General features: G+C 46.7%; 3 protein-coding genes across 3 annotated transcripts; 1 reads left to right on the top strand and 2 right to left on the bottom strand.

Moving 5' to 3' along the window:
* Nucleotides 1–14,932: 14,932 nt before the first annotated feature.
* LOC136476661 (transcription factor bHLH110-like) lies at nt 14,933–18,905 on the bottom strand. Its single transcript, XM_066474590.1, has 7 exons — nt 18,753–18,905; nt 18,172–18,639; nt 17,848–17,928; nt 17,622–17,687; nt 16,183–16,248; nt 15,833–15,883; nt 14,933–15,692 (listed from the first exon to the last, which is right to left on the bottom strand). The coding sequence occupies exons 2-7, from the start codon at nt 18,610–18,612 to the stop codon at nt 15,435–15,437; spliced, it is 963 nt and encodes a 320-aa protein (XP_066330687.1). The 5' UTR covers nt 18,613–18,639; nt 18,753–18,905; the 3' UTR covers nt 14,933–15,434.
* A 14,645-nt stretch (nt 18,906–33,550) lies between these two features.
* LOC136476653 (probable receptor-like protein kinase At5g61350) lies at nt 33,551–36,155 on the top strand. The gene is given in 2 exon segments (XM_066474577.1): nt 33,551–33,570; nt 33,572–36,155. Coding segments are annotated over 2 exon segments (2,586 nt in total). The 5' UTR covers nt 33,551–33,568.
* A 1,242-nt stretch (nt 36,156–37,397) lies between these two features.
* On the bottom strand, nt 37,398–40,373 carry LOC136476644 (origin of replication complex subunit 5-like). The gene is made up of 4 exons (XM_066474567.1): nt 39,521–40,373; nt 38,920–39,345; nt 38,525–38,837; nt 37,398–38,442 (listed from the first exon to the last, which is right to left on the bottom strand). Exons 1-4 carry the CDS (start codon nt 40,303–40,305, stop codon nt 38,392–38,394), a joined length of 1,575 nt encoding a protein of 524 aa, XP_066330664.1. The 5' UTR covers nt 40,306–40,373; the 3' UTR covers nt 37,398–38,391.
* Nucleotides 40,374–72,089: the final 31,716 nt, after the last annotated feature.

The following is a 72,089-nucleotide window of genomic DNA, read 5'->3' as shown; positions in this document are numbered from 1 at the left end:
AAAAAATAAACAGTGTCGAATTTGAAAATAGTTTAAAAAAAGTGTTAAAAATAAAAAAAAAATCACCTTTGCCAGGGTGTCCTGGAGTAGCCACATGAGCTAGTGGGGAATTCACAAGTACTCTATCCGTCCCAAAAAAAATATATAAAATCTCACCTTAGATAAGATTAATATAGGTGAAAATTACGCATTTATCCCACCTCTATCATTCTAGGAATGGTTGCCTTCTCGAATGTTTTTCTATGGATAGATAAAGTATGGTAGTTTTTAGACATGCAGTGATATTTTTAATAGGTGGGTTCCATTAAAAAAGTGATCTCTAAGTCTACGGTTATATTTTTTTGGAACAAAATTTGAAATACAGAATTATATTCTTTTTTGGACGATGGAAGTACCAAAATAGGCTCAACAGTCGTAAAAAAAAGAAAGGTAAGAAAAAGAAATTCTTTGCAAAATTAAAGGGACCTCTAATAATTTCGCAATGACAATCGCAGACGCCTCTGTAGTTCAGCCACGTGGTCTTTTGATTTTTTTCTCCATTTTGATTTCCGCATACTTTTCTGAACGAAGTGAGTACTAACAAAGGAAAATGGGCAGGCACCTAGCTAGTGCAATCCTGAAACCTGAATCTCATCCATCGGAAATAAAATGGGAAGTGATGAGCTCCCAAACCTTCATGACACTCCGGTTAATCCTCGCCGCTTCACTTGGAACACTCGCATGGAACACCCTATTGATAGAATATTTGCACAAAAAAGCCTTCCCTAGTCCAATATCCTCATCCACTAGAATCCTGCAAGAAAATAATAATTAAACAAGATTGCAAAGTCTAATTCATAGATTCAATGGCTTTGTTTCACCCAAAACAAAATTAGTTACTCAACTTGCATTGATTTTTTTATGTCACTATGTAAATGCCCGTGCGTTGCAACGAGAACACATAATACCACGATAACATATGTACGAGCATGTGTTATACTGTTACCTAAAATGGATACGGCAATCGTGATGTTTAGAACATCGATATTACATAAGTCTTCAAGAAAGATAGATAGTTAAAATATAACTCCAAATTTTGATGCAAAACTAAAACACCAACTTTATATTGTTGATAATGTAAGAACCTACTATATCACTTCATGTCTACGATACACGAAAGATAAGCTTGCACTTCTTTAGGAATTAAAGTTTGTCTTGAATTTCCTTTGTATGTCAATAGTTTGATTACGAAGTGACTTCGTATTCTTTTGCCATCCTGTGCATAGTCAACTATCATGTTTCAATGAACCAGCTGACACCTTGATTAGGACAACCATTGAGACAAGCATGCCATCGTACAATCAGTTGATCTATGAGATGAATGAGAATCGCTCTGATACACATACCTAAAACAGTGGACACTTCTTCAAATGTCATATTGAAAACTTGTTGCCACATTGTGCTGCCCGAACTTGGCTACAACAGTCAGTAAATCTTAGTTGATAGAAGATTCAGAAACACATCAACCAAAGGTAAGAAGGGATTCAGCAATAGGCCACGAGCGTGAGAGAGGGGAAGGGAGGGAGGAGATGTTGGACTTGGATTGGAGCTTGGTGGCAGTGGAGCTCTCAACGGTGTTCGATTTCGTCGCCGGGGGCCATGACATGCCATTCACCATCTTCGATCGATCCTCTCTGTTGCGGCGGCCTCTTGGCATCGGGCGTGAAGAGGAGGGCGTGCACAGGGCGAGGATGAGATTGTCCTCGTCTCTCCCTCGGTAGCGGATTGCGGCGATCTCTCGATCGGCGTCAGGCATGAAGAGGAGGGCAGGCGTTGGTGGTTTCCGCGAATATTGGCGGCGGTAGGTGTCGTTGGTTTCTACGAAGATTGGCTCCGCACTAGGTGGAGTATTCAGAGAAAGAAGGATGTCACGGATCGCTGCTTCCTTTGTATGTGATTGGAGGCGCTGCTTTCTCTATACGTGATTGGAGAACACATGATTAGGGGAGGAGATCACGTGCAGGGGGAAGCGAGCAGGGAGGAGATCACGCGGGTGCATCGGGGGAAGCGATCGAGGAGGAGATCACGCGCGCGCGCCAGGAGAAGAGAGCGAGCGAGCAAGGCATCTTACGCGTGTGGACAATTGGTATGCAAATGTTTTTAGTTGTAGAGATAGAGAAAAGTCAAATTTATGAGCCACAAGCAAGGTTGTGGCAAGACATTGATCGCAATCTAGACTACAATAGAAGTGTTCACTGCCGCCGCCACCAACCATCATTGTTAAATGAAAATCCTATAAGTTACTAAAGCATAGTTCATTGTAATTATAGATTTAGGGGCAGTCATATTAGATGAGTGCAGTGGACTATGATAGGTCAAAGAGGTTAGAGGTGAGTGTTTCGTGTTAATATTCCATCGATCATGGTGTTCCAATGATTGGGAATGACTCCTAGTCCAGATGGAGAGGATGTCCGGCTCCCACCTTGCCGACCTGGGTTCGAACCCCTTCGGTGGCGATCTCAGGGTCGGAGGTTTAAAAAAAAATCCTCTCGTCTGTTCTGCATTTCCAAAGCACAGGTAAAAGGACCCGCCCACTCACTGGGTAATGAGCCTCTGTGTGTGGGCGGGACATGGGGTTCGAGGGGTTTGCTCGCTCACTGGGTAAATTGCCCCTGTGTGCGGGCGGGACATGGGCCGGGGTTCGGGGTTTTGTTGGGCTGAGGTGAGAGTCCTCTACCTTAAGTTAAATATCTCGGGAGGTGTATGCCCCCTCGCAACCCAGAGTTTTTTTTGTGTGTTCCAGTGAATGTTCGAAGTCGAGCATGGGGGAGTTAATCGCAAAGTGTGATGAGGGTTTTGGAGCTCGTCTTGCCATCCATTTCGCATACAACGGATGAAATTAAGTTTTCTAGGATTGCAATAGGTACCTAGTTTGCACTCAATATTTTAACAAAAAAATGAGCCACCATATCCGCTCTCAAAGTCTAAAGCCACCATGTTAAGTAAGAGGAAAATGAAAGCAAATTGACCATATAACTATATACAAACTACCCATCAAAGCCATTATGAAAAAGTAACCAGGAATAATCCTGTGTCTATTTATTAATTACTACATAGACATCACTACCACTAACAAATTAAATAAAAAACATAATTTAATTTATGTGCCACCATAGTTATTAAGAGTGCAATATGTGACCTAAGTCACCATTTTTAATAAAATACAAAAGAATATTTTCTAATAAAAGATACAATAAGAACAAAAAATTCAACCTAACACACGTGGATAAAATTATTATACCAATTATCAAGGGTTAAAGTTTGAAAGTCAATCTAGATTCACATCGTCAAGAGACATAGGCTACAACAAAAGCCATCATAACAGTTTTAAATGAATGCATGCATCTTGAAGACACACATGGAGTGCCATGTGGAGACGGAAAAGCTATAGATACGAATGGACAAAACATATGAAGCAATCGTAATTCGTCACAACACATATAGATTATATTACTTTGCATTAGAAAATGCACAAAAAGAGCGTGCACAAAAAAGTAATTTAGATTAATTAAAATATATGGGTAGCTCCTAAACTTGTTTTGGGTGTCACATCTAAGTCTAAAATGTCAAAATACCATTTCATGTCACACAACTTGTCTTAGAGCAACTCCAAGAGAGTAGCCATTTGTGCCGTGAAATGCTATTTTAGGTATTTTTGGAAGAATCATGGCTCCAACAGCTATTCTATCATGCTTTCCAAAATAACAAGTCATCAATCCCGCACTTCTCACTGGGTAAAAATAGCATGCCATGAAGGCTCGTCATCTGCCTAGTGGTGTGCATGCAAATGGCGAAAGTACAGAAAATGGGGGAGCGAACCAATCTCAGCTTGACATGTTAGCTTTAAAAAATAGATAATGAGAAATTTAGAAAGGTTGTTGCATTACTCTATTCTTTTGGAGGATGCTCTATTTTAGATAATAGCTAAATTATGGATTTTAGGCTTTTATTTTACACAATCTCTTGGAGTTGCTCTTAGGGTGTCATTCAGGTCCAAATAAGTCCTATGTCCTTAGTAGTGAAGATAACAAGGCCAAAGATAGTGCTTCCCTAGGTGGAAGAGATAGGTCGATGCCTGCTTTACTAGTGTTTTCCCACTACGGTCAAGAATGAGGTGTGGATAAGTTTAGAGAGCTCAATAGCACTCTAAGATAAGTGTGAGATCCAAACATAGCATTTTAAGAGCTTGTGACCTAGATTACACATAAGGACAAGTTCGAAGACCTAAGGATATGTTTCGAGAGTTTAGGGACCTAAATAAGACTGCTTATGTGTTTAACTCTTTATAGGATTAGTTGTGGTACTATCATAAGTGTAATACTATCATAAATATTTAATCCATGGGTTGATGGACTGGTATGAAAAAATAGGTATCCAATTTAGTGGAACTTGACATACTCTTAGATCATTTTTGTTCTAGCATTACATATATTTGTTATTGCAATTATCACAATAATATATTACATATTCTAATAGAAAATCTACGGCTTCTAGAAGACTATAACACGTGGCTAAATGAGGAACTTCCACTAACGTCAGGGATTGCGTACTCAAAACTAAATGCCAAATTGTACGGTGAGGCAGTGCCTCATCCATCAGTTTTGCAACACAGCAAGCACATAAAAAAGTTTCGGAGAATTGAGAAAGCTCACTCGTTAGTCGTTTACTCCCAAGACCGGGAATCTAGGAGCGGGTTTAGTCCCACGTCGTGTAGCGTTGGTAGAATAGCACAACATATAAGGTAGGGGCAGTCCAACCTATCAGACTAGTCTTTTGGGTTAAGTAAGGCCCGTGGTCTTATTTATTGTAGCTCTGGTGGACCTGTGACCTATGGGAGCGCAGGCCCCTAACGAGCCGGGGCGATTGTAAGCCAGCTCTAAGATCAAGAATTCGGTGGTCACCACCAGTTCTAACAATTGGTATCAGAGCCCATGGTCAAAAAAGCTAAATCTGATAAAAAAAATCTCAAGCGTCACATATATGGCCGGGGCACCCCGATGTGTGACTAAAGAAGAGATTGTTAGGGGTTTAGTCCCATATCGTGTAGCGATGGTGGAGGAGCACAACATATAAGTTGGAGGGCAGTTCCACCTACCAGGCTAGTCACCTGGGACCTGTGGGAGCACAGACTCATAACGTAAGCCAGCTTCAAGATCGAGAACTCGGTGGTCACCGCCGGTTCCAACAATGTCGCCATCCTCTCTTTCCTCTTCCTCTTCTTGCTCCACCGTCTCCTCGGCTGCCACCGCCGCAGGATCAATGGGAAGAACAATAGAACGCAGCTGCCACCGAGCCCTCTCGCCATCCCGGTCTTGGGTCACCTCCACCTTCTAGGGAAGAAGCCGATTACATCTCACAGTTAACTAATATAGACTTTTTTATAAGAAATATATCTCATGTTTAATTGGACCGATCACTATCATGTCTCGTCTAAGTGGACTGAAAGGCCTAACAAAATAATTAGTCAACCGTCACTCTCACGTGTCATTCGAGGGGATTAATAGGTCTAACATGATAGAAAGTGAACCTGTTTTTTATAGACTTTTTTATAACCACTACATCTCACAGGTAACCGAGGAAGCCGCTGCTGCGCTCGAAACGAGGATGGGGAGAAGGGGGGAAGAGGCGCAGGAGGGGGCGCTGGTGTGTGCAGGAGCGGGGGAGGAGACGGTGGGGTTTCAAGAGGTTTTATTCCAAGTCTGGTACATTGCAGCGATCCATTTCATGATCCAATGGCTGAGAGAAAGAGGACTTGATTTGGGCTGAATCTGAGCATCATTTTGAGGCCCAACATAGACATATAGTCTGAAGTTTTTTTTCTTTTTTAATTTGTATAATAAACTTTGAAAATAATTTTGGAATAGTAAATTATTTTAATTGAACAAGTCATCAACAACAAAGTTGTACAACTTATCGAGATCTATAGCTTTTGAATTTTAAAATATGAGAACTTCGAACAAAGTGGCAGTACAAATGTTCACAATTGGATACATCTTCATACTCTTCCCATATAACTATATGAGAAGATGTATCAAATCATGAACGATGTGTGTTGTCACTTTGTTAAAATCATTTGAGTTTTTTATCTAACGATTATGTAACAAAACCATGCAAATTTGTAGAATTTTTTTGACAAAATTTAGAAGTATTACAATTATTTTATGTTAATTTAGGAATAGAAGGATGGATTATTCCTAGCAAAAATGTAGAATTTCAATTGAAAATGTACTCAATTGCAAAATTGTAGACCCCATCGAGATCTATAACTTTGATTTAGGTCCTTTCTCCATATGAGTTTGTTTGAACAATTCAAAAAATTGAATTTCAAAATTCGAGAACTTCAAACAGAATTTTGGGGCAGTAAATGATTTCAAATGAAAAAGTCAGCAACATCAAAGTTGTACAACTCATCGAGATCTATAACTTTTATTTTGGTTATTTCTCCACCCGACTTTGTTTAAATAATTTGAAATTCGAACATAATTTTTTATGTTTTTACCCCTACATACAGACTGTGGAGAGAAAAGAAGTAACAACACTCTATAGACATAAACTAGGGATTGTTCGAGTGGTAAGCTAACTTGGTTTAGGAGCAGCACCTTGCACGTTCAAATCCTTGTGCACCACATTTTGCACGCCAATTTTTGGATGTTTTTTTCTCCTGCATCTAGAGCCTAGAGACTAAAAAGAATAATGACGCCCTAACAGGCTGAGATACATTCTGATATCATTTTTATTTTATTTTATTTTGATTTTTTTATATATTTATAGGAATTTCAAAAAAACAAGACGTTCAAGTACTGCTGAACAACATTATAGGAATTGCCCGAAACGGATTCATTATCTACTTTGGAAGACAAATTTGAAAAAAACAATGGAAAAGGAAAGTATGACAAATTTGTACCTTTTATGAGTTTATTTTTACGGACAAATATTTAGGCCTAATTTGGAAACTCCAATCCCTCCAGCATCCCGATTTTTCTTTGGGTGGGTAATCCATGGAGATATCATTTTAGTTATTATTCTAGTTTTTAGTGGGAGGTTTTTCATCCCTGGGTTTTGCTCCCCCTTGCTTCCAAAAGAACCCTTGTAACTTAAACTTAGCTGCACACTGAAGCATAGCTTTGTGGTAAATCTTGCAACTTTTGACTGCAGAGGGAATAGGTTCGATCCCTACCACTATGTCCATTTTAAAAAAAATCGTTTTTTTCCTATTGACTTATTCAAGCATTACTTTTTGATGTTATCAAGTCAATTGCTCACTCACATTTTGTTCGAGTGAACTACTGGTCGCTGTGAGATAGTCAATCGCCCACTCTTAGGTTCGATCCCTACCACTATGGCTATTTTTTAAATTTTTTGTTTTTCCTATGGACTTATTTAAGCATCACTTGTCCGTGTTAACGAGTCAATCGCTCACTCTCATATTTTGTCCGAGTGAACTACTATTCCAAAAATACTTGTATATCAATAAGGACTCCATAATGAAATATTGGTTTCAGAATCTAAATATTACCAATCTAAATACATCCTTGCCTTCTTAGTAATGGCATGGGAAACATCAATCAAAGCACGTGAGTAGATAGAAAACAGATCCCAAAAATGTTGTCACCGCATACAGAATAGTTAGAAGAAGGGTGCTCACATACTTTTCTAAAAGCCTTAATCAATTATTGCATCTCTCATTTGAAATGTAAAGAAGTTCCATTTCAGCATGACGGGGGAAAGTTAAAAATAAAACAATCTTCATAAAAAACAATCTTTCATATATGCAGCAGAGAAGCTTCATGTTGTGCATAGCCTTCTGTCATCATTTCACCTCCCTCTTACAGGCAATATTTTGGTCTGCAACCATGATGTCTTCCAAACACTGTGATTGCCAATCAGATAAAAAAACCCACCAAATGATGTGTGAAAGAGAAAAACAATTGATAATAAATTTTAACCCCACAAAATTTGAGTGTAGTTTCCCTCCCGCGGGTGATCCCTGGCCGACCATAGCTGGACATTTTGCGGGTGACCCCTGGTCGACGTGGAAAAAATTTGAGTGTAGTTTACAATGCTACTAACCTCAGTTCATTTGCTCTGCTCCATAGGGTTCCACACCCTCCCCTTGGGCACATTTCTTCGACCAACTGTGACCTGCACAAAAAGTGCAGCAAGTTTATCTATGTCTATCCATTTTCGATTGTTGCGATAAAAAACATATCATCAAAGCATTGGTAATAATAATAATAGCCATGATTGGGTTTCTTTTTATTGCTTCTAACAAAAAGAGGAACATATCGATGACTACAATCCTTGTTTGAGCCGTTTGAAAAAATAACTTTTAAGAGGCAAAAGGTTTGGTGCGGTCAAATGAAATGGCTCAATTACTTCAAAACAACACATGCCAGGTTACCAGCATGAGTCTCCAAGTAACAGGAGGTTGCTGTTATTTGCAGCTAAATACTCCGATGGCACCATCACTGATCAAACTATTAATTAGCAACATAGGATAGCATGTTTTTCATTTTATATAAATTTGACAAGTTCATTGAGAGCGCTCCATGCAAATCTGTACTTGTAGCGAAATATACAAAGTATCTCCAATCACAACTATGCCTGGATATATGAAACGGAGACTATTAAACAAAACTATTGCTCATCTGTAGCACCATGTAGGAAGGAATTTCATATGCTATTTTGCAACATCCTGGGTTGTATACAAATCTGAGTGAGGGAGAGGAAGGCCTCACCTTGATGGGCGCTAGGGACATCATAGTCCAGTCAGAAAGCAGCCAAGAAATGTTCCAGATGAAGAGACCTGAAAACCAAAAAATATCATATACTGATTTTCCTTGTTGTACATCAACTAAAATTTAGACTGTTCATATCAAAAGAAGGGCTCTTCTGCGGTCCATTTCTACTCTGCTAGCTCCATCAATATAGTTACAAAGACAACATCAGAAGTGGTTCCACACTTCCAGTAAACTGCTGCAAATCAACATTCATATGTACCTTGTAAGATGCATAAATTAAAACATTTGGTCTCATAATTCTGGGGAATCTTAACATGAAAGCTACAAAAAGATTCACTGTTCTTCTCTGCTCCTCAATGTCTGGAATAGTGTAGAGCAATAAAATCAAGCAGCAAACATAACTTAAATAGCAAGATCATTATGGCAAAATCCTACTGATTGTTCGACTCCTGAGAGCGTCTTCTCCAGCACTGCCTCCTCAAGCCACCGCCTGATGCATACAACACCAAGCAATTAGAACTGAATCAGAACTCAAACACATTTCTCACCAAAATCAGAAAAGCAACAATGAGGAAAAGCATACCTGAGCCTCTACCATAATGACACGTTCCTGCGTCAAGGCATGACGAGATCGTGAAACTCACGTAGCTTCTTTGCAATCAGCGCGGATATATCCGGGTCTCATAGATCTGCCGTGGAGAGTGTCTGACAAAGCGAGGACGTGAGCAACGCGAGAATGAGCCATGACAATAGCCAATTCCCCATTGGATTCGAGCAGACGCACTAGGATGCATTCAGTCAGGACAAGCAAAGATTGATTTATCTAAGCCGAACTAAAGTCACTACAGGAACAATGAGACTAGCTATGTTCAGTATATAAAGTAGACAGGAACATGAATGTGATTCAGCACCCTGTCTGTCATTGCAAAAGTGACTGAGCACTATTTCCATCCCCAAATAAACATAAGAATATAAGAAACCACCCTCTGTCATTCGAGAAATCACCTGTGTCCCCCAAACAAAAAAAATCTAGAAATAGAAAAAACTATGATTAAGCACCAGGAAGAAATATATGATTGTTAATCATTGCAAAAATAGACGGGTCAGCAGATACCAATTACTTTCATACACTGCTGCAAAACACAGTAGTTCCAGGAACAGAAATAGAGCAATCTATTACCTGAATTTTATATTGAGCATGGTGATGGCCACCTGCACTAGACAATAACTTGTGGCATGAAATAATCACCTACCATATGCAATGAAAGGTCTTATCTCAAAATTTTTCATTTTGACAATACTATGTGGCAGCTACATGTAAGGTAGACTACATCTTACCCTCAATGTTGCAGTCTTGCAAGGTGCGAACTGCAGCAGCAAACAACATGGCGAGCAGCTATTGTTGTACAGCCCTTCACAATCATGGCACTCAGATCTGTAATATTGGGACAATGGGTTCAGAAAAGGGATGCGAAGCACTGAACCAAATTACATTGGGCATGTTTTCAGGATTTGTGGTCAAATCCACCAGGCCACTGGAACCAATGGACATCAGCTTACTACAGAACTACATTAGATGCATCATCCGCTAATTTCTCTAAAGGTTAATCACTAAAGCTTCTAGTACTGAACCACAAAAATAAAATAGCAGATCTGTGGGCTTTTAGATATACACATAACAATACTCAAATTGGTCCTGCACGCAATAAGAGAAGAACGAGATTAATTCTAATCGGTACCTTCCGGAGGGTTGTTGCGAGCTTGCCGCAGGAGAAGGGACGGAGGCAGAGCCCAGCTCTCTGTCGATGTAGACAGAGCCAGAGAAGGATGCCGGTTGAGGGAGACAGATCGGAGGAAGTCATTGTCCTCGTCGTCGTCTTGGATCTCCAGTGGCAGGAACTCGTCGTCGTCCTCGTTTCTGGCGAGTTCGATGGTGAAATAATTCCAGCGGGGGCGAGGGCAGGGCGGCGGCGTGCGAGGAAGAGAGCGAGAGGACGAGGGCGAGGGCACGAAGGCAGTTCCTGTTCGCGTGGGGTGATCGGGTGAACCCTTGGCCGACGCGACGCCCGTGCGAGGGCGGCGGCGGCTAGAGCAAGGGAGAGAGCAGGGCGGCGGCGGCTAGGACTGAGAGAGACAGAGAGCTAGGTGCGTGCGAGAGACCGGTGAGTTCGACGTGTGTCACGTGTGTGGGGGTGGGGTGGGGTGGGGGTGGGGGTGGGGGCGGGGGAGGGGCATGCGAAATGACCATAATGCCCTTGAACGAATAAAATCAATAAAAATAGCTATTTTGAGTAGGCATTAGAAAGCGTTAGCAAGCGTTAGGAAGCATTTCCAACCATTGTAAAAAGGCTCAATATAGATATATCGATACAAAAGCAGAAGTATCAATACAAGCCAAATACACGTATATATGACGCATACATCACAGTATAAAGATATCTCTAACGGTACGAGATAGCAATAGCTCTATGCTAATTAATATAGAGAAGAGAGAGACTGCAACAAGTAGCATGAATATCTTGCTATATAGAGGGATGCATTGTGAAATGAGTGACACTTTATCTTGAGTTCGAACTAGTCTCTGGTCTTTTACACTATTTACTGAATTATTGAATAAAAAATTGTTGTCGTTGTGTACAAGAAAGGCTTGATGGAGCCTCGTTAGCAATCGTTGCCTTGGATTATTAATTTATTTTAGCAACTGTATGCGCAGGCTGTCTTTACCCTTTAATATGCTCACTCGAGTGCATTAGTTCTTCTAGAGCTGTTTTTTTTCTAGTGCCGTAGAACACCTTCCGTAATTATTCACCCTTTCTCTCATTGACTATCCATTCGTGAATCGATTTTATCCTATAGTAATCAAAAACGTGAATGGAGAGAAAAGGATGAGCTGGACAAATAACCGGTGTCCGGTGCACGCTAAATGTTATGTCCAACTTCTATAAGCCAATACTTTCACATGACACTTTCACATAATAACCTTAAAATATGTGAAAGAGCTTAGCTCTTAATTAAGATCTAGTTTTTCTCTATCTTATATTAAAATATAAAGAAAAAAAGTTTAGAAATAACTTAAAAATTGATTGTTGGATCTGCCCTAATAAATATTTAGTCCTGTAAAGTCCAAGGATGTATAGCCTGTTCGTTTGGCTGTGGCTTGTCGTAAATGATCGTAAATTTTCAGCCAGAACAGTATTTTTCTCTCATACAAACCAACCAACAGTACTTCTTCACAAACCAGCAACCATACAAACCAGCCAAACCGAACAGGCCGGTAAGCCGTGGACTGAGCATTTTCAACACTCTAGGCGACTAGATGCACGTCTCTAGCTAGCTATGGAAGAGAGAAGGCTTGAAAAGCGATAGCCTGGAGAAGGTGTCGTCTGATTTTTCTCACAATAGATGATGAGCTCATTGACAATAGAGAGCCCAAGAGGGTGAAGTCGCCTATACGGACAGCACTTGTCTCGTTCGGTTCGCCCAAAGCCCATTTATGCGCCTCTCCTTGAACTTTAATCTAAAGTTATATATCTTGACCTCTCTGCTCTTAAAAACATTTGAAACGCACAACCGCTGCAGTTAGAGGTGATTTTCAAGGAGGATCATCTTTTTTTAGTATAAAATCCAGTAAATATCTTATAAGGCTGCATTCGCTTCCGCTTACAGCGGCTACAGCAGTTTTACATATAGCTACTAGTACTAGGTCATAAGCCCTAGACGCAGCCTCCAAAACTAACACCCCCTAGGACTTTAGAACTTTAAAAACTATCTCTAAGCTCCTAAAAATTATGAGAAAAATACTAGAGATAGACTAGGACATGAAAACCCATATAAAATATTTAGATCATTTGTAAAAACATCTCTAGAAGTTTTTAGATTAGATTTAGTTCCAGGAAAATAGGAAAATATCTACAAAAATGTGGGAAATTTTCAAAATGTTCTAATTGATACCCAAATGTGTTTAAAAATTTCCCAACTAGCAAGAATGCAACATCAATAACATTGAATGTATTATTATGCTATGCATTTATCCTGATTGCATCTTGTGTTTTATTGTGGAAAGTTTTCGAAACATGTTTAGACGTTGGTTAGAATGTTTTGGAAACTTTCCATAAATTTTTGAGATTTTTCCATTCCTAGGGCTAAAACTAAAATTTGGAAGCTTGTAGAAGATACTTTTCACGATCTAAATATTTTATTTGGGTTTGTCATCTCTAGCATTTTTCTAAAAAAAAAAGCGTAGAGGTATTTTTATGGTTCAAAAACCTTATCATGTATTTGCCATACTTTTAAAACTTGAGAAGGATGAAATCGTTTTGAAAACCACTTTTCACCGGGGAAGAAATGTAGTTTAAATGATTTTTAAAGTTGAAGAGGTACCATGTCTATTTTAGAGTCTAGGGAGAAAAATCCGACCATGGTTATATTTTCAATCGAAGAGGTAAAAGAAACAGTTTGCTTCATCCGCAGTCCGCCCCTGTGATTCACTCGGCGAGATTGATCTACGGCCACCTTCCCCGCGTCAGAAGCTGAAGCCAGCGTCTGCATGCCACCTGGCACCTGCCGGCTACAACGACGCGTCGAGGGCTCGAGGCTATGCAACGCCGCCATGGTGCCCTGAGGCACACACGAGCAGCGAGGACATGCCATATTTTCGACTCGTGTACTAGAGGACACCGGCTCACAGTTCAGGCAGATACTTTTGTTTTTTTTTCTTTACTATGAATTCTTTTGTTTTTTATCAAAAGTTATTTTTTAAACATCAAATAATCTATATTAAATTTGCAAATAATCTCACTAAATTTTATCGATTACATGTCCTATCTTGCATCCACACGTAACTGAATTTGGATTCCTACACATAACTGAATTTGGACTATACATATTGTATTAAAAACTCTTTCCCAATCATCAAAATTCAAATTTAGATTGGATCCAAATATTTTTTTAGAAAGGATGGCAAAAGGTTTGCCGCGATTTCTATTAGACGAAGAAAGAAAAAAAAAAGGCAAGTGCCCGCCCAGTTTTTTGAATGAAAACGGGGCCCAAAAACCATACAACTGAGGAGAGTGTTCCACTCATCCTACACCACTTTGATACAGCAGACCGAACAACTATCATAACTCACGCCACTACTTACTCCAACTTGGTCGAAAGTCGAAACGACCCAACTAAAACAACTCAACTAAAAAAACAAAGGATAGAAGAAAAAACACGACGACTGGCCAGGCGACACCAAACAGCTCAGACGGAAAAAAGAACTGCGGAACTAGAAAGCCTAGCTTTGCCTCCAAGGAGGAAACGACGTGAAAAGCGCCGACAAGGTAGCCCGCCATGGGAAGGTTTTCACCTGCAACATCCAGTACGGTAGGAGAAGAGGTAGGAAAAGACGCCTCAAAGAAGGGAACGACGTCTGCAAAAGGTCGTCGTCCAAGCTTTCGTCCCAAACCCAAGCATCCTCCAACACTGTTCCTGTCAGAGACCGAACCCTACCAGAGAGGTAGAGTGCGGTGATGGATCAGCAGCAGCCCCGCCCGACAATCGCCCCTAGAGACGATGGCTGGGAGAAGCGTCGGGAGAAACCCGCCGAAGTGTCTGCTCTCCGTCGGAACCGGCAAAACCGGCCAGCGAAAGAAGAACCAGCCAGCTCTGCCGTGGAAGCCACAACCTGAGGAAGGGGGAAGACAAATGGCAGGAAGAAAAGGACCGGGATCAGAAGAAGCCCCAGTCGCCCAGCCCACCAACGACCCCCCTGTCAAGCTTGCCCTACATCACCCACGTCGTGCACTTTCGTTTTTATTTGACAATTAATGTTTAATTATGAACTAATTAGGCTCAAAACATTCGTCTCGTAATTTCCAACCAAACTGTATAATTAGTTTTTTTCGTCTACATTTAATGCTCCATACACGTATCGCAAGATCCAATACGGTGGCTACTGTAGTATTTTTTAGAAAACTTTTTAGAAACTAAACAAGCACTAAGGGCCTTTTTGAACCACTTTGCGACTCTCGTTCTGTGGACCAGCTTTGCCCGAAAGCTATGGAAGCAGGATCCTAGTACTGTCGGATGAACAACGCACTGTACAAAAATCTTCAACGAGTCGTCTCCGATGTGCACTGCACCGTCATGACTCATGAGTCTCGAAAAAACAATGCATGATATTGCAGTGGCTTGTGCAGTTCCAACTTCAAGGAGCAAGGATGGCAAACCGATTGCCGAGATCAACAGGCAGATAGGATACCGAAGCCGTCGCCGCACGACTCCCGAGCAGGCAACATCGACGGGGTAGCATTCATTCAATGCCTACCGGGAGGCGTGACAGCACAGGGACATTCGTGCCCAAAGATCTCGGCATCCCCACATCACTGTCTTCTACTACCCTTCTCTTATCTTAAGCTAGAGTTAAGAAAAAACAAAACCCCCCGTCCAAAAGCTTGCATTTGCATTGCATCCTGGCTGCTGTGGCAGCTGTGATCTGTGGAAATATGGATCCCTGCGCCTTTTTTTCCCACCAAAAGCAGCAGCAGCAGGCCAGCAGCAGTTTACTTTAGGCAAAAGGTGATGGAGTACCGGGACTGATTAGCTCAAAAGAGCCTACTGAAAGCCCTAAACCCTTCACATAATCTGTAAAGCAAGTGTGTCCGCAGTCAGCTAGGCCAGGTGCCCTTGGCGAGGGTGACAACCACCACCACCACCAGGCAGCAGCATTCCGCCGGCAGGCCCCTTGCTGTCCGCGGCCGCCGCCTTCGCCATCCCCATCCCCGCCGCCACGGACCAGAGGTCGGCGCCGTTGCCGCCGTGGCTGTTGCCGGCGAGGTGCTCCGTGCAGGAGACCGGCACGAGGCACAGGCCCCGGCTCCTCAGGTCGCTCGCCCGCGGCGGCTCCACCACCGTCCCTGCCGCGCTCTCCTGCGCCAAAGTACGAGCACAGGTGTTAATTAAGTTAAAAAAAAGTCTGGTTAATTATTGGCAGTAGAATAGTTATAGTAGTAATTAATTACTGCCAGTAAGTTTTGGGTTTGGGTTGGCGTTTGCCGCTCGGTGCTTACCGGGACGTGCGCTGAGACTGGCTGGCGCTGCATGTACGGCGAGCTCAGGACCTGACATGAAAAGCGACCGGTGTCAGTTAAGTCCCAAACAGTGAATGTACGGTGCTCCGGACCTGACCAGCAGACCTAGCCACCACAGCAGTATACGCAAAAGATATACAGACATTGACCAGCAGACCTAGCCACCACAGCAGTATACGCAAAAGATATACAGACATTTTACTGGGATTCCAGGATACATACATTTTACATTTTTACATGGCAGGAACACACTGTACTAAGCATTGTGTACTGCGCCTGTCCGTATGTATCGAGAAATAGAGAGAGAGTACTACTAGTAAACAGCGCACCTGAACTTGGTCGTGCAGGAAGCGTATGTATCCCAGCGCCTCGTGCAGAACGGAAGCCGTATCAGACTGGCAGCACCGCATCAGCGCCACAGATCACAGTAGCAGCGGCAAAGCAGGGCCGGGTCCATGCAAATGCAGTTATCATATCAACACGTCAGTCAAAGGTCAAAAAGAGGGCGACAGGGTTAATCCACTGCGCTAATTAAGGCGGTGTTTAAATCCAGCCAATAAAGTCAAGAGACGCATATCATATTAGGTGTTATAGGAGAGTGTTAGGATGATAAGGCCATTCTCAGTGCAAGATTTCATTGCGTGGTTTCCAAAAGCGCCATGTCATCTAAGGAGATTTGAGTAGATGAATGAATGAGATCTCTCAATGCAAAGGGCCTGTTTAGAATCCAAAAAATTTTGCGCAGTAACCGTCACATCGAATCTTACGGCACATGCATGGAGTATTAAATGTAGACGAAAAAAAAACTAATTACACAATTGGTCGAGAAATCACGAGACGAAACTTTTAAACCTAATTAGTCCATAATTAGACACTAATTACCAAATACAAACGAAATGCTACAGTGAGCCAAAATCCAAAAAATTTTGGATGTAAACGGGGCCAAAGTTTCACTTCACGATTTCATAGGCTAACATATCACTTAAATGTTGCATCTAAGTGACCAATGAGAGCTGTTGAAATGTGTGGAGATGAAACAAATTTTCTCAGCGGAGGTTTCATCCCAGTTTCATAGCCTTGGTAACTGTGTATCCAGGGTTTCATTCCCATGAAACCCAACTCCTCTCTCTCATCATAAATTTCTTGCCACGTCATGGCATGTCATTTAATAAGAATGAAACCTCAATAAAACTTGCATTGAGAATGGCCTAATAAAATAAAATCCACGAGACGAATTTATTAAGCCTAATTAATTTATTATTAGCACATGTTTATGGTAGCACCATATTATCAAATTATGAACTAATTAGACTTAAAAATTTATGTAATTAATTATTTTTTAGTCTATATTTAATACTTCGTACATAACATCATATATGATAGGGAACTAAACAACATATATGATAGGGAACTAAACAAGACCTAACTGCTGCTGTTGCTACTCCTAGCATGCAGATGCAGCACCAGCATCGCAGCGCAAGCAAGGGATACTATGCTCTGCACGTCGGTTAATGCGTATCAGTACTCCATGTCACTTTGACCGCTTTCTTTGGCTCAGAGTAGTAATGTGGCAGGGGAGGGGATGCTGCTAGTCTGTGCTGTAAGTTGAGCGGCCTGTTTGCTTTCGCCGGTGTTTGAAGGATTCACGGCAGGAGAAAGCCTCGCAGTGTCTACGTTTGCACCAGCAAAGGAAACGCCGAAAGGCAAGTACAGGTACAGGGAGCGAGTAAAGGGCGTATCGCCAAAAGCCTAGCGTCTGCCTTTTTACCTTTCCGAACGGAGAAACCAGCTGCTGCAGAGCTATGATCCTCTCCCCGAGCCTCTCCCTCCTCACCTAAAAAAAGATGATTTTTTTTATGGTTTTGGATGAATGAACTGATTGATTAGCGAAACATGAACAGCTCACTAATTTGGTCTAGTACTAATCAGTGTCAGATTGGCCCACAGCTGATTAGCAAACATTACTGTCACTCAAGCGGAAAGAAAGCACTAACCCTCGGCCTCTTGTTCGTAGCACCAGCAGCAGCAGCGGCAGACGCAGCCTTTCTTTGCTCACTGCTCCTTGATCCCTTCTTCTGCACAAGAACCAACAATTACCAACTACGTAGTGTACGTACTAGTTTATTACACAAATTGCAGCGACAACCGTTCATGAACCGCGCAAAGACCCAACAGAGACACCATCCAAAACCATCACTTATATTCACAATGCAAGAAACCATAGGTCTTTTTTTCCTCGATTCGAAGATAAAGAAAAAGAACCAATCCGGCTTGCAGCCAGTAGCAACGATGGCCTCAAGAGCAAGATGGAAACGCACCTTGAAAGCCTGTGGCTTTGAGCAGGAGACGGCGGAGATGGCTGTCGCAGGCGGCGAGGACGACATGGAGGAGATGGAGGAGGAGCACTCGGTGGTCGGGCTGGACTTCTGCGGAACAGCCGCCGGAATCGCGTGATCGCCTCCGTAGCACTGGAAGCCGAGGACGCCGTCGCCGTGGTACTGCTCTTGGGCAGCGAAGCTCAGCATGTGGTGGTAGGCGGGAGCCAGGTCCAGGTAGGAGGTGCAGGTCGTAGGCAACGACGCGGCAGCAGTGGTGGAAGTGGTGGCGCTGGTGGTGGTGGCGGAGACGACACTGGAAGTGAAGTAGGAGGAAGGGGACAGGCACAGCAGGTAGTCGTCTTCTCCGAGACCAAGCAGGTCCATGTAGCCGCGTCCTCCTCCTCCTCCTGCCTCTGCCATGATCTCCTCTTCCTTCACCATGATCACTAGAAGCTGGTACTACTGCCACTGCAGAGGAGAAGGAGATGACGAGTTACGAACAAGGAGGGATGTGGCAACAAGGTCAGATGGGTGGGCGATTTTGGATGCAAGAAGAGAAAGGGGAGAACGAAGATTGGTACCAGTCGGGGTTCTCTGCTTGGGTCAAAGAAGTTTCGCGCCTTGTTGTAGCCTTCTGCGGAAGCTGTCTCTCTCTGAGGTCTGAGCTCTGTCTCTGTGTTCAGATTCATACACACTTGAGCACGCCTCCACTTTTGAAGGGTTTTAATTAGGGAGCGTTGCACGAGATTGGAGAGAGACGGGCTGAGCTGAGCTCGGCTCAGGTCTGGTGAAAGGGGACCATTTTTCCGTCGTCTGTGCTTGCTCGTTTCGCCTATCTATAGGCAACAATCGATTGAGCAGTGTGTAAAAGAGAGCAGCACAATCACAATCAGCCTGTTCAGGCCGTAAACGATCGTGGATTATTTACTGCTAGCTAGTTTGGCGTAAGAGAAAAATATTGTTCCAGCTTATAATCCATCGGTCTGTTTGTTTGGCTGTGCTTGTTCGTTACTGGATCGCGAGGAAGCACTGTTGGCTGGTTTGGTGCGAGAGAAAAACACTGTTCCGGCTAAAAAATTACAATTGTTTACGAGGCAATAAGCCCAACCGATCAGGCTGCACGATCGTATACAAGCAAGCGGACAGATTTTGAGTAGGTAATGTGTTCTTTTTATTTTTCTTGTGAGACATGCGAGTAAAATGACGTGAAAGAAACAAAAAGTTGGGCTGGATCTGGCTTCGGTTATTGTTTGGCTAAAAACAGCAAAAGGTTAGATTTATTTTCCAGATCTAAACACCAATATATATGGTTTCAATTATTCGATGGACTAAGATGAGGAGGATATGCCTGGATATCATGACACTAAGCTTCGCAAGTATTAAGGGCTAGGTTTCTTCGGCCTCCGGCTTCGTACTACAGTATTGGAGGAGTCACAAATCATGACTCCTCCTAACTCTATGTTCATTTTGCTATGAACCGTGCCAAGCCTTGCCAAACACGTCATAAGGTGATATTTGGTAGGGTTTGAGCTTCTAGAAAGGAAGGAGCCGATAAAAAACCTATTTTAGTAGATTTGGCTTCTAACCCTAAAACAATTTCATCTTCACCTTTTTGCATTAGTTTTGGCTTTAAAAGTTGTTCTTTGTATACTTGTTTAGTAGGGCTTTTAATTAAACAGATAGAGAAGCCTCAACAATAGACCTTAGTAAACTGAGCCCGGACCGGCCCAGCCCGTGGGTTCGGCGGGTTTTAGCCTGCCCACAAACCTTAGTGGACAAGGCCTGGACAGATATCATGCTGCCCAAAAGTTTTTTTCTCAGCCCGAGCCCAGCCAAAATATGTATTTTAGCTGTTACACTACAAACGACACCGGAGGCCCAACCGACCCGGCCCGACTCGCCCATGCAACTCAAAGTGTTCCTGTCGGTGCAGAAAGTGACCAACACGTAAATATTTGTCGGAGGTGGCCTAGCACTCAATGACACAGGGTTTATATTGGTTCAGGCAACGTGTCATACGTCCAGTTTGAGTCGGTCGGTGACTTTATTCCTGAGCCCAGGTGTTCGAAGTTTGCTGTGGGGTTACAAACGGAAGGGAGAAAGATGGGGATACAAGAGGTCCGGTCGAACTCTAGTTCGAAGGGCCGAGAATGACGGGAGCTCCGCTATGTGCTAATTGCTCAAACGTTTGTTGTTCGTTGGGATCCTTGGTCGTTCGGATCATGTGTGTTGTTCGAGTTGTTGTGTACTGATCCCTTTGTTGAGAGAGAGCGCATCTCTTTTTATAGATGAAGGGGATGGCCTTATAAGAGAGAGAGTGTACGTATGCTAATGTCTTGTTGCCCACGTTGTCGGGTATGAGATGATTGTAGGGGCCCATAACACTGTTAATGTCAGATGCATGTGGGAGGTTGCGTCCTCTTCCGGTATGGCATATGTCGGTGCCTGCCATACTGTTGATGCATAGAGGCACGTGGGGGAGTCTTAGTGCGTTTGTCTAGTATGGGAGTTGATGGCGCTCACAATACTATAGGGCAAATGTCGACGCCCACAACACTGCTTGGGTTCTGACATGCTAGGAAGATTGCAGGGTATCCTTCTGACATGCCCTGTTGGTACTATCCTGCAGGTGTACAGAGTACGGTCCTCAGTATTTGCAGTTTGACTTGAGTGTTCTGCCATACTTTCTCCGTCTGTTTCCTGGTCCTCACCGAGCGGGTGTCCCCGGTCGGTTGGTCCCAGTCGGCTCTGATTGGCCAGTCAGAGAAGAGCTATAAGCAGGAGTTCGGTGCATCCCCGGTCGGAGACGCGGGTCAGAGTCAGAAGTGGTGTTTGGTCAGGCCTTCCGATCAGAGAGGCCGTCCCGGAGGCGGGCCGGAGTCGGAAGCGAGCGCTTCTCCTCCTTAGAGAGGCCTTCCGGTCGGAGAGGCGGGCCAGAGTCGGAAGCGGGCGCTGTTCCTCCTCGGCCAAGCCTTCCGGTTGGAGATTGGATTGCCCTTCTGGCCTGTCGTTTAGGTATTTGAGCCGACCCATGAGTTACGCATTGTTCACAACGTTGTCTGCTGGGGCAACCTTTGTTGGGAAGCTGGTCTATGAGGGACCCCGGGTTTATGAACCCGACAAGTGCCCCCGAGCCCCAGGACGATTCGGGTAGAATCGTCTGGGGGGTTTTTGTCTTGACGGCGGGTGTGCGCGAGCGCGGCCGCGGGTGTAGCCCCCGAGCCCTCCGGGCGATTTGGGTACAATTGTCTAGGGGGTTTTCATGTTGCCAGCAAGGAAATCTTCATTTTGTCAGTTGGTGCGCGCGAGCGCACCCGCGGGTGTAGCCCCTGAGCCCCCAGGTGATTCGGGCGGAATCTCCTGGGGGCTTTTGTTAGCGGGCGTGAGTGTGTGCACTGTAGTGGCGTAGTCTCTTCTGACCTGTTGTTTCTGGGAGTGTGGTCCTAGGTGTTTGGTTGCGGTCGTGGATCGAGCGAGATAGAGTCACGGATCCAGACATCGGGCGCGACGAGGGATCGGGCGAGACAGAGTCACGGATCCAGGCGTCGGGCGCGACGAGGGATCAGGCGAGTCAGAGTCGTGGATCTAGGCATCGGGCGCAACAAGGGATCAGGCCAGTCGGAGTCATGGATCTAGGCGTTGGTCGGGCCAAGGGATCGGAGAGACGGACTCGCGAATCTAGACGTCGGGCGTGCCGGGGGATCGGTCGAGACAGACTTGTGGATCCAGGCGTAGCCGAGGCATTTGGTGTCTTGAGCCCCTGAGCTCCGTTGGGCTTCGTAGGGGTCAGTTGAGTTTTGTGCGTTACCCCATCCATGGTTCCTCGCAACCAGAGGGGCTGAGCTAACGTCGCTTGCCTCGATGGCTCGAGTGACGCTCTCGATGAGCTCGCTAACGGGTATGTTCGAGTGAAGTTTGGGTCCATCATTCATGACGGGGTCAGCATAACCCTCATGTGGCACTCCACTGCTCCTTAACCTGCAACCCAACAGATGCCTGGGTCGTTCCGAAGATTGACTCGGGTGGCCCACTAGCCTCCCCTCGATGGAGATTTTGTGGGTTTGGCGAGGGATTAGGATCGAACGAGAAGGTTGAGATGACTCTGTCTGCTTTAGGGTAGAATAGATGAGGGCCGCTCGGGGCTCATCTGCGTTTTCTCCCCTAGCTCTGTTTGACACGAGGCGGCCTCGAGCCCTTTGTGGGTCAGCCTTCGAACATCGATCGGTCGTTGCTCATGATGAATGAGGCAACTGTCACTTTGTGACGCAACACAGAGCGTTGTGATGCATTTAACTACATATACAATGCTTTTGGATGTATGGAATGAATGAATGCGTGTATGGATGAATGAATGTTCATATAAAGAAAGAGTGGAGGTTTAGTAATGTTACCATGATGACTCGAGTAACGGGGTTTGAGGAGCTCCTATCGGATATGTTCGACCGGGATCCACGCTCGTCATTCATGACGGAGTCGGCATAGCCCACATGGGGCGTCCCTTTGTCCATTTGCTCCTTACCTGTCTCTCGGCGTTCGCCTAAGCCATCCGATTGACTCAGGAAGCCCGTTGGTCTCTCCTAGCAGAGATCTCGTCGTTGGGGCCTTTCCAAGTCCCGCCTAGGAAGGCGAAGGGCTGCCTACGCGCAGTGGCGCCTTGTTTCTTACACCCGACATGCAGTAGTGGTGGGCCATACCCAGGCCACATCCCGTCAGACCAGGCATTGTTCCATCGGGTAGGGTGCGTCCCATCGGTCAAGGCGCGTCCCATCGTATCCTATCAGCATTGAATGGGGGAAGGGAGGTGGTATTGCACCCCCGTGGAGCCCCCGAGCGACCCGGACCAAAAGTGTTCGGTTCGGGGCGCTTTATAGGAGCAAATGTTTAAGTAAAAATGATAATACTGAATTTTAGGGGAAGAAACGACGTAGTTGTTCGCTGTTCCAAGTGTTGGTGAGAACATCGCCGTTATCATCATTTAGTCGGTAGGCGCCCGATCGGATCACCTTGGTCGATGTATAGGGACCTTGAGTCGTACGAATCCTTGCCCACCACGCCCCTTTCTTGGTTGCTGTGTCCTTGCCTTTTCCTTCCTTCGGCCCGCTAGACTATCGTAGAAAGCGCTTGAGGAGCTCACAGTCCTTATAGAGGTGTTTGATGGGGTAGGTGTGGTTGGGGCATGGGCTCTCCATGAGCTCATTGAAGTGGTTCCGGAGGCCTTGCTGGGGCTGCTTGTTCGTGTGATTAGCCGTGGCAACCAACGTGGAGTTGGCCGGTCGGTGATGATCTTTCTTGTTCTTTTTGCCCCTCTACGTGGAGGGGTCCTCGTCCTGATCCTCGCGCTTGGCCTTGCCTTTGTCCCAGCCTCCGTTGAAGACCGCTTTGACCGCCTCCTCGCCAGAGGCGTGGTTCGTGGCGACATCGAGTAGGTCACGGGTGGTACGAGGCTTCAGGCAGCCAAGCTTATGGATCAGGGACTCGTAGGTTGTCTCGGAGAAGAATGCGCCGATGACGTCTGTGTCGACGACATCAGGAAAGGAGTTGCACCACTTTGAGAACCTATGGATGTAATCCTATAGGGACTCGTTGGGCTCCTGCTGGCAGCTCTTGAGGTCCCAGGAGTTCCCAGGGCGGACATACGTCCCCTGGAAGTTCCCGACGAAGACCCTCTTGAGGTCTGCCCAATCGCGGATGCTGTCGCGCGGGAGGAATTCGAGCCAAGCTCGAACATGTTATCCTACTAAATAGGGAGGTATTGAATGATGAAGTGGCCATCATCCACTCCATCAGCTCGGCAGGTGAGCCAGAAGTCTTTAAGCCATATGCCGGTGTTCGTCTCCCCGGTATATTTGGCGATGTTGGTAGGCGGTCGTAAGCGCTGTGGGAACGACACTCTCTGGATGCGTCGGCCAAAGGCCCATGGTCTCGGGCCGTCCAGGCTGGGACTCCAATCGTCCGGTCGGCAACCATGCCTGGGGTGCGTTTCACAACTCTCCACGATGGTCTGGCTAGGGTTTGTGTTGCCTACCCTCACTGCCGCTCGGTGGACGTCATCATCATACTGGGCCCGACGCCGGTTGCTGATGACGCTATGAGCGTCTTGGTTCGGCCCGAGCTGCTCGCGCATAGGGGGCCGGTGTCGGACCGTAGCGCAGCTATGGCCTCCTGTGCCGCGCTCAGCGGCTGTAGTGGTGAGCGGATGAAACGATCCGTCTGGTGCATCCCCACTCCCCTAGTGGGGAGAGAGGCCACGAGTCGGTGTCACGATGTGGAGCTTTTCGCCTGTTGAGCATCGGTGGTCTCCACCAGCGCCTAGAGGTTCCGGTGGACCGTCTGTTCCTAGGTGTCGATAGGTTCGGGAATGCCACGCAGAAGCATCGCCGCAGCGGCAATTTTCTAGGCGGCCCGAGCGAATTGTGGGGGATTGTTCCCCCTGTCCATAATGTTGAGCTAGACCTAGCGGGCGTGCCCCCGGGCGCCGCTCATCGGGTTATGTGCACAGGGCGCATTGTGGTGTGATGAGCGCAATGGCACAGGTGGTGGCTGGTTATGTCGCCTTTGTCGTAGCTCCTTGTCATGCTCTCTGCGAGCGCGAGAGCCCCCGCACGAGGGTTCGGAGGGGTGTGAGTTTGCAAGGACTCTGCTACCACCGACGGCTGTTCCAGAACGTCCGCCATAGTGCACTCCTAGGACAGACGGTGGCTATGTGCTATATCACCGATGCTAGAGCCGTCACTCATAACCTCATCATCTACGAGTTCATAGAAACAGGTGGGAGCATAGCTCGCCATCCCCATGAATTCGGATGTGAGAGGAGACGGTGTCAGCATCGTTTGGAGCCCCCAAGCGTATGCGTTCGCAGGGGATGTGAGGCCGTAGGAGGACTGGTCGAATGGCGATTGCGGTAGGGACAACGGGGTCCCTCAGGAGAATCGGCAGAAGATTGTGAATAGCGAGTAAATAACAGCATGTACATTACTCACAACGGGGTTTGAGCAGAGCGTTTGCTCAGAATGAAGTGCATGTGCCTCGTCGTTGAAGTCATTGGGTGTCCCGGAGCCGACGGAGGGCGCCCCTTCGACGGGCACCGGGGTGGGTGCCTCATCATGGAGGTGTAGTACGCTGAGCCGGTCGGCGACGAAGTCCAGGCTTCCAAAGAGGAAGGCCTGGGACGGCTCGAAGACGGGTGGAACCCGCATCCCAACAGGTGGGAGTGCGAAAAACTCCAGCGAGCTGAAGCGAGTCATCTCGCTTGAGCCCGCCATGGCGAAGGTGGCGAAAAAGTGGGCCATCCGATGACCAAAAAGTGTGAACATACAGCATCCATCCCCACGGACGGTGCCAACTATCGGTGCAGAAAGTGACCAACACGTAAATATTTATAGTTTTGATGTACGTTGTGATCGGAGGTGGCCTAGCACTCAATGACATAAGGTTTATACTGGTTCAGACAACGTGCCCTACGTCTAGTTTGAGTCGGTCGGTGACTTTATTCCTAAGCCCAGGTGCTCGAAGTTTGCTATGGGGTTACAAATGGAAGGGAGAAATATTGGGATACAAGAGGTCCGATCAGACTCTGGTCCGAAGGGCCGAGAGTGACGGGAGCTCCGCTATGTGCTAAGTGCTCAAACGTTTGTTGTTTGTTGGGATCCTTGGTCATTTGGATCGTGTGTGTTGTTCGAGTTGTTGTGTACTGATCCCTTTATTGGGAGAGAGCGCATCCCCTTTTATAGATGAAGGGGATAACCTTACAAGAGATAGAGTGTGTGTGTGTACATATGCTAAGTCTTGTTGCCCTCACTGTCGGGTACGAGATGATTGTAGGGGCCCATAACACTGTTAGTGTCAGATGCATCTGGGAGGTTGCGTCGTCTTCTTCCGGTATGGCAGATGTCGGTGCCTGACATACTGTTGATGCCCAGAGGCACGTGGGGGAGCCTTTGTGCGTTTATCTGGTATGGGAGTTGATGGCGCCCACAATACTGTAGGGCAAATATCGGCACCCACAACACTGCTTGGGTTCTGGCATGCCATGAAGGTTGCAGGGTACCCTTCTAACATGCCCTGTTGGTACTGTCCTGCAGGTGTACAGGGTATGGTCCTCGGTATTTGCGGTTTGGCTTGAGTGCCATGCTTTACTTTCTCCGTCCGTTTCCTGGTCCTCACCGAGCGGGCGTCCCCGGTCGGTTGGTTCCAGTTGGCTCTGATTGCGCAAGTCAGAGAAGAGCTGTAAGCAGGAGTTCGGTGCATCCCTGGTCGGAGACGTGGGTCGAAGTCGAAATTGGTGTTTGGCTAGGCCTTCCGATCGGAGAGGCCATCCCGGAGGCGGGCCAAAGTCGGATGCGAGCGCTGCTCCTCCTTAAAGAGGCCTTCCGGTCGGAGAGGCGGGCTAGAGTCGGAAGCGGGCGCTGTTCCTCCTCGGCCAGGCCTTCCGATCGGAAATTGGATTGCCTTTCTGGCCTGTCGTTTAGGTATTTGGGCCGACCCATGAGTTGCGCGTTGTTCGCAATGTTGTCTGCTAGGCCGAGCCTTTGTTGAAAAACTGGTCCATGAGGGACCCCGGGGTTATAAACCCAACAGTTCCTTTCGATCTATGCATGCACAAATGAATGAATTGTAAATTACTACGAGACAACTAAAATGACACTAAGTTGTCTATTAAGCTAATTCATGATTACGTGAAACTATAAGGTGGTGGTATATTATTTGTAGCGATGATTCCAAGACGTGAAAAACATTGCAATCGATACTATTGGAAAAAAGAAGTTATAGTAATAGAAGATGCAAGATCAACTTGAATTTAGATCTACAAGAGAGCCGATATATAATTTATGAAAGATTTGGAAAGTGTTTTGTACGCTAATAGAGCTCATCAAGATGAGACTTAAGGCTACTTGATTTGGTCTCTACTAACAGCATGTTCGGCAGCCTGGAACTACATGTATCTGGCTTGGCTGATCAGCCAGCCAACAGTATTTTTCTCTCACACCAAACCAACCAGCAGTACTTTAGCCATGAGCTTATAAGCCAATCCAGTCGAAACGAACCGGTTGTAAAACTGCACAGTCATGAGATTAGAATAGGGGAAAAGGGAGAGACGGATAAAAGATGTCGATAGCTCTAAGGCTGTGTTTGGATCATAGGATTTTCAAAGGAATATCAAAGGAATCAGCTTTCCTATACTTCTGCGTCCTGTAGCAGCGTTTGGAACACAGGATTGCTTCATTCCTTTCCATAGGAAAGTTTCCTGCACCCGCACGTTTTGGAGGAAAATAAAAATCCACCGCAATCTCTTGTTTGTGTTTCCTTCACGAAGTACGAGATGAATCTAAGGCTAGCCGAAGGCTTATCACGTTTGTGTCATGGTGGATGTCTAAACTATAGTATATTTAAGAGAGATCAATGCTTATCACAACTATACTTACTGCAAATCAATAAATTCCTACGTTATTAGCATTCCTGTGTTTCAAACACCAATTCTTATAAAAATCCTGTATTTTTTAATCCTCTGTTTTACACCTCTATTCTTTTCCTATTCCTGTGTTTTCTCTAATTCCTACGTTTTACATTCCTCTGTTCCAAACAGGCCCTAAATGAGGATTAGAGGTTATGACTTTAGATAGAGTAAAGACGTGTAGAGACAAGACAATTATCACGTATCTTTAGCTAGATCGTTGAATATATTTTTATAATAAATTTATTAGAGATATAAATATTATTAATATTTTTTATAAATCTAATTAAATCAACATGAATAATATAATGATACTTTGAAAGGGATAGAACAATACTAGTCCGTAAGTCCGTTTATAGAAGCCATGACCAAGGTTCAGTTTAGTTGTAAAAAATTTTGCAAAATTTTTCAAGATTCTCCGTCACATCGAATCTTTGGACGCATGCATGAAGCATTAAATATAAATAAAAAATAAAACTAATTACACAGTTTAGACGAAATCCACGAGACGAATCTTTTAAGCCTAATTAGACTATGATTGGACACTATTTATCAAATAACAACGAAAACCGCTACAGTAGCATTTCGCCAAATTTTTTGACATCTAAACCAGGCCCAAACAAGGCCGAAAGCCCGAAACTGTGGTATGACACCCGTGAAACACTCCATAATAAAACGACCAGTTCCTGTAGCCTCTAGGCAGACCTAGGTTCTAGCTACTCCTAGCCGGCTAGCCGCCGTGACTTGACATTTCGCAAGTTTGTGGTGTTGCCTGTGCGTAGACGAGGCAATTAGGTCCACAGATATGTCTGGGTTGTGGTCGGTCGTTTAACCCTAGCCTTGTCCCCGCATCGCCGCCTACGCGATAGACCAACGACCGCGATGCGCAGCGGGCCCACACCGGAGACATGTTTGCGTAGGACTTGTCGTTTCCCTTTCTTCTGTGTCTGTCGATATATACTACGGCTACGACTACCGTCTACCTACCGGGACTCCGGGAGGGGAGTACAGGAGACGGGACTTGCCTCTCGCCCCGACTCTCCACTCCTCGGGCGGGCCGAACCCCAGGTGGGCTCGAGCTGCTTGCTCTATGGGCTTTTTTTTCTTTCTCTTCTCTTCCCTTCACGTTAAAGATGACCATTCGGGCCGCCCGGCCCGGCCCGGCCCTGTAGGGCACGGCACGGCACGGTAGAGCATGACGGACCACCGTGCCGTGCCGCCCCAGTCCACCGTGCCTAGCCGACGGCCCATACACGGCCCGTCGGGCCACTTTCCATGCCGGGCCAGCCCGGAAAGCACGGCCTTTTTAACAGGCCAGGCCGGCCCGAGGCCCACATCAGCAGGGGAAGGGAGAGAGGACGGAGGACGAGGTCGAGGCGCGGGGTCAGCCGTGGCTCCTCCTCTGCCCGCGGCCCCCACCCCTTGCTGGCGCCTCTCGTCATCTCTTCCGGTCGCCCCACCACGTCGTTGTCGCTCCATCACCTCCTCCAGCGGCCGCCGGTGCCCCTCCACTTCTTTGCCAGCACCGTCCATCTTCTCCTCCACCCGTGCATAAGCAGAGGTGGGGCGGCCGAGATCCGGCCGCTGATTCCACCGCGCACCCGAGATCTGGCCGCGGATTCCACCGCGCGCCCGAGATCCGGCCGTGGACTCCATCGTCACGGGGCTCGACGAGGACGGGCGCGGGTCTCAGCGAGGCGACTACGACGGCGATGACCGACGGGCACACCCCGGTGGCCACACCGGATTTGATGGGAAACGCCAGAAGATAGGAGGGGTGTGGGTGCGGCCGCGCGACGACGTGGGGGAGAGGAGGGGAGGGGCACGACGACGTGGGGGAGAGGAGGGGAGGGGCGTGACGACGTGGGGGAGAGGAGAGGGGCGCGACGGCGTGGGGGAGAGGAGGGGAGGGGCACGACGGCGTGGGGGAGAAGGAGTGGAAAAGTTAGGGTTTGGATGGAAGGGAGTGGGATGGGCTTTAGCAGGCCATTTCTGGCACTGGGCCGCACCGGGCCTTCCACTAATTTGTGGGCCGTGCCGTGCCAGCCCACGGGCCTGAGCAGCGGCCCAGGCACGGCCTGCTCCCTCGGGCCGGGCCAGTCCAGGCCCGCACGTCACCAGGCTGTGCCGTGCTCGTGTCGGGCTAAAAAAGCGGGCTTCGTGCCGTGCCGTCGTGCCTCGGGCTGCATGGACATTTATAGGCGCGACGGCGTGGGGGAGAGGAGAGGGGCGCGACGGCGTGGGGGAGAGGAGAGGGGCACGACGACGTGTGGGAGAGGAGGGGAGGGGCGCGGAGGCGTGGGGGAGAAGGAGTGGAAAAGTTAGGGTTTGGATGGAAGGGAGTGGGATGGGCTTTAGCAGGCCATTTCTGGCACCGGGCCTTCCACTAATTTGTGGGCCGTGCCATGCCAGCCCACGGACCTAAGTAGCGGCCCAGGCACGGCCTGCTCCCTCGGGCCGGACTAGCCCGGGCCCGCACGTCACCGGACCGTGCCGTGCTCGTGTCGGGCTAAAAAAGCGGGCTTCGTGCCGTGCCGTCGTGCCTCGGGCTGCATAGACATTTATACTTCACGTGTATCATCAGTCATCACACTAGAGAGCTCTGGCTGGTTTGTTTACTGGGGCCTCGGATACTGTGGGGTCAAATCCCCGACATGCCGAGCCCGAGAAGCCCTAGAAGAAGCTGGGTACGTCCAACTCCCAACCACGCATGCCTCGATCTGTCGCGCATCTCTTCGTAGAATCTACCGTAGTACGTGATGCTGTATAGTACTAGTACAATCGCGTATACCTGCAAGAAAAACGTGTTTCATCAAGAATAGGTAATTTTGGGAACTTCAATTGCAAATTTGTAATACCAAGAGCTCAACATGACAAGTGGTACAGGTCCAGGACCTAGGAGGAGGCATCTAAACGCTGCTTTCTCGTCTAGGATAAACGGCCGTGGACCTTCTATTCTGTGTAGGCATCTAGTGCTAGCTTTTAACTAAATTGAGAAAAGAACCCGTGCAAGAATCAAATGGATGGCCTCGACTCTCGACCGAAGTCAGAGGCCGTCCGTGTTCCGCCAGACCTGCCTGCCATTACCCAGTGGCATGCCATTACCAAACCAAAAGGAATCGCGGTACTAGCATGCAAGGATATGCAAATCGTAGTTACTATATAGCATTTGATTTTGATGGGAAAGGCATCTTTATTACCAAGTTGAGTGCATAGTTAAATCCTGGCCATTTCAGCAGAGCATACTTAGGTCTTTAGGGTCCGTACTCCGTAGCTCCTACTTGTTTGCCATTGCCTAACTAGGCGGCAAACTGCAATTTCGATGGTTCCTCAATCTTGTGGAAATGCAATGCATACGGACCCTGGAAGAGGCCGCAAAATCCAAACACCAACAGACTTTCAGAGACAATGATGGCCTCATTTCCTAATGCTGATTAGCCTACTCTACGGCCTCACTTCAAGTGACGCTGGGTAGACGAACACCAGTGCAGGGTCCAACTCTTCGATTTTGTAGTACCAGTAGTATATTACTTTGCCGCATCAGTCCATATTGCAAGATGCTTCTGCAGGCTGAGCTGTTAGCCTCATGACAGTCTAACAAGGGCCCACCAATCAGTTAGAGAAAAATGTATTGTGCAGAGTCTAATATGTTTCTTACGACACAGACAGGAACAGAAAAAAAATGAAGTCCTGAATAAGCCTGCAATCATAATCTGTTCATACTTATTAGTCATCATTTGTTTGGACACGAACGTTTTTGGCTGGCTGCGACGAACAAGACACGAAGTACATCACGATCCAGACAGATGGTAACAAATAACTAAATTAAAGGACAGTTGGTAGGCGTCCATTTCTGTTTCGGCACGCCTACATAGCATAGCTGCTCGTGAAGGGGTGCTAGTGGAATGAGAGCGAGGCCGAGGCTGTGCTCGGATTAAGTACACGAACGTTGACATCACAATCAAAATAACAAGACTATGGAATTGTCTGCCTGTGAAAAGGTCGCACAAGGTGGCCTACCGTCATTTGATTTCTGAATGCAGACTTGTCTCTTTTGTGCATGTATGGCCCAACAGATCACGGGTTCCGCGTTCCGTTTTTTGCCTACTTGGCTTGGAATTGGGCAAACGGATAAATAACAGCTGCTGCTAGTCTCTTTCCTCCAAAAAAAAAAAACATAAGCAAAAGTTAAGCCTTTTTTTTTACTGAAAGTGACAGAACAGAAAAAAAGATGTACTCTACAGTCCTGTTCACAGATTCAAATTTCACTGCATAATTTGAAATTATTACCGAAACAGGACAATATCTAAAGGTTAGGCTATCACGCCTCACAACTATTGAGCTCATTTCACCACCACTCTAGTTCAACTTGATTAACTAACTTTTCAGTTTCAGCTAGACAAACTGAAGAATTAGTTAATTAAGTTGTAAATTGGATTCAAGAATAAATCCATGGCCATTCTTAGAAAAAGGGTTTACAAAAGAAGAAAAGGCACAGATTTTGAGAAGAAATGCAGCTTAAAAGATAATGAATCACGCATCCCGCAGCAATATCTTAAAGCAGAGCTTAACAGTAAGCCCACCGCTTGCCTTTGTGAAAGAACCCTAAACGACAAGAGAAACACTCATGGCAAACTCCAATTGGGCTTTGCTTGTGGTTCAGGATCTCTAGAAGGCCCTAATAGACAAACGATGGGCCTAGCATGGGCCTGCCAAATTCCGGTTCGTACAAAGCAGCCACACTCAGACTACAGACGTGAACCCCATGTTTAAGATCCTACGCCGCACTTCCATTTTCTTTCTTCGGAACATGGTCTCAAATTTTGTAAGGAAGGCTTTGACTAAACGATTGGATGCTCCATATCAGCTAAAGTTATTGGTGCCCACTAATCAGCTGGTCAAACAAAGATACATTAGCAGAGAAATGGAGAGCCACTTACGTGATCTACAGTGCAGCTGTCCGATAGGAAAACCAGACATAGTGGACCAAGTGCCCCCCCCTCTACTTCAGCACCTACAAGGAAAATCAGGATGCCAAATACTCTTTGTTAGACTAAAAATAACAATATGATCTTGTACAGGCAGATGGGCAATAACTTGGATTGCACGTTTTGCTGGAACAAGACATGTCTGCATGATAAGAAAATGAAAGCTGGTAGTATTATTCAAGGCGTTGCACAGGATGACAGGAAGCTTAAGTACGTGATTCCTGGACAGACAGACTACAGAAGGTTCTGAGATCAAACCAAATCCATGGAAGGGAAAAGATATACAAACATGATAACCGAGATAGTTATGTTGATTACAGCAATAAATGGGGCACTGGAATCTAAGATAACAATGGTCATCCCTCATAACCGTGTTTGATAAACTAACCTCCTTTTCAAACTGTCAGTTTGGGTTACAATTACTTTAAACTAACCTCCTTTTCAAACTGTCAGTTTGGGTTACAATTACTTAAGCCATTAGCTGGGTAAACAGCAAAGAACCAACTGGTAATTAGATTGATAAGTTCCTCCATTAATATCATACAACAAACCATCGCAAGAAAAGAGCTCTCAGATTCCAAATCTCAACCAACTGGAATAAACCAATATGATACAGCTATTCTTTTTTTTATGAAAATGATAGCGAGTGCAACACCTAGATAGCCATGCTTAAATTATTCCAGCCTGACTATTGTACTCCAGCTATTGGCCTACAAGCTCCCTTCATTAGACGTCCACATGTCAGTAGTACAGGAGCTCGGAAAAGAATATTTGACGATAATGGCCAGTTAATAATTAGACATGATATCTAAATTGCAACCTGATCTCATCTGGACGTGCACTCAACCAATACCTTATATCTCTGTAATCAATCCATTCCCTCCAAAAGCGAACCACAGACATCATCCATCCCTGCACCCTTTCCCTCTCTTCAAACCCTGAGACCACTTTCCTCCCCATGAGAAACCACCAATAAGTTTTGCTACATACTGGTGCTTCTGATGCCAACATCAACAAAGATGGCCAGAAGCATGCTTGAGTGCACGAGAGTACCAATGTTTATCATCCTCTCCATCCTTGGTATCACTAGTGTAACCAGCACCAATGCAATTGCATCACAAAAGAGCCCGTTTGTACCTCAAGACAACTACCTCATTAGCTGCGGGGCATCTGGTTCTGTGCAGCTTGATGATGGCAGGACATTCCGCTCTGATCCAGAGTCGGTATCTTTTCTGTCCACCCCAATGGACATCAAGATCACAGCTAACAATTCTCCAACTGCTGCTTCACCATTATCCCCACTGTACCTGTCTGCAAGAGTTTTCTCTGATGTTTCAACTTATAGCTTCTTTGTCTCGCAGCCTGGCCGCCATTGGATCCGTCTCTACTTCTTACCTATCCCTGACAAAAAATACAACCTCACCTCAGCAACATTCTCTGTGTTCACTGACAATATGGTTCTTCTCCATGACTTCTCCTTCATAGCCAGTCCCCCTAACCCCATCCTTAAGGAGTATATTGTTGTAACACAGGGAGACACCTTGAAGATCATTTTCACCCCAAAGAAGGACTCAATAGCATTCATCAATGCTATTGAAGTTGTCTCAGCACCACCCACCCTAATTCCAAATACCACCAATGGCCTGCCTCCTCAAGAACAATTTGACATCTCCAACAATGCATTGCAGGTAGTGTACCGGCTAAACATGGGGGGTGCACTTGTGACAGCCTTCAACGACACACTGGGCAGGACCTGGTTACCAGATGCACCTTTTTTGAAGCTTGAGGCAGCAGCACAGGCGGCTTGGGTTCCTCCTAGAACCATCAAGTACCCTGATGACAAGGCAGTCACACCACTCATTGCTCCAGCAAACATATACTCAACGGCACAGCAGGCAGCATCGACAAATACCTCGCAAGCAAGATTCAACATAACTTGGGAAATGGAAGCAGAGCCAGGATTCAAGTACCTCATCCGCCTACATTTCTGTGATATTATAAGCAAGGCACTCAATAGCCTCTACTTCAATGTCTACATAAATGGCATGATGGGTGTATCCAACCTTGACCTCTCAAGCTTGACAATGGGCCTTGCAGTAGCCTACTACCAGGACTTTACCGTGGATTCATCCAGCATCATCAACTCCACTCTTCTAGTGCAGGTTGGCCCAAGCACAACCGATTCCAGCAATACTGATGCCATCCTTAATGGCCTTGAAGTCATGAAAATAAGCAACCAAGCAAAAAGCTTAGATGGCCAATTTTCACCAAAAACAAGCTCACAACTTGGTAAGAGGATACTAACTGGCATAGGTCTTTCTGTGGCAGTGATTTCAGCTGCATTGGCCATAGTGATGTGCTGCAGGCGAAACCGAAGGCCAGAGTGGCAGAAGACAGACAGCTTCCATTCGTGGTTCCTTCGGCTCAACTCCAACCAGTCCAGCTTCATGAGCAGCTGCAGCAGGCTCTCCAGAAATCGCTTTGGCTCCACAAGGACCAAAAGTGGTTTTTCTAGCCTGTTTGCATCTAGTGCTTATGGACTGGGCCGCTATTTCACCTTCGCTGAAATTCAGAAAGCCACAAAAAACTTTGAAGAAAAGGATGTCATTGGTGTTGGTGGCTTTGGGAAGGTTTATCTTGGTGTTCTTGAGGATGGTACAAAGCTAGCTATCAAGAGAGGCAATCCATCTTCTGATCAAGGTATGAACGAATTCCTGACTGAAATCCAAATGTTGTCAAAGCTTCGTCACCGCCACCTGGTTTCACTCATCGGTTGCTGTGATGAGAATAATGAGATGATCCTGGTTTATGAGTTCATGTCAAACGGTCCACTCAGGGATCATCTATATGGTGGTACAAATCTGAAGCCTCTATCTTGGAAGCAACGCTTAGAAATTAGCATTGGGGCAGCAAAAGGCCTGCATTATCTTCATACAGGTGCAGCTCAGGGTATAATTCACCGCGATGTCAAGACTACCAACATTCTCCTTGATGAAAATTTTGTGGCCAAGGTTGCTGATTTTGGCCTATCAAAAGCTGCTCCATCCCTTGAGCAAACCCATGTCAGCACTGCTGTCAAAGGAAGTTTTGGCTACCTTGATCCAGAGTACTTCAGACGTCAACAACTAACAGAGAAATCAGATGTATACTCATTCGGGGTGGTACTCTTTGAGGTACTGTGTGCAAGGCCAGCCATCAATCCAGCACTTCCAAGAGACCAGGTGAACCTCGCAGAATGGGCCCTTACATGGTACCGCAAGGGAGAGCTCAACAAAATAATTGATCCTCACATTGCAGGTCAAATCAGGCCTGATTCACTTGAGATGTTTGCTGAGGCTGCTGAAAAATGTCTTGCTGACTATGGAGTCGACCGTCCATCAATGGGAGATGTTTTGTGGAAACTTGAATTTGCCTTGCAACTTCAAGAAAAGGGTGATGTTGTTGATGGAACCAGCAACGGGATACCAATGAAGCACTTCAACGACTCAGTGTATGATGACATGGAGAAATCTAGCAGTGCAGGGCCACCTGTTCAAGGAAGATAACAATATGACCACATCACCAAGATTTGCAACTGTAGTAATCCAGTATAACAGTATTACATTTTTGCTGTCCAGTCAAGGAAAATGATAGGGGCTCCAGATATAAAGATGCACATTATTTTGTTTCTACTTTGAAGATCTAGTTATTCTTTTGTATGATTGAGGCTATATTCTATGAACTAGAGAGCATTCTCAAACTATTTGTAAACTAAACTGTAGCGTCAAATTCTTAATTTTAATTATTTGACTCTTGGAGGTAAATTAATTGCTTGCTCTACTGAACTTAATTCTAGTTCCAAATATTTGAAGTGTAGAAACTAGAAAGTGATAGCAAGTAATAGTGAAACACAATTGTTAGGATAATTGTCAAACAGGTACTATGGAATTGTATATATGTTATACTGTTATACGAATATGCTGTGTAACTAACCGACAATAGAACAAGGCACATCAGTTGTAAACCTATGCATTATAAATCATCACTTCTTATCACATATATTCTACTGTAGCACATATACTATCACTCACTTAAAGTTATAATTGTTATTACCAAAATATCAGGTAATCATGGATCAGAAAAATGATTGTGATATATAGGATTCAATGAATTTTCACAACAATATGAAAAATGTGTAGGATATGCATTTCAAATTATATTTCACTAGAGAGAATGACTTACACGGAAAGGATCATACTTGTCTGTACTAGTTAACTCGAATGGCATGAGCACCGTGAATCAGTACATCAAGGAGCACAGTCATATAACAATGTACAACTCCAAACAGATACTAAGGGAGATAAGGGAAGTGTTGCTTTTGATAGCTATATTGAAAGTCACATACACTAATTTTTTTTCTTGAACTACGCAGGAGAGCTGTGTCATTTCATTAAATAGGAGAAACACACAAAACAAAACAAAGGCAAGGCAGAAGAGCCCCACCTGAACTCACACCCCAAACACCAAACCAAAAAAAAAGGAAGAAAACAGACACCCAGCTAGGGGACTAAAAAAGGCCCGCATGACATCCCGAGTCTACGACTCAAGGGGAAACAACCTAGAGAGAAGGTCCTAGAGCTTGGACGCTCCGCCAAACACCAAAGGCCACATTCATCTTCCACTGTCTGTAGGAGGCCTTGAATACTGGGAAGAGCTCCTTTAAACACACATGCATTTCTGAAAATTTACACCTTCAAATAACACAATAAGCTGCGAAGAAAGAGGTAATTTGAAGTACTATTATTTGATCTATCACTTAATTACATATAAAAAATCATACAATTGAGGATGCAGTAAAAGTGGCTCAATTGACTGATGAAGAATTGAAGACTGGTGTAAGATTGTGACATATGACTTCCAGTTTCTATAATGATATGAATTTTCCTATTTAAGTGGCATAATCTCAAGTAAAGCATAGACAAAGGCATTCTAGTCCCAAAGAATAAAATGCATTCATAAGATTTAATCAGCTGCCAAAGGCAACACCTCAACAGCACAACGCTATGTTAACCAATACCACTGGAAGTTCAAGTGGTGAGATCAGGCAGATGATGAACGTGAATGGAGTAATTACTTAATACAGATCAATACGACAACATTGGACTTGGACAAAGTGGCGCTGATCTTTTTCAGATAGAGGGCAGGTTTGTTCACAGCCACACATTTGGTGGCGAGTGTGGCAGCGCCTAAGCTGTGGTGGTTGAAATCGGCGCCGCAGCTGTGGCATATTTTTCAACTGGGAAAGACTGTGGCTGCCACGTCCAAACGCTGAACCAAGCAGCAGCCTTCTGCTGGTGGCGAGCCGCACTTGAGGCTAGCAGGCTGTGGCGGGGAAGCAAACACCTCCAGAATTATGGTACCGCTATGCCACACAAAAATAGAGGTTGATCTGATGGCATTACATGAAGAAAAGAACATCTAGTAATCTAACTAAACATTGCTTGATTCAGATGCTAATGGTTCTTTTCTTTCTGAAGCACGAGCTGTTGACAAAATGCTACTTCCGAGACATTTCAATAAAGCTCAGAATGTTAAGTTACCACTAGATCCAGGGTTGGATAGTACTAATTATCTGACTGAGAAACAAGATGAAAGAAGTCAAGAAAACTGAAGAAGATGGAGCATATAGCAATTGCTTTATCCCTTGATGCCCTACAATCATGGGAACTAGACAGATCAGATACCAATATAGTCTAAAGCCAACAACAACAGTTGTTACAGCCTAGGCTAAGGCTGCAAAGGCTATCTTCTGTATATATACTTCGAGAGGGGGAAACCAACACTCCTGGCAACCTGTAAATAATAGATTAAGAAATCACAAAATGATCATGATACAGCCACAGTGTCTTACAGATGAATGTTACAAGGTGCTCACCTTGAGTGCTAAATCTTCATCAATGTTAGATCGATATCTAGCTGAGCCTTCTAGCGGGCAGCTCCCGCTTTTGGAGAGGAAATTAGAATTGCAAAGTGTTGAAAGTTGCAAAAGAACATCTGACATCAAACCAGTCATTCCATTTCCATTCATCATACTATCAGGACATTCAACATCACCGAGATAATCTTCTGACACTGACGTGATGCACTGAAATATAGCCAAGAGCCTCTCAAGAGGAAATGTGCCAGGGCCTTTCAAAAGCATCTCTTCAGCCATGGTGTCCTTCATATTCATCGACGCCTGAGAGCTCCTACATCAAAGAACAATGATGTAAGCATCTAATAAAATGATTAGACTGTTGGCAAGTCAAGAGATGGCATTAGGTGGCATACTTTCTCTTACGCCTATGGTTATCTGACCCTCCAGTTGAATCGAACAAAGCTGCATCAAGAGTAGCCGGGTTCCTTGAAGCCAGGAAAGCTGACAATAGTAAGTATTTCGCTGACACAGACATGTGGAACTCCAATTCAGTAGGCAAACCATCCCCACTGCCAAACTGACTTTTACTCCTAGCCTTCCCACCAGAACTGCGGTCCTTGCATTCATCCACAGAAGTCCTTGTGGGAACACTGAATGTCTCGTTCAAGGCAACAGCCAAATGTGGCTGTATATGTTCAAACAACCTCCTTTTGATGCTCTCATCCGGAACTGCCTTCAAATCCCCCAATGGCTCGCAGTACCTCCTGAAAAGTGGCTCCAGTGCAGCTACCAGTTCATCTACCCTCCTTGTTACTCGGAACAATGGCTTCAGCGCCACACTGCCAAACAAGAAGAGGAATGAAAAAGAAGAAATAGCACGATTGAGTAATCACAGTCCAACGATGCTCCCAAGGCACTAGCATACCCATGTCAAATATACTGCTTGGTATTTGGTTCGACCCATACCCAGGATCAAATTAGCACAAAAGCCAGAATCACTGATGAATGCCTTACCTAAGGAACGATGAGTACAGCTTCGGATTGGGATGGCCTCGCATCAGGATGTCTCGGACCTCGTCCACTGTGTAATCAGGGAAGTAAATGTGATTCGGCTCGATAGAGCCAGTCATGGAGTAGTACGCGTCAGGTGTAGCGCTGCTCACGTAGACGAGCACGACCTGCGGAAACCAGAGGAGATCGTAGAGGCGGAGAAGGAGAGCCAGAAGTTGGCCGCCCTTGTCCCAGCTCCTAACAACCTCCAAATTATCGAACACCAGATACACGGCCTCGCCCTGCGCGGAGAGGCCAGCAAGCGCGTCGCGGAGCGCGGCGACGAAGTCCGAGGGCTTGTCGGGGATGCGCAGGCGAGAGGAGGCGGAGGACGACGAAGGCGGGCTGAGCTGGGTGAGGAGGGAGGCGAATAGGGCGCGAGGGGACGGGAGGGAGCGCAGGGCGGCGTAGGCGACGCGCAGCGGGCGGGGGCGCACGTGGCGGAGAGCGAGGAGGAGCGCGCGCGTCTTCCCCGTGGTGGCGCCCCCGTGGAGCAGAAGCGGGAGCGCCGGCGCGGGCGCCAGGAGCCGGAGGAGGTCCGTCGCCTGAGCGCGGCGGCCGGGCAACGCCTCGAGGAGCACGTCGATGGTGCTCCGCTCGTGCTCCCCTTCCTCCTCCTTCGCGGCGGCGGTGGGGACGGGTTGGCGCCTGGGCGTCGATTTGGGCCTGGATCCGGACGGGGAGGTCGGGGAGGCCGGATCGGCCACGGAGGAGCGGGTGGCGCGGCGCGGGGTGACGGGCTGCGACATCGCGGAGGTGTCGGCGGTGGTCGGCGTCGGCGAGGATGCCGTCGGAACCCTAGGCGGCAGGAGGCGGGGACCGGGTGGGACTTGGGAGGGGATCAGGGAATGGCGAGCCGCGGGCGGGACTTTGCGGAAATTTTGGGCGCGCGCCGCGGCGTGGGCGGGCGGGAAGATGACGCACGGTTGGGCCGTTGTTGATTGGCCTTTGTTAGGCCATTTCCGTTCCGAACAGAAATGGATCCACGGGCGGTCAACTCGGTAAACGGGTGAAGTCCAGAAAGCTCATGGGATACACGGGCAGTGGCGAGCTGGGCTTGGGAAATGGTTGGCCCCAATCGAGAAGAGCAGTTCCCCTCTGAGAAATGAATGAAGCAGGGCCTTTCTGACCATACCAAGCCCAAACCTAGAGCTGTTCGGTTGATAGTTTCTACGGCTGACAAGCAGGCTGATGCTGATTTATTGTGAGAAAAAAATATTGTACTATGTCTGATAAGCAGGGCTGATAAGCTATAGAGGCTCATATATGGATTTCTCCTGATCTTGAGAGTGGTTTGCACAAAATGAATGTTGGCGCGGCTTTTGCATTTGCTGAAGATTATGGGATTCGTAATCATAAAAGTGGCTTCAGACTACTTAAATGTTTATATCAATAATATTTGAGAGATGCCCTTCTATGATTATCCACAGACCAACATGTTTTTTATTTGAGCATTCTGTGCACAAGGGTACAGATTCAAATAAGGAGGCTCGCTCATGTGTTGGGAAAAAGTAGCTTGTGGACTCTAGAAGATGGCCTCATGTATTTGCTCTTGATGGCTTCTCTCCTACTTATAGATGTAAACATGGATGTTAATGATAAAATGAAGCTCTAGTTTCCTCTCTTTCAAGAGAGAGAGAGCACTTCCTCTGTGTAATAATGTAAATCATGTTTTATTTCGTTAGGAGCTAGGACAAAACTTTAACCAATGATTATACCATTAGTATATAATAACCTTGTGATACAAAATTGGTGGCAATAGAATCATAATAAAAATGTAATGCAACCGTGCTATATACCTGTCTAAAGCAGCCGTCGCCACTTTCGAATAAAAAAAGAGGGGGGGGGGGGGGGGGGGGGGGGGCAATAGCGGTCATCGTCCTTGCTATGTCACGTCTCCGGTGTACTCTCCCTATGATAATGAGAAAAATACATTATGTATGGGTGCACGAATAAAAAGACATTTTGCACATGGACACGGTGATGAAAGTACGATTTTCGCTACTATTTTTCGGGGTTGTATAAGATTATTTTACTAGACAAATTTGCTCATATCGTTTTCAAGGTCCACACGCATGATAAGTACTCCATATGTCCCAAAAATAAGTGTACTTCTAGAATTATGGTGAAAATATCAATGCTACTGAGAAATTACATATATACCCCTATAAAGATGTAATCATTGCGCTTTAGGAGGAGAGAAAATAAAAAAAGATAACTAGAGTTGATTTGTCTCATATGTAGATGTGCCCTTATTTTAGAAAAAAAAATTGAACTCCAGAAACGCACTTATTATTATGGGACGGAGGGTGTAATCCATAAACTTCGGAGTTGTGGACAGCTTGTTCCGTCGGTTATTGTATCGAAAAAATACTGAAACAGAGTACTAGAAGAGATGTACTCCCTCCATTCCAAATTATAAATCGCTTTGATTTTTTTGGTTCATCTATTTTACTATGTATCTAGACATATTATTATATCTAGATGCATAGCAAAATAGATATACCAAAAAAGTCAAAGCGATTTATAATTTGGAACGGAGGGAGTAGGATATTGTCCTTGGTCATGATAGATATTTTGAAGGAAGAACCGTGTATGTTGATCTAACCTGATTTTATTCTCAACTTTGAAACATCTTGTTGATCTAAGGAGATTTTACATATCAGCTTTGAAACCTTCCAAAAGGTGGGCGTGGATTGTGGATAGTATTAAGGGCATGTTTAGATACACATGGCTAGTTACTAGCCCAAATGAGCTAGCTAGCTAGTTGGCTAACAACTAGTTGAATTCTTATTAAAAAAATTAAGGCGGGGAGACCGCGGAACCTTTCCCCATCTCGACTGAAACCCTAGCATTGACGGCCACCGCTCCGCCATCTCCCTCTCCCTCTCCTCCCTCCACTGCGCCCTCAGCCCCCTCCCCTCCTCTCCCGCGTGTGGAACAGTTGCCCGGCCGCGGCTCCGTGCCTGCCTCATCCGGCGGTTGCTTCACGTCCACTACGCTGGTCGTTGGATGTAGACCCCCCCCCCCCCCCGCCTCACCGATGGCAGGCCACGCCATCGCATCCTTGTCCAACTGTGGAGCCGTGCTCGCCTCGTCAACAATGCCTCGCGCTGCGCATGCCGCCCTACGTCGCCGGCACCCCTCCACCCACTCCACCGCGGTTGCCCCTCCTCCGCAGGGGACGGTTGCTGGTGCCGCGGCCACCCTACAGTTGGGCGTGGGGTCTGGATCTAGGGTCCCACAGCCACCTAACCCATGTGCAGAAGCCAGTGATAGGGAGCAACCGCTGCCGCCCGCAGCGGGCTGCCCAGAGGTCAGTCCGACGCGGCTAGCTGCCATGGGCGACTCCGCTTCGAGCTCGTCCGCCCCTCCCCTGCGAGATGCAGTGAAAGTGCATTTGCCCCCTATATGGGTTTTGGTGTATTGATGACATCCAAATTAGGGACTAATGAGATCTTAATGAGATATATTGTAGCTTTAGTCCCATGAAAGTTTTAAAGAACTGATCTAAGATGAAATGGTATCCCTCAATTCTTAAAGTTGAAAAGACGGACGAACTCAAAGCGCTCTCCAAAGTTTTATCCTTATTTTGAGTTTAGGTTTCGTCGTACTATAAAGAGGGATACAAGTTTAGGTGGTCTGAGGAAGATAGAGTGCTCAAGCATAAAAATAAAATAAAAAAAGAGACACAAAATCACCTCATGAACACCTAGATATAGTTTGTGGGCTTTTGGTTGCCGAAAGTCTCGACGCGAGCCGGAAGTCCTGGCAGTCAGAAATCCCAACTCCCGAAGAAGTCCTGACGCTCTTGGACTTAGCCACCAGGCTTGGCTGTCTGTCGGAAGTCCCAGCGCGAGCCAAAAGTCCCGGTAGTCGGAAGTCCCGACACCTTTGGAATTAGCCGCCTGGCTCACTTGTTTGTCGGAAGTCCTGGTAGTCACCGGGAGTTCCGATGATGACTGAGCTAGCCCAGTTGACTACACCGTGAACAGTGTCCTACAGTAGAGCCAGAAGTCCCGACGATCTGTGTTGGAACTTCCGATGCAGATCTAAACGATTGGTTTTGCCTATGAGTATAAATAGCCCGCTCCTCTCTTCTAACCACCACCCACTCATTTATTGCTCACCAACCTTCGTCCAAAATAGCTCCCAAGTATTCAAGGCACCCTCCTCCTCTCCCCTTTGCTCCAATCTTCGATTCTCCTAGGGTCTTGAGTGAAAGGAGAGTGGATTGAGTGAGAGAATCACTTTGGCAAGCTTGAGCACTTGATTTCTTCGTCAAGCCGGTTGGATTTGTGTCTATTACTCTTGGAGCTTTGCTCCTAGCCGGCTAGGCATTGCCTAAGAGCTTCCATCTTGTGGAAGAGCCTTAGGAAGTTTGTATTACCCTTGATTTCTTAGTGGAGAGTTCAAGTGACTTTTATGGTTTCCTTGAGAGAGGTAAGGAGGTGAAAGAGACTCTAACCTTTATTGTCACCTCAACAATGAGGACATAGGAGCTCCTTTGTGGGGTTGTCGAACCTCGGGATAAATCCTTGTGTCCCGCATGCTTGTTGTTGTTGGAATTTATGCTATCATATTTGTTCTTGTTGGTTTCTCTTTCTCCCCAAAGTTTCTCTTAGGGTTTGGACTCGATCTACGGAGTGGTGAGCTTTCGGCATCAAAGGAGCAACCCCAACGCTTCACCTTACCACTAGAAAGTGGGTTGTAAGATATCTCACACTCAAAGTTCATTTTAGCCCTTGTAGCGATTTTCACGTAGGTGCCAGAACTCCTGGCTGTTTGCGTCGGAACTACCGGCTGTCGGAAGTTTTGGCCCAAATTGTCGGGACTTCCGACTGTTGCTAACATTTGACTTTGAGATTAAGTAGAAATTTTTTGATATGCCTATTCACCCCTTTCTAGGCATTGTTTAGATCCTTTCATGCGGTGATGAGGAGCGTGACGTACGACCACCGTCGCTGCCACCCATGTCTTCACGTCGTGGCTAGGAGGTTGTCTCCGCTGCCGGTGCCCCCAGCTCACCCACCCTCTCTTTGGATGTGGCTCCATTCTACCTAGGCAGCACTGTGGGAGGGCACACGAAGCACCACCAATGGGCGGATGCCAATGGCGAGGAATCCGACGATGACCACCCCCCAGCTACCTAGACACCACTCGTTGCTCGGTGAAGCTGGTAGCTGTGTCCCCGCCATGCACCTAGACTCATTCAATCATGTTCCTAGGTCATGGTGAAGTGGATGCAGGCCGACAGGGTCCTAGGCAAAGGTGGGAAAGGGCAACCAGACATGACCATAGCCGATGCACGGCCTACCTGCTCAGCCACCGTGGATGGGCCTCCACCCCTAACATCAATGGGTGGCGAGAGATCCCCCTCGGCAGGAGGCATGACTTGTGGCCTCATTAGCTAAGCCTTGCCATGACACAAAGCAACCTCTGCAAACCAGAAGGTACCCGTTGAGCTTCACGACAGATGCTTCAATTGTCTTTCCTACTCACACCAGGTAGTGACTTGCTGGTTGCCACGACATTGCCTATGCTGCCATGGCTTTCGCCACCTTGCCAGGGACTGCAAGCGACCCAGGCATGCTACGACTTCTGCAGCAAAAGGTGGTGGCTGACCAAGGCACCCCGCTCCTAGCGGCAACCCGTCAGCTTCCTAGCATGCGCCCCACGATGGTCCACCGAGATCAAATGGGGCCATGTAGGGTGGCATGGGGGCACCAACAGAACCCAACGATGATGGTGGCGACGCTGGAGTAAGCCGGCGAGGGACGTCAGCTTAGGCGCGCCAGCCAACTACGACAACAATGACGCTGCCGCTGCATGCTGCTTCCCTACTACCACGCTAGATCCACTGGCGTTGGAGCTAGGCGAGTGCTCAGGGCCTCCCACGTGGGTTGACCCAATGCTGAAGGAGCTCACCTCCTCACTCGCCATGAGACCCTAGCAGGAGCACCTACGTCTGGGTGCTCAACTACTACGGCGGCAGCCTCGTAGGAAGTGGACGCAGTGGGTGCATCGCTGGTGGACACTCGTTCTCTAGCGAAGACTATACAATGGATGATGGACTCGCCTCCATCGTCGCATTTGCAGGCGCCACCATAGGTCATGCCACCATAGGGGGACATCCCGACGTCATGGATGCTAAGGCGAGCCTTGTGGTTGGGGTTGCCACCATAGGAGACGCAATGGTCATGGCTGCCATGGATGCCGTCAACCATACTCCATCCCCTAGACGCCTCCCACCGATAGTGCCTCAAGCGCTTCACCGAGCGAGTCACAAAGGTAAGGTAGCCGCCTCTCTTGGAGCTGCCCAGAGAGGATACGTTCCACGTCGGACATCCACCGCCCGCGCTCCCCAAGAGGAGCAAGCGGATAGCGGCGTAGAGTCTGTCACATATCCTAGTGTCCAAGCAAGGTGAGCACCTTGTCTTGAAGCCTCTAGGACTAACCAGTGGGATGTCATCTCCATCCACGTTGGCCATAAAAGACATACAAAGAAATCTACAGTGATGACCCCGGTAATATGCAGGCACATCGTGAGTTGTTCCCACCGAACGATGACATGGGTGCACACAAGCGGCGCTGTCACCGCTCGGTTGCCTGGGCATAGACCTCCTAATTGGCACCACATTTCGGGTTGATTAGTGTCAGTGTTTCATAAACTAGACTAGTAAATTTATATGATTGTTGCGCTGCTCTAGGAAGACGATGGTAGCATCTAATAGACATGAGGATTTATATTGGTTCAAGCCAGGGCCCTACGTCTAGTCTTAGAGATGATTGAGTGCATGTTCCTCACTTGAATGCTCTAAAGTTCTTACAATGGGGGTGCAAGAATGGTGAAAGAGGTAGTAGAACCTATGCTAGATGAGGGGCAGCCCGAAGGGAAGTTCTAGGAGCCCTACTGCTATGGTAAATGAATGGAATGGTAGAGGATGAGGAATGTGAAGATGTCCCCAGATGCGTGCCATGTCTGCCCTTATATAGAGTTTAGGGCCAGGGCTTGATACAAAGAGTAGGTTCCCCCAACCAAAGGGTCGATAGCCTGAGGGAGGTCCTAACTAACTTGACGTGTAAGCTATGCCATCTTGTGGAGCTTGTCTGGTTGTGGCTATCATCATGGTCTTATGGCCACATCGTGGTAGGGTTTGACGTGCTGCTACTATGCTGGTCGTGGTAGCGCTATAGCCATGGTGATAGTTTGTCAGCTGTCCTGTGTAATGCGATATCCATCATGGTCTTCACCGTCGTCTCTAGGTTCCCTAGGGCGTCATACCCGTAGTAGGTGGCTGTCCTAGGTCATTGTTTGCCTAGTTGCTTCCTAGGGCTGAGGGCCACTACCCTGATCATTAGGGTTAGGGCACTCCACCAGTCAGGAAGGTCTCTAGGTCGAGACCCTTGTCATGGATCCTATCCCATAGTGGGTGGGATCGTACGTGCGTCCTGTTGGTTCGTATTTAGACAGTGGTTTTTGTACCCGTTGCCACCGTTGCGCGGTGTTGTTTTGTTGGTGCAGCGTGGCACAAGGATGGTGTCTGACCGGACCATGGTGACTGCTGTCATGTTGGTCCTTGTGGGGCCAGTGCGGCATGCTTGCCTTTGTCAGAGCGGGCATGTCATGACGGCGGAGAGGTCACGCATTTGAGTGTCACGCGGTTAATGTTGGAGGAAGGGGTCATGATCGCCCTTGGCATTAGTGTCTAGCCTACTCTGCTCGGCTTTTGCTGGGCCTCGGTCGTTTAGGCCTTTGCTAGCTATTGTGCTACGGGGCATATGGCCTGCTAACTAATCGGTGCCTTGATACACCTAGGGGTTATAACCCGATAGTAGCCCCTGAGCGTTTTTGCAATCATGAAGTGATCGTGAAAGTGCTGGTATGTGTGTGCATTAGAGCGTGGGTCGGTGGTCATGAAAGCGCTGGTATGCTTGCACATTTGGTGCTCGGTTCGTGATTGTGGCCCGCTCGAGCTTTGTTGCTCGACCCATTGCGGGTTGGTGCCTTTAATACGGCGGGTTGCCATTGCATTTTGTTAGGACATCCTAGCAACACGGTACATGGCTGTCGAACCTTGCTACGCCAGTGGGCTATGTATCGGGGTTCGTGATCTAGGCGGAGCCAAGCATACTCGTCGACGCTATATCGTTCCTACCTTTAGGAAGATCTCAATTTTCTCGACCTCTCGTGGGCGTCTGGTGTGGGCCGAGGCCTCCCTTGGCTCATCGCATGGCGAAGGGGTCCTAGGCTATTTAGTCCTCCCTTGGTCTTTATAAAAGGCTCTTTTTCCACTTCAACCACCCCTGGCTTCTTCGAGAGACTGAGTTTTGAAGAGGGGAAAATTTTGGAGAGGGTCGTGTGGTTCTTGAGCATGTGACCCACTAGGGGTAGTTTGTGGTGGTCGATGGCGGCCGTTGTCCGTTCTAGTGATTGATGCTAGAAGGGATCTTGCGAGCGGAGGAATGAAGGAGGGCGTGGCTACCATGTAGGGGACAGTGCAGCCTTTGTGACATGGCTGCCGTTCTAGTGATCGATGCTAGAAGGGATCTTGCGAGCGGAGGAACGAAAGAGGGCGTGGCTACCTTGTAGGGGACAGTGCAACCTTTGTGACATGGCTGCACTTTGGCCTCCCTTTTGCTCCATCTTGGTGCCGGGATGGTTTCCAAGATTCTTGTTGGAGCTAGGCAGTCCTGCCGCTCTCTTCCTCCTCGTGCCTCATTCCCGAGGTTGTGACACTACAGGAGGGTTTGCGAGTTCATTTTTTGCTTTGTCTCGCCTCCCCTATAGTGTTGTTCCCCATGGGCCTTTCAGTGATACCACCACTAGGGTGTGGTGGCATTAGTTTCTTCATTCCTTGTTGTGTGGATTGCCTACACATCGCTTTGTAATCATATAGGATATGAATGAAAGCTCAAGGAATCCCCCATCCAGAGTTGTTTGGGGCTTAAAGCTATGATGAGCCCCCAAGCCATTTTGACTAGATTCGGGCTCATTGACTAATGGTTTCCCATGAGGGCCATTGTTCTATCGTTGTGCGAGGTTGCTGGGCAGCTTTGCTCGAGCTCCTAGGTTGCATTTGACTAGGCTTTTACTTTTTCTTTTGCACAGATCATGGCTTTGGGTCTTTCTCCTTGGGTGTTCGCAAGTTAGAGTATTGCAGGCTTCGGGTGAGTCATTGGCCTCTCACCGCGTAGGGCGACAAGGTCATCAAGTGACCTTAGACCTCTCCTCCTGAGTGTCTACGAGCTGGAGGGTGTAGGCTTTAGGTGAGTCATTAGTCTCTCACCGCATAGGGCAATGAGGTCATCGAGCGACCTTGGACCTCTCCTCCTAAGTGTCTACGAGCTGGGGGATGCAGACCTTAGGTGAGTCATTAGCCTTTTGCCATGTAGGGCGATGAGGTCGTTGAGCAACCTTGGACCTCTCCTCCTGAGTGTCCGCGAGCTGGAGCGTCACTTCACGAGGAAGATGCTGTTGCATAACTTTTTTAGCTACCCATGGTGATGACTTCCCTCAAGAGATTGCCAGCCCTAGGTCCGGCCTTAGGTCGCTTCTTTTGGGTCGTGAGATGGTGCTGGCCATGGCCCAGTCCCATTTATCGGGACCACTCAGACCGGGCCCTGGCTTCCTTCTACTACTGTTTTTTGTTCCCAGAGGGTCATGCCTCCTTGTTACGGGCGGGGTTTAGTTTTCACCCCACGTGGGGAGAGGCTCGTCCACCATAACCACGTGGTCGGAGCGGTGCGCCTCGACAGGGTCGATGGGTAATTCGAATGGAACCTGATATCCTCCCCAATCAACGTGGAGTTTGGCTGTGCCTCACATGAGACGTCCCATAAATCGTCGGCCATCAATTCCATTGGTCCCTGTGATAGAACTGCCCAATTCATATAAGATTAAGTATGACGGTCCCCATTAAACACGTTGACACACGCATACCGTCACTCATATAAACCCGGTAGTCCGTTGAGTACCACGAAGGGTCTCAATAAATCAACTTCACAACAAAGATCGTACATGATTAAGGGAACATGCATCATAATACATAGTGTTCACAGCGGAAGTTTATGATACAAACTGAGTTCACAATATTTATTACAATACCGAGTTCAAATATGATACAAGAGAGCAACATAGTTTTGAAACTACATTATTGTCATAAGTCTAAATACATTGCCAGTTTATCAAACACCTCCAACAAAAGCAAAGTAAAGTAGTATAGAATACGGCCATGCCCGTTGGCCTTTATTCATTGGTGTCCATCGCGGGACTAAAGCAAGTGATACAATAACCTTCGTACACAGTGTCACCTACAACGGAGGGAATAAAACCCTGAGTACTTAATTATACTCAGCAAGACTTACCCGACAGAGAACAAAAAAAAGACTCTAAGGATATGTAAGGCTATATATGGTGGTGTGAGTTGGATAGCAATACTTTGCAAAAGAGCTTACTAAAGTAATCCTTACTTTCAAATTTTAGCTGCAGGATTTAATATTGAGCTATTTAGAACTACATCAGCACTATCTTACACCATATAATTGAATTATAGAGAATAGTAATCAATTATAAAGAATAGTGCCCATTTATAGATAATAGTAACCAATCATAATTCAATAATTGTCAACATCATATGCCAAGTATTTACTACGACTGCTGGACAGTGACCAAGTTTCTCACTAACCGGGAGAGACGACAATTCGAATCGATTACACCAACTGGGTAAAGCCCGTATCACACCCCCATGAGCTAGCAACACTCGTGTGAGTCACTGTTCACTCCATTCGGTGATGAGTTTGGACCATTTCACAAAACTCATGATCCTGCATCCTCACATGAATTGCCCGCAGCTCGTAGCCTGTAGCAAACATGGTCTTGGACCAATCCCCTTCCGTCAGGCTCCCCTCCTAGAAATGCTAACGGTCTAATGACTCATCTCGAACGAGCTATTTGGTTTCACAGTTGGAACGAGTTATCCAGCTGTTATGTGAAGGTACGTTCAATCTCAACAGAGGTCCAACAATGAAGCGGTCCTTAATTGACACAGACAGGATCAAAACACAGGCCAAGCCTGAGTCATTAACAACAACAACCGAGGATCCCACCCGGTCGCCAATTATTAATCTTCGTATGATTCCATGGTTTCTTAATTGGACAAGCGACCACCTATAATGGAGACGGGGATCCCGATCTTCCGTCAGGTGATGGTAACTATCGTTGTGGCGGAGAATGACACACCGATCTGGCTTCAGATCGAAAGATCGAACCCTGCAATCTTAGCACCACAGCTCCTCTGGTTATCAACCAAGTCATGGACTAGGTTGACCTCACCAAGAAGTCTAATCCTTGCCTGCGCAACGAAGAACACAAGGAAGAACAAGAAAGAACACAACCAAATTGCAGATGAATGGTTATCTCATGAAGTTGGGGTCTCACAAACCGATGAACGGCGAAACTGTTCTTGACAGAATAATCTAAGCAAAACCCGAACCCTAATGGAGGGGCGGTGGCTGTTTATGAATACTCTAGGGTCATGCAAGACCCCTGGACGCGCCCCTAATGGGCCCAAACTCGATACATGGTCCAACAGACCAAAAGACGGTGTCGCAGCACCCTAGCAGATTTTGGATGCTAACTTGTTTTGATGATTCCCGTTGATTCCGAATAGCTTTTGACGTGAAACCACTTGGATTGGCTTCCTTATCAAATTAGCTTTCCATCCATATATGGATCATTGAAAACGAAGTCCGGATGCGTCCTGGGTGACCAGTTTAAGGCAGACTGGTCCTGGAGGCCGAGGCAGACTCGAATTGGGACAACAATGTATATCTTCTAGACAAAGCATCAGCAATCACATTATCCTTCCCTTTCTTGTGTTTGATAATATAAGGAAAAGATTCAATAAATTCAACCCATTTAGCATGCCTATGATTCAGATTATTTTGAGAGCGAAGATACTTAAGCGATTCATGATCAGAATAAATAACAAATTCTTTAGGCCACAAATAATGACGCCACGTCTCTAAAGAACGAACAAGTGTATACAATTCTTTATCATACGTGGAATAATTAAGAACAGGACCATGCAATTTTTCACTAAAGTAAGCAACTAGTTTACCATCTTGCATCAAAACACCACCAATGCCAACTCCACTAGCATCACATTCTAGCTCAAAAGTCTTACCAAAATTTTGAAGTTGCAGCAATGGTGCGTGTGTAAGCTTGTCCTTCAAAGTGTCAAAGGACTCCTCTTATACCTCTCCCCAATGAAACACCACTCCTTTCTTCGTCAACTCATGCAATGGGGCAGCAATGGTGCTGAAATCTTTGACGAAGCGGCGGTAGAATCCTACAAGACCAAGAAAACTCCTCACCTGTGTGACGGTTTAGGGAACCGGCTAGTTCTTTATGGATTCAATTTTCATCTCATCCACCTCAATTCCCTGTGGAGTTACAACATAGCCAAGAAAAGAAACTCGATCCATGCAAAAGATGCACTTCTCAAGGTTACCAAATAGACGTGCATCACGTGAAGCATTAAAAACAGCACGTAAGTGATCCATGTGTTCATCAAAAGACTTGCTGTAAATTAATATATCATCAAAGTAAACTACTACAAAATGACCAATAAAAGCTCTTAAAACATCATTCATTAAGCGCATGAAAGTGCTAGGTGCATTTGTCAAACCAAAAGGCATTACTAACTACTCATACAACCCGAATTTGGTTTTAAACGCAGTTTTCCATTCATCTCCAAGTTTCATTCTAATTTGGTGGTAGCCACTTCGCAAGTCAATCTTAGTGAAAATTATAGAACCACACAACTCATCAAGCATGTCGTCTAGCCTTGGAATAGGATGACGATACCGAATAGTAATATTATTGATGGCTCTACAATCAACACACATACGCCAAGTTCCATATTTCTTAGGAGCCAAAAGTACAGGAACAGCACAAGGACTAAGGCTTTCACATACATACCCACGGTCCAAAAGAGGATCAAGCACATATTGTTCTTTAATGGATTGAAGACCAAAAATCCAGCAATCAAGTTGGGACAACAATGTATATCTTCTAGACAAAGCATCAACAATCACATTATCCTTCCCTTTCTTGTGTTTGATAATATAAGGAAAAGATTCAATAAATTCAACCCATTTAGCATGCCTATGATTCAGATTATTTTAAGAGCGAAGATACTTAAGCGATTCATGATCAGAATGAATAACAAATTCTTTAGGCCACAAATAATGACGTCATGTCTCTAAAGAACGAACAAGTGCATACAATTCTTTATCATACGTGGAATAATTAAGAACAGGACCATGCAATTTTTCACTAAAGTAAGCAACTAGTTTACCATCTTGCATCAAAACACCACCAATGCCAACTCCACTAGCATCACATTCTAGCTCAAAAGTCTTACCAAAATTTTGAAGTTGCAGCAATGGTGCGTGTGTAAGCTTGTCCTTCAAAGTGTCAAAGGACTCCTCTTGTACCTCTCCCCAATGAAACACCACTCCTTTCTTTGTCAACTCATGCAATGGGGCAGCAATGGTGCTGAAATCTTTGACGAAGCGGCGGTAGAATCCTACAAGACCAAGAAAACTCCTCACCTGTGTGATGGTTTAGGGAACCGGCTAGTTCTTTATGGCTTCAATTTTCATCTCGTCCACCTCAATTCCCTGTGGAGTTACAACATAGCCAAGAAAAGAAACTCAATCCGTGCAAAAGATGCACTTCTCAAGGTTACCAAATAGACGTGCATCACGTAAAGCATTAAAAACAGCACGTAAGTGATCCATATGTTCATCAAAAGACTTGCTGTAAATCAATATATCATCAAAGTAAACTACTACAAAATGACCAATAAAAGCTTTTAAAACCTCATTCATTAAGCGCATGAAAGTGCTAGGTGCATTTGTCAAACCAAAATGCATTACTAACTACTCATACAACCCGAATTTGGTTTTAAACGCAGTTTTTCATTCATCTCCAAGTTTCATTCTAATTTGGTGGTAGCCACTTCGTAAGTCAATCTTAGTGAAAATTATAGAACCACACAACTCATCAAGCATGTCGTCTAGCCTTGGAATAGGATAATGATACCGAATAATAATATTATTGATGGCTCTACAATCAACACACATACGCCAAGTTCCATCTTTCTTAGCAGCCAAAAGTATAGGAACAGCACAAGGACTAAGGCTTTCACATACATACCCGTGGTCCAAAAGATCTTGGACTTGCCGCTGAATTTCCTTAGTCTCCTCAGGATTGGTTCGATAGGCAACTCGGTTGGGCAAGGTCGCTCCCGAAATCAAATCGATTTGATGCTCTATCCCTCTCATAGGTGGCAGCCCCAGGGGTATCTCAGCTGAAAAAATGTCCTCATACTCCTGCAAAAGGTTAGTGACAGCAGGAGCTACCGAGCTAACAATATCATCAAGCAAAAATATAGCTCATTTGCATACCAAAGCATAGCAAATATCATCATAAAAATTTTCACCAAAGTCACATTTTGTTGCTAGCATAACACCACCCTTCAATTTAATCCCCTCAGCCTTAGAAATAGATGTAGACTTATCCTTTTTAGGTGGGAAAATAGAATTAGCAACTTGCTGATTTTCAGATTGAACATCATTGAAACTAGCAGCGCATTCTCTATCAGCTTGTACAATTTGAGCAGGGGTCAAAGGTACCAAAGTAATTTTCTTTCCTTTATGCACAAAAGTATATTTATTACTTCTACCATGGTGTGTAGCATCATTATCATGTTCCCAAGGACGACCCAATAAGAGTGAACAAGCTTGCATAGGTACCACATCACAATCAACAGAATCAGCATAAGAACCAATGGAAAATGAAACTCTGCAAGTTTGTGTTACCTTTGCTTTACCAGAATCATTTAGCCACTGAATATGGTATGGATGTGGGTGTGGGCGTGTGGTCAAGCCAAGCTTCTTGACCAAATCAGAACTCACTAAATTGTTGCAGCTACCTCCATCAATAATGACACGTGCTCGACGGTCGCTGATGACGAAGAAAATCTAGAACAAGTTATGGCGTTGTAGCTTCTTGGGTTGCTGGACTTGTGAGCTGAGCACCCGCTGTACAATGATGCTCCTATAGGACATCGTGGCCTCATCACCAAGGACTTCGCCATCCTCCTCATCTGCATCTTGGTCTTCTTCATCCTCAATGTCAGAGGTGCTGATGTAACCATCTTCTATAGCAATATATGCCCGCTGACTTGGGCAATCCTTCTACACATGGCCAATGCCATGGCAGTGGTGGCATTGAATACCTAAAGTGTGTCCCATCGATGCAACAGATGAGGAACTCTTGGTAGGCACCTGCAAAGAATTTTTACCTAAATCTGAAGGTCGTGCGGGAGGTGCCTTTGGTGTAGCGGAAACTCCAGAGGTTGCTGGTCGCTTGCTCGCTGGTGGAGGCGCCCGAAAAGTGGTTGGCTTGGTCAGCCCCGAAGATGGTGCCGAGCATGGCGTGTATGTGCTGGTGCTGACCTTGCTCTTGCCCTACTGTTCACGCCCCTGCAATTCCTTTTCTATAAGCATAGCAAACTAAAACAACTGGTTGACAGTGTTAAATTCTTTATAATCAACAATGTCCTGAATCTCACACCTCAAACCCGAATAAAAACGACAAATGGCATCTTCGTTTCCCTCCACAACACTATAGCGCATCAATCCCTTTTGGAGCTCACCATAGTAATCCTGTACAGATTTATCTCCTTGTTCTAAACGCATCAATTTCTTACGTAAGTCTCTATGATAAGAAAGAGGAACAAAATGATCACGCATAGCTACCTTAAGTTCTTCCCATGTACCAGGTAAAGCATTATGTGCAGCTAGCCCATTCCACCAAATAATGGCAAAATCCTTAAACTCACTAGTAGCTTGTCTAACTCTATGCTGCTCAGGTACAAGGTGTGCACTAAACTTTTGTTCTACCATCATCTCCCAATCAAGATATCCCTCAGCATCATAATGATCCAAAAAAGATGGTATTGTGAACTTAATTTTAGTATAAGGATCATTGGGCACACGGTGATTATTACCTTAATGGTGATGGTGGTGGACACCACCCATACCTGTCGTGTTGCGGTGAAGACATTGTCGTAATCTCTCTTGTTGGAAAGCTTCTCGACCTATGCTCCTGTTGGCAACATACACCGTGTCTTGACCATCGGTGTTGCTGTCAGAGACGTCGTTGTTGCCTACCACAAAGGTTTCCAACTCAGTAACCTTGTCGGTTAGCATGGAAATTCGCTTGTCCAATCTCCCCATACTATTGCCAATGTTGAGTTCAATGAGTGCGTCAGTGACGGCCTTCCTAACGGTCTCATTCATCCTTTTTTGGGCATCCTCTACAACAGCTTGTAGTTGCTCTTGACTGACACACTCGTTGAAACCCTTAGGATTGTTATCTCTAGTCTGTTCACCTCCTACCATTGAAAACACAAAAACAGGAACAAACGGTGAAAGTTATCCCTACCAAATGACTATGTGGTTGTAGTGGTGTCACTTTCCATAGCAAGTGGAAGCGTCTTACCAAGCTCTTATAAAGTTCTTATCAACATAAGCAGTGGGCGGTACAACCGGTGGCTGGTTCGTGATACCTGTGAGGCAGTGGTACCGAGATTGCAAGGCCCTTTGTCTGTACTAATCTAAAGAGTTTGTGGAGCTTGGAAGGCACACAAAGAGTAATATGTATATCTGGCACATAAGTCAGTAACAGAAAGTAATGGTGAATTATAGTCCAAAGTACTTGTTCTCGTTACTGGTCTAAAATGTTCCAAGTACCAGGTGTGACAAAAGTATGGTGGATAGCAAGGTGATAGGTGTATGAAAAATAAGTATGGTGGATGAAAATAGCAACACAAACAAAGAAACCAGATAGCACATGCTAACACAACTCACTTTGGTCTTCTCTATGTGCACCTCTAGATATTGTTCCTCTTTTGCCCCTCTCTTTTTTTCTATTTTTTGGGCTGTGGTTGGTTTTTTAGGAAATTTCTACTTTTTTATTTTATTTTTTTGATATTTTCCTTTACTTAGGAGCACAAAAGAAGTAACTATAGAAAATATGAGCGCAAACAAGTGTAAGATGTGGCCTGTGGAATTTTCAGAAAACTTGCTCAAAATCGACAAAAACCTTGTGACCACGAAAAGAGGATCTTGTGACCACTTTTTGACCAATCTAAAATTTTCAAACACCAATACTACGGGGATGGACAGATTTAAAAAAATTTTCTGATCGATTTTGATATATGGAACGTTGAAATCGGAGTTCGTATGCGAAAACTAGACCAGTTTTAAGAATTAGCTCCGAATTAGAGGACAGAACGAGAACAATGTGCACAAAAATGGTTACAACAGCAAAGATTTGATAGAAACAATGGGGGAAAACACACGAACTGGACTCTAACATGACCTAACTAGCAACAAAATCTCGACCAGGACACAAACTCAACACGACGGACTCTGAAACTGAAATATGCAAAGGCTATGACGCGGAAGGTTCTAGGACAGGAAAAACGAGTATGGCACTGGACTATGGGACGAATGCGAAACACTCAAAGCTAGGGAATAAAAGTGAACCTGATGGTATACCTTAGCTCTGATTACCACTTAATGGAGACGAGGATCCCGATCTTCCGTCAGGTGATGGTAACTATCATTGTGGCGGAGAATGACACACCGATCCGGCTTCAGATCGAAAGATCGAACCCTGCAATCTTAGCACCATAGCTCCTCTGGTTATCAACCAAGTCACGGACTAGGTTAACCTTGCCAAGAAGGCTAATCCTTGCCTACGCAATGAAGAACACAAGCAAGAACAAGAAAGAACACAACTAAATTGCAGATGAATGATTATCTCACGAAGTTGGGGTCTCACAAACCGATGAACGGTGAAACTGTTCTTGACAGAATAATCTAAGCAAAACCCGAACCCTAATGGAGGGGCAGTGTGGGGGTATTAACCCCTATACCCTTACGGCTAGGCCTGGGCTGGCCCAGACCAAAGGGCTCGGCCCGTTAGAAGCCGACGCGCGGCCCAGCCAATCTGTTCGGAGTCCCATGTAAGGAATCAAGGCAGATTTGGAGATCAAGCAAGATCCTGGTCGGTTAGAATAGGAATCCTTATCCGGCCACCTATGACAATTGTAACTAGTTAGGATTAGTTTTCAGATCTATAACCCTGCCCCCCGGATTATATAAGGCGGGCAGGGGACCCCTCTAAAAAACATCTCTCATTGACATACAACAATACAATCAGACGCAAGACATAGGTATTATGTCTTTACGGCGGCCGAACCTGGATAAAATCTTGTGTCTGTCTTGCGTCACCATCTTGTTTGTAGCTTGCACATCTGTCTGCCGATAATCTACTACCTTAGGCATACCCCTAGGTAGACTGCCGACCATATTTCGTCGACAGTGGCGCGCTAGGTAGGGGGTATGCATACTGCTCTCCAGGTGAACAAGATGGTCATCATCCCTGGTTCTGTGGCTACATCGAGCGGCCTCACATTCACCATCGGCCAGATCACCTGGACCACTGGCTCCGACGACTTCATTGCCATGACCCCGAAGGAGGCGCAGGTTCAATCTGCATCGACCACTGCTTCACCTACATCGGCTACGGCTCTGACCATGGAGGATCTGGCTCCGACCATGCCAGCATTGTCTTCAGCCACGCCGACAACCTATCGTCCGCTTCCTCACTACAAAGGGAGGCAGATCGACAACACCGACCTGCTCGACTCCATCGATCGGGTCGGTACCAAACTTGCCAAAACCCTGGCTCTGGTAAGTTCGATTCAAAGTCAACCTAATGAGCAGGTAACTACTACCCACAACAGATCTACCTGACCAGCTCAGGCCAGTCATCCTGCATGACTCGATACGGATCTTGTGGTCACATCGACTCCTGAAGGGCGCTCTGTTCGTCGCCGACCAGCCCCTGCGATGGGTCTCTGGCTCTCCGAGTATGAAGCCTTGATGGAGAACCACTAGGCCCAGCTCTATGGCCTACGCAACTTCGTCAACATGGTCCAGATTGAGGATTATCAAGAAGGATCAGTCCACACAGTTCAAGAGGGTGGCTCAAGCTCTTCGTCCGACATCGCATCTAATGCCTCCGTTCACACCAAGCTCCAGCATCATGACGATGAAGTCGTTGAATACGATCTAGATATCCTAGACCACGCCCCGGGATACCCGCGATTCCCATCCTTCCCACCAAGGCGAGGAGACTTGATCAATGTTGTCAGTAATGATGAACCATTGGTAGTCGATGAAATGGAACAAGAAAGGCTAGCACGCGAAGCACACAATATTGATCGGTTTAATCGCCGACAAATCGAAGCTGAGGCAGAAGAGGAGGCGCGACGCATAAGGGTCCAGCCACGCAACCTTAACAATGCCTTTGATAGGGTGGGGGACAAGCAAGTCTTTAGGACTCCAAGCGCCAACATAGCTATTACTATGGCGACAATGCAACGACTACCCAACACCCTAGAAACATAGGCAGTTCATGATGATATACAATCTTACCTGACGACTGCTATGGCCCAGACCGCAAAGATTGTAAATCAAGCCTGGGCTCCATCCGTCTCAGTTGAATCAAGCCACAGCCACCAGTACTCAAGTCGCTCATAGCCACCCAACCAACATGGCTCGCGCAACAACGACCCATCAGACAACCGTCAAGGCAGAAACGATGGCCATGATGGTGGTCGGGACGACAACCGCCGTCGGGATGACAACCGTCGTGACTTCCGGGACGACAACCACTGAGACAACCACGATAATCACCGTGATAACCACGGTCACAGGGTTAATCAGGGTGGCAACCGAGATCGCCGTGATGGCAATAACGATCTCTGCCATTACCTCGGAGAACGTGATCTGCGTGATCGCATCAACCAAAGAGCCAACGATCGTGCATCCCACGAAAGCTATCGCCGTATGGAATATGATACTACCCATGGCCCTCCGGGTTTAAAGCAGTTTACTCCGCACCTTCGCCAAGTCATATGGCCCAAGAACTTCAAGCTCGAAAAACTTTAGAAGTACGACGGCAAGGAGAACCCTGAATTATGGGTCAAGCTCTACGAAACCATGTGTAGATCAGCCATGGCTGATGAGCACGTCATGTCTAACTACTTCCCAGTTGCTGTCAGTCATGCAGGTCACCAATGGCTGGTCAGCTTGCTGGCGAACTACTTTGATTCTTGGCAAGAGCTCAAGCAAGCTTTCATCAACAACTTCATTGCCACTTGCGAGCAACCCGGCAACAAATATGATCTGCAGTGGATTCGAGACCGGAAAGATGAGCCACTACACGAGTACGTCTGGCGTTTCTCGGAGATGCGCATCAAGGTCCCGTCAATCTCCGACAACGAGGCAATCGAGGCTTTCATCACTGGTCTCCGCTTCCACGATGTCCTATGGGACAAGCTCCTCTATAAGAGACCTGAATCAGTCACAGCGCTCCTGGCCATTGCCAAGAAATATGCGGATGATGATGATGCTAAAAAGATAATCATCGAAGAAGCAGCAAGGGTTCCACGCTCCGACCACCCCCCACACCGCGATGACTACCGCGGCAACCATGGTTGGAACGACAATTTTGATCGCCACAACTAGCGCAACGACCCCCGCGACCACCGCGACCACTGTAATCAGCGGCATAATCACCGTGACGATTATAGGAGCAAACATGCTCGGGAAGACGACGGCGAGGTCAACACCGTTAAGAAAGGTGGCGGATGTCGCAACTACGAAGAAGACTATGGCAAAGCATTGAAAGGACCCTGCTAGCTCCACCCCAAGTCAAACCATACCATGGAGAATTGCCGCGTTCTCAAGTCTATCTACACACATCAACAGGCTCCGGATACGTCCGATAAGCCTAACGACGCAGGGGAACAGCACAACGAGGACAACGATGATGAAGACGTAGATCCCCGTCATAAGTACGTCAAGCCAACCGATCGCGTCCACACCATCATTGGAGGCAAAGTGTCCATCGAGACCAAACGAGAACGCAAGCTGCTCGCCCGTGCCTGCTTGAACGTGGCCAACACCGACAACCTCATCGCCGATCCATGGCTCCCTCCTTGGTCTCACTACGAGATCTCCTTCAGTAGAAAGGACCAATGGGCCGTAATACCTGAGCCAGGACGTTTTCCTCTGGTCCTCGATCCTTGTATCAACAGGATCCAGTTCGACAGAGTGCTGATTGATGGCGACAACTCCATTGATATACTGTTTAAGAACAGTTTGCCAGCTCTGAAGATAACCTAGGCTGATCTCAAGCCATACGAGGTATAGTTCTGGGGTGTTCTCCCCGGACAGAGCTCTACTCCTCTCAGGCAGATCACGCTACCTGTGCAATTTGGTACCCCAGACCACTTCCACACCGACTACGTCAACTTCATGGTCGCCGACTTCGAAGGCACCTACCATGCTATCCTTGGTCAACCAGTGCTCACCAAGTTCATGGCCATACCTCACTATAGGTATTTGGTGCTCAAGATGCCTACTGAGAAGGGGGTTCTAACTCTCAAGGGCAACGTGTACGCAGCTTACACCTACGAGGATGATAGCTTCAAAATAGCAGAGGCTCACGACCTCTCTATTCGCATGGCCAAGACCACGCTCGACGCCAAGAAGACCCCAGCCGACCACCTGGAGATCCCAGAGCTCGAGGCCCCATGCAAGAACGTCAAGTCCAAAGAGCACAAAGCGATCTAGTTGGTCGACGGTGATCCCAGCAAAACAGCCCTTATCGGGGCCAACCTGGATCCTAAATAGGAAGATGCGCTCGTCACGTTCTTGAGGAGCAATGTTCGCATGTTCGCATGGAAACCTGCTGACATGCCCGGTGTACCTCAGAACTTGATCGAGCACTCCTTAAATGTCGACGGCAAGGCCAAACCTATCAAGCAGAAGCTACGACAGTTCGCTCACGACAAAAAGGAGGCGATTAGGGTAGAAGTTACGCGGCTTTTGGCAGCTGGATTTATTAAAGAAGTGTATCATCCGGAGTGGTTAGCCAACCCGGTTCTTGTACGCAAAAAGAATAATGAATGGAGAATGTGCGTTGATTACACTGATCTCAACAAACACTACCCTAAAGACCCCTTCGGCTTACCTCACATAGATGAGGTCATAGATTCAACTGCCGGTTGTGAGCTGCTTTCCTTTCTCGATTGCTACTCTAGTTATCACCAGATCGCTCTCAAAAAGGACGACCAGATCAAGACATCATTCATCATGCCTTTCGGCGCTTACTGCTATACAACCATGTCGTTCGGGCTCAAGAATGCCGGGGCTACCTACCAACACACCATATAGGCCTACCTCAAAGATGAGATAAAAGACAACCTTGTCGAGGCTTATGTTGATGACGTAGTTGTCAAAACCAAGGAAGCATGTACCCTTGTTGACAACCTCGAACGCACCTTTGCAGCCCTTAATACATTACAATGGAAATTAAACCCAAAGAAGTGCATCTTTGGTGTTCCTTCTGGTATACTACTTGGCAACGTCGTCAGTCACGACGGCATATGCACTAACCCAGAGAAAGTCAAAGTTGTCTTGGACATGAAGCCGCCCAAAAAGGTGAAGGATGTTCAGAAGCTTACCGGATGCATGGCCGCTCTTAGTCGTTTCATATCAAGATTAGGCAAAAAAGGATTACCGTTTTTTAAGCTGCTCAAAGCATCCGAGAAGTGTGAGTGGTCGGAGGAAGTAGACACTGCCTTCATACAGCTGAAACAATACCTTACGTCACCTCCGGTCCTCACTGCTCCCAGAGAAGACGAAACCCTCCTGCTTTACATTGCGGCAACTAATCGAGTGGTCTTCACTACCATGGTGGTCGAGCGCGACGAGCTCGGCCACGTCTATAAGGTATAGCGACCAATCTATTTCATCAATGAGGTACTCAATGAATCCAAGACCAGGTACCCACAGATTCAGAAATTGATCTACGCCATACTGATAACATCCCGAAAGTTGAAACATTACTTCAACGGATACCGTGTGGTGGTCATGACCGAGTACCCTCTGGGAGACATCATTCGCAACAAGGATGCGAACGGGCGCATCGTCAAATGGGCAATGGAGCTATGCCCTTTCTCCTTGAAATTTGCAAGTCGTACTACAATCAAGTCTCAGGCACTTGTCGATTTCATCGTCGAGTGGACAGACTTAAGCACACCTGGCTCTCAGGGGCCTGATGAGTATTGGAAGATGTACTTCGATGGCTCTCTCAACATTGACGGCGCAGGAGCAGGAGTCCTTTTCGTGTCACCATCCAAGGAGAAGCTTCGATACATCCTCAGGATTTATTTCTCGGCATCTAATAACGCCGCCGAGTATGAAGCATGCCAACATGGTCTACGCATTGCGGTCAAGCTCGGTGTCAAACATCTCTATGTCTATGAGGACTCGGCTCTGGTCATCAATCAACTCAACAAGGACTAGGATATGACTAGCGAAAAGATGGATGCATACTGCAAATCGATCAGAAAGCTGGAAGGCAAGTTCTATGGCATCGAGTACACACATGTGGTCCAGGACAAAAATCAAGCAGCAGATGCGCTATCAAAGTTAGGATCATCCCGAGCTAAAGTCCCACATGGCGTATTTGTTCAAGACCTGCTCACGCCTTCCATCGAAGAGGAAGATCCCACGGTCGACAAGCCTCCAGACCAGCTTTTGGTGGCTACGGTTCCGGCGTCAAACACCATCGAACCACCTCCAACCACTAAGAAGCCTGACTGGAGAGTACCTTTCATCAAGTACCTGACAGATGGTAGCGGTGACACCGATTGGATAGAAAACGAACGCCTGATGCATCATAGTAAGCAGTATCTGCTCGTCGATGGCAAATTGTGGCGCAAGAATGCAAAGGAGGAAATCTTGATGAAGTGTATAACCCAGGAGGATGGCGAACATCTCCTGGACCAAATCCACTCTGGCTCCTACGGCAACCACGCGGCCTCGAGAATGCTGGTTGGCAAGGCTTTCCGAGCAGGGTTCTATTGGTCGTCAGCTGTAGCCGATGCAGAGAAGCTAGTCCACCATTGTGAGGGTTGTCCGTTCTTTGCTAAGAGAATCCACATACCAGCACACAAGATTCAGACAATACCAGCCTCTTGGCCCTTCGCATGCTAGGGACTGGATATGATCGGGCCCTTCAAGCCGGCTCCTAGGAAATTTACATGTGTCTTTGTGCTAATCGACAAATTTTCTAAGTGGATAGAGTACATGCCTCTGGTACAGGCATCTTCAGAAAAAGCCATCATGTTCATCGACCAGGTCATCCACCGCTTCGGCATACCCAACAGCATCATCACTGATCTAGGTACTCAGTTCATTGGGAACGCTTTTTGGGACTTCTGCGATGAAAGGAGCATAGTAGTAAAATACGTCTCAGTGGCGCACCCTAGAGCTAATGGACAGGTCGAGTGGGCAAATGGTATGGTCTTAGACGCACTTAAGAAGAGGATGCATAGAGAAAACAACAAAGCTCCCGGAAGATGGCTCAAAGAGTTACTAGCCGTGGTCTGGGGCCTCAGAACCCAGCCCAGTCGCAATACCGACGTATCACCATACTTTATGGTTTACGGTGCTGAGGCAGTGCTCCTAGCAGATATAGCCTTCAGATTAGCACGGGTAGAGAACTTCAACGAAGACAAGGCCAATGAAGTGCGAGAGCTAGAAGTAAATTGTGCAGAAGAGAAGCGGCTCGATTCTTGCGTACATACAGCCAAATACCTTGCTGTTTTGCGCAGGTACTACAACAAGAACATTAAGGAGCGGTCCTTCGTGGTCGGGGACCTGGTCCTGAAGTGGAAGACGAATCAGGCTGGTGTCCACAAACTCGCAACTCCATGGGAAGGGCCCTTCATGATCAAGGAGGTTACACGACCAACGTCTTACAGGTTAGCTCACCTGGACGGTACAGACGTACCCAATTCATGGCACATCGACAAGCTTAGGTGTTTCTATGCTTAACTGCTAAGATATGTACTCCTCTTGTACTTTCGATTTAATTCAATAAAGCTATTATGATTTCTCCGACCACTCTAATGTGTCACTTCAAAGTCTATTGTTATTCTAACTCAACCAGTCAAAACCGACCACCATTCCTTCCCGGGTTTTCGGAGCAGGCCCTGTCTCCGGTTCCTCCCAATGCGTGCATGGGATCTGCTCTCTACGCTACGGGTGATCGGCAGGTCCCCTCTAGTTTGACTTGTGTGCATCTACGTGTGCATAGGCTATACACCTCACACTCCAACCACAGGACAAACCAGGGCCATACAAACCTATCAGGGTGACGTGTCGACTAAACTAGTACAACTAAATAGAATGCTAACATGTTCTCACTTAGTTACACCAACACAAGATCCAAGCTTAAATACGTTTTCTACAAAACAAACAAGCTTATGTTGTTATACAGTTACGTTATTACAAGCTTGCCTAAAAAGGTCTAAGTTTACAATAACACAACTACATCTTCTTCTATAGCTATAGCCTATCCTATTGGCTAGTCGGGGCACGCGACACCTACTGCTCGCTAGGCTTGGCATCATGCTTGAGTCTCAAGGACTCTTGTACTGGTCGAGCTGAAGAAGATGGCCCCGCCGATGCCTGGCTGGTCGAGACCGCAAGCTTCGCCGGTTGGCTCAAAACTGATGGCGCTTCCAGCTGATTTGTTGATGGCATACCCTGTACAGGTGCTGTCCTACCTCCACATAGGTTAATGTCACCAATTATTTTTGCCGACAAGTCCAGCTGGGTCATCCGAAGCTCCTCAGCCTTGTCTAGATCTACCTCCTTCGGGTATCCAGCCTCCAGGCGCTTGAGATCGATCAAGGGGTAGTGAGCACGCACCATGCTTAGCACATGTGCACCTGTGTACTCACCCGCCTCCTTCATGAACTCCTAGAACCACCCCCATGCCTTTCGGCATCTATCAACCAGTCCGAGCTGTGGCATCCTTGGCACGTCCTCTGTAAGCACTGGATTGATAAGGTTGAGCATTGGCAAAATGCCCGTTGCCACTTCCTGGCACCGGTTCTTCCATGTGTCCTGATCCTTGGTGATCTCTTCGCACTGCGCCTTCCAGCCGTCGCGATCTTTTATCATGGCCTCCAGATGCTTCTTGGCATTAACTTTCACAACTACAAACCGCACAAGCTATTACAACGTCATACCACGACAAGATAAGGTGGGAAACAAAAGTGAGCAAAGGGGTTTGGAAAACTTACTTTTCAGTTCCTCTTTCATCTTGGCCGTGTGGTCCCGAAGCTGCGACTGGTCGTGCGCCAGTTTTCTGTTGTCCTCCTTCAGGAGATCACACTCTATGACCGCACGACTGTTCTCCTCTCGGAGACGGACCACTTCGGCTTCTAAGCCTGCACTACAGCTGTTACTACCAACAACGCAACAACACTTGTCATGCACTCGTTGTGATAAAGTGACTACTTACTTGTTCTTTCCTGCTCTTTATTACTGAGCTGGGTGACCAGGTTCTGCTTCTAGGACTCTTGCTCCATCCTCTCACGGTTGGCGACTTCAAGTAGGTGGCGCAAGCGTTCCACTTCTGCTGTTAGCTCTTTATTGCTCGCAGTGATCCCCTCGATCTAGTCGAAGCACTTCTTACGGTACCTTGCGGTCTTCATTAAGTCTTGTGTGCAAAAAGCTAAGTAAGAAAGTTTGACTAGACAGCAAGATCAAGTGGCGAAGCAAAGCATACCTGGACCTCCGTCACCAATCGTTTCGTCGCTCGTTCAACTTTTTTGGTCTCTTCGACCTCCGAGATTTCCTTGTGAACGACTCATTGGTCGTTCCGCCAATGCGACACATACACGTGTTGTCGCTTGTCCTATGGACGGCCCTGGACCTCCTGCACTTCGTCCTCTTCAGGCACATCTTCGGGTGTCGGTGCCGATCCGGCGTTAGCAGCTTCCGCGATCACCAAAGCCTTCCCATGGTCTTCAGTGTCAGTGAATGTGGGCTGTGCTCTCACCTCCGGTTGTCGCTCCTCGGTTTGCTCCGTCACCCTCGATGTTGAAGTATTGCCCTCAGCAGGTCGAGTGCTCAGAGCACTCATGCCCGGTTCAATCGGTACCTCGACCACCTGCTCGGGGACTGTTGTATGACTGCTCCCTTGCTGAGGTAACGACGGATCCTCTGATATGGCTTCCTCAGTGACTGGCTGCTCGGTAGTCTGTTCTGAATTTATTGGCGGAGCCATGAAACTTCCGGCCAGCTAGTTCGGATTTTCGGTGGACGCCGAACTAGTACATCCGAGATAAGTTCAGAAGGTCACCACAATCAATACAAATTGCAAGCTTACATCAAAGTTACAAATACTTACATGTTGGAAGCGTGGAATGATGTGGCAAAGGCACGTCTCTTCGGCCGTGCTTGCTCCATGTGCTGTGTGGGTGACACCTGGTCTCCCTCTACATCCAGCACCGATGCTGGGCCTTGGTGCTCGACCCCTCCACCGCTTGTCCTTCGCGCTGCAGTGGTCGGCGATGTGGGTCCCACCGGCATAGAGGAGCCACCTTGCTCCGTTGACTCCAGTTGCCTCCTCCTCTTTCGAGGGACGAGTCAAAAGATGTCTGCATCCTCTCCCTCCTCTACGTCATCGTCCGATAGAGTAAAGATCGCCTGACGACGCTTGCTGGCCACCGGCCGCTTACCAGCAGCTTTGGCCGCTGCCTCCTCTCCAACTCCGAGCATGGCCCAGTCGATGTCTTCGACCCTAGCGCTGGTCTGGGCGGTTGGCTCGGCAACTTGCGGCCAATCTACGCCAGGGGGTGGCGACACAAACACGGTTGCTCTATCCCGACCATTAATCTGGGAAACAAACAAGAGATAACACAGTAAGTTCCTATTACAATATAAGACTATGGGTACAAGGCAAGATGAGTTACCTTTGGGGGAGGTCGGGCGAGCTTGAAAGTGTGCTCGATGTCGCTCAATCTAACATAATTTGGATCAGCTAAGTTAAATAGCTCTCCAATTCTGGCCCTGACTTCGATCTTGTCAAGCGCCTCCTGCCTTGTCCTCGTCGGGTCTACGCTACCTTGGTACTCATAGCCAGGATGTACCCTCCTCTGGCAGGGCTGGATCCATCGGCTGATGAAGCTCCCGACCATGCTTGGACCGTCCAGTTTCTTCCATGGGATCATCCTAAGTATTTCTGAAATCTGTTCCAGGTGCTTGGGCTTCTCTGACTAGCTTGTCCTCTTCTCTGGAATGAACCCCACATCGCACAGTGTGATTGTGTTCGGTTCCTCACGGATGTAGAATCATTTCTTGTACCAGTTGTCAAGCGATGTGTTCCAATTGCAGTGCAGGTACTAGGCCTTCATCCCGTCATGGAGGTTGAGGTACACACCTCCGGCTATCTTCAAGCCACCGCTTCCTTTCTTCCGCAGATAGAAAAGATGGTGAAAGAAGTTGAAATGGGGCTGGAAGCCGCCATATGCTTCGCAAAGATAAATGAAGGTGGAGACAAGGAGAATCGAGTTGGGATGTAGATTGCAAATCCCAATCTCGTAGTACAGACAGAGACCCTGAAGGAAAGGATGTACTAGAACCCCAAAACCCCGCTTAAAGAAGTCTTTGAACACCACGATCTCACCTAGTTGTGGATCAGGGTACCCTTCGCCCTCTAGCGCACGCCATCCTGCGAGCTCCTTGTTGTGGAGTACTCCCATGGCGACGAGGTCTTCAATGGTCTGCTCGTTGCTTCTCGATTTCCACCACTCCTTCGCCATGACTCCTGCTTTCTTCTATGCGTCACTTTTCGCCATGAACCTGGCCTTGCTGATGAACGAGGAAACTATGGAAGATTGATTGGTGGTGATTTCGGAGGTATTAGGGTTGGCAAGAGGAAGAAGAAGGCTGCGGCTGCGAATGGTAATGGGGTTCAGTAAAAAGAAACTTACCAACTCTATACTGTATTTAACCAAGATTTCTGCCGTTTTGTCTGCCCGAGATTTTTGGGAGACATGCACACGCACCGCAGACAGTTGTTTTCATAGTCTTGAGATCTACGCTAATATATGCGCCTCTTCATTATCAGTGTATGCGTCTCTTCGTTACCAGTGTGAGAGGGCCCACGCTGACGCACCTACTTACAGGTGCCAAGCAACTGTTTGCTTGAAAAGACAAGAAGGCAGTATGACGTGCTATACCCGTCTACTTTTTTTACCAGACATGTTATATTGGACTTGACAGGGCGAGTAATTACATAAATATAAAAGATAATAGCACAAGTGGCATATGGTTTTTCGCCGCACTTCTCGTGCTTGGGGACTGCCCAGACCACATCGTGCTCGGGGACTACCCAGACCACATCTTGCTCGGGGACTGCCCAGACCATCATCGTGCTCGGGGATTGTTTTGACTACTCTCATGCTCAGGGACTGTCCAGACCACTATCGTGCTCGGGGACTACCCCGACCACTCTCCGAACATTGCTTGGAGACCGTTTTCCTCGGCTACATGTGATTTATACTCACGTACAGTTGAGAGGCATTTATTTAGACCTTGCTACAAGGCTCATACCTCGCCTTCCAGCAAGCTCGGGGACTACATTGGTATGATGCACCTGTCAGTGCATCTCGTATCGCCTGTACGACGATTGGATTCTCAATTTAACTGGGAATTCTTTTTAGACCCTGGCACCACGTGCCTACGTCACCTACTACCAGGCTCGGGGACTAAGTGGGCACACTTCACCTTGTGGTGAATGTGTTTATTTTATCGACCCCTACGCTCTGACTGTTGGCTAGAACTACTATTGTCCAAGGGTCACTTTCATTTCTTTTTAGAAATAAAAGTGGGCACACTTGATAAGGAAAGAAATCTTTTTCTTTTTTTCTAGAGCACCATGCATTCTTCGGACAACCAGAATCTTCGGCTATAATCATGGTCTACTACTCTCTGTTCTGACCAGAGTACTGGCACATTTGATTGGTCAATGTTTCAACTAGTTGGAGACGACATGAAGACGGATTGCATTAGCCGAAGGAGATCGAACAGCGTGTCGCAGCATAATACATGGCACTCGGGGACTAGCTGTGGAGGTATTAACCCCTATACCCATATGGCTAGGCCTGGGCCGGCTCAGACCAGAGGGCTTGGCCCGTTAGAAGCCGACACGTGGCCTAGCCAATCTGTTCGGAGTCCCGCGCAAGGAATCAAGGCAGATTTGGAGATCAAGCAAGATCCTGGTCGGTTAGAATATGAATCCTTATCTGGCCACCTATGGTAATTGTAACTGGTTAGGATTAGTTTCCAGATCTGTAACCCTGCCCTCCGGATTATATAAGGCGGGCAGGGGACCCCTCTAAAAAACATCTCTCATTGACATACAACAATACAATCAGACGCATGACGTAGGTATTACGCCTTTACGGCGGCCGAACCTAGATAAAATCTTGTGTCTATCTTGCGTCACCATCTTGTTTGTAGCTTGCGCATCTGTCTGCCGATAATCTACTACCTTGGACATACCCCTAGGTAGACTGCCGACCATATTTTGTCGACAGGCGGCGGCTGTTTATGAAGACTCTAGGGTCGTGCAAGACCCCTGGACGCGCCCCTAATGGGCCCAAACTCGATACATGGTTCAACGGACCAAAAGACGGTGTCGCAGCACCCTGGCAGATTCTAGATGCTGACTTGTTTCGATGGTTCCCGTTGATTCCGAACAGATTTTGACGTGAAACCACTTGGATTGGCTTCCTTATCAAATTAGCTTTCCATCCATATGTGGATCATCGAAAACGGAGTCCGGATGCGTCCTGGGTGACCGGTTTAAGGCAGACTGGTCCTGGAGGCCGAGGCAGACTCGAATTCTTGTTGGACTGGGCCTCCGGCTTGTGTTGGATGTCCTTGCTGGTCATCATCACCTCCACCACTTCCTCTAAGTCCTTCATGACCCTCTCCAATGTTCCTAAGCAAGATAACATCATTAGGTAGTAGTCTATTCTCAAAAGTATGAAAAGTATCGCTTAAGAATGAGCTCACCTCTAAATTGAGTTGTCGCTTTCGAGCCTGGGTCATTGGACCTTGCATGACGGTTGGAGGATCAGCGGGTACCTCTGAAGAAGTGATGTCCTCATCAACCTATATATCGCAGGTGACAGGAATCACCCGACTTCTCCCGGTCTAAGCATAACTAAGCATAGAGAGGTCTATATCTAGTTAGAAAGGGTGATAAATTTTTCTGGTTAAGGTATGAGATGCAGCAACGGTTACCAATCAACACCTAACAACTTAATGCACAAGTGTAATTTAAAATAGAGATAGGAGGGAAAATGAAATGTCCGGGGCTTGCCTCAGAGAAAAGTGGAGGGTCCATGGTTCGGGCACTCCAGAAGTGGTTCAGAGGCTTGTCCTTCGTCTTCGGGTGGCAACTCCTGAGGGTTCTCCTCCTCGACGATCACGTACTCTACTAGAACTTCCTCCTCCAATCCTATATGTATGCAAGTGGTGCATAAATAAAGAGAATGCATAAAAGAATGAAAAATAGCAATGCCATGATGTTGAGTTGAAGAATGAAAACATGCAGCCCTAGTAGCATAGGAAACAAATTTGAACATGACCAACATCAAGGTTGCAAGGTTGAAAGGTCCTTGTTTGGTTTTGGTAATTGAGTGACAACCTAGGTGGACTAATTGTGTTTATGTGAGATACACAGGTGATTAGTCCACAGGTACATGTGTGTGAGCAACATATGCCATGAAGGTGAAAATGGCTTGGAGATGTTGCAAAGCTCACACATGTGATGATGAAGGAGCTTATTGCACATGAGACATGACATTGAGTCATGTGATCAAGGTGGAGAAGATCAAGACATGACTTGGCTTGATGGACCGGTTGCAAGCGTGAAGGGCAAGTCGAAGGCTTTGGAGTGATGGACCGCGTGGCGGTGAAGCTTGAGCAAGACTTGGCGCCGATGGACGATGGCAACGGTGAAGAGCAAGTAGAGTCAAGATCGATGAACCAATATGATCATGTGATGATATGAAGTGAATCATATCATTGTTGATCGTGTTGGTGCATGTGTTGCATCGACATTGGAGGAGATGGAATGGAATGCGCAAGGCAAAGGTATAACCTAGGGCATTTCATTTCACCGGTCATAGGTGTGTAGAGAAGTTTATGATCGGGTTTAGGATAGATGGCCGTACTATCAAGAGGGGCAAACTTGTTTGCATATCGGTCATCTAGTGCCACTCGAGTGATCTAACTTTGCATTTTCGCTAGGATCGAGTGGCGTGGCAAGTTGAGTGGCTAACATCCTTTGGGAAATGATTGTGAAAATGCTAACACACTTACACATGGTGGTGTACACTTGGTAGTGTTGGCACATTTACAAAGGCGGTGGTGTTTGCAGGGTTGAGATGGGTTTGGGTCCCTCTCTCCCTCCCGCCGAGCTTGCGAGGCGGGA

The sequence above is a fragment of the Miscanthus floridulus genome, chromosome 1 (genome assembly GCF_019320115.1).
Source record: "Miscanthus floridulus cultivar M001 chromosome 1, ASM1932011v1, whole genome shotgun sequence".
NCBI lineage: Eukaryota > Viridiplantae > Streptophyta > Magnoliopsida > Poales > Poaceae > Miscanthus > Miscanthus floridulus.
This window is presented reverse-complemented; position numbering and strand designations above follow the sequence as displayed.

Excerpts from the sequence above, each read along its gene's own strand:
- LOC136476661 (XM_066474590.1), bottom strand. The coding sequence starts at position 18,612 with ATGGTGAAGGAAGAGGAGATCATGGCAGAGGCAGGAGGAGGAGGAGGA. Across the intron at positions 17,688-17,847 it reads CTACGAACAAGAGGCCGAGG|GTGAGGAGGGAGAGGCTCGG; the intron begins GTTAGTGCTTTC and ends ATCTTTTTTTAG. Across the intron at positions 15,884-16,182 it reads TCCTGCACGACCAAGTTCAG|GTCCTGAGCTCGCCGTACAT; the intron begins GTGCGCTGTTTA and ends TTTTCATGTCAG.
- LOC136476644 (XM_066474567.1), bottom strand. The coding sequence starts at position 40,305 with ATGTCGCAGCCCGTCACCCCGCGCCGCGCCACCCGCTCCTCCGTGGCC. Across the intron at positions 38,838-38,919 it reads AACCATAGGCGTAAGAGAAA|GAGCTCTCAGGCGTCGATGA; the intron begins GTATGCCACCTA and ends TCTTTGATGTAG. Across the intron at positions 38,443-38,524 it reads ATGAAGATTTAGCACTCAAG|GTTGCCAGGAGTGTTGGTTT; the intron begins GTGAGCACCTTG and ends TATTATTTACAG.